The sequence below is a fragment of the Panicum virgatum genome, chromosome 9N (genome assembly GCF_016808335.1).
Source record: "Panicum virgatum strain AP13 chromosome 9N, P.virgatum_v5, whole genome shotgun sequence".
Taxonomy (NCBI): Eukaryota; Viridiplantae; Streptophyta; class Magnoliopsida; order Poales; family Poaceae; genus Panicum; species Panicum virgatum.
Window position 1 is genome coordinate 16,530,449 of NC_053153.1, and position 71,889 is coordinate 16,602,337.

At 47.1% G+C, this 71,889-nt stretch overlaps 1 protein-coding gene, 1 long non-coding RNA gene and 3 pseudogenes across 4 annotated transcripts; 3 read left to right on the forward strand and 2 right to left on the reverse strand.

The window, feature by feature from the left end:
• The first annotated feature begins 9,785 nt into the window (after nucleotides 1–9,785).
• On the forward strand, nucleotides 9,786–11,726 carry LOC120691889. 3 transcript variants are annotated; one of them, XR_005682400.1, is made up of 4 exons: nucleotides 9,786–10,293; nucleotides 10,571–10,674; nucleotides 10,883–10,996; nucleotides 11,439–11,726. It is a non-coding gene; the product is annotated as an uncharacterized LOC120691889 (long non-coding RNA). The 3 variants fall into 3 exon arrangements; XR_005682398.1 differs by having other exon boundaries at nucleotides 10,616–10,674; XR_005682399.1 differs by having other exon boundaries at nucleotides 10,616–10,674; nucleotides 10,923–10,996.
• Nucleotides 11,727–15,775: 4,049 nt separating this feature from the next.
• LOC120688771 (B3 domain-containing protein Os08g0324300-like) lies at nucleotides 15,776–20,700 on the reverse strand. The gene is made up of 3 exons (XM_039971149.1): nucleotides 20,587–20,700; nucleotides 18,713–19,081; nucleotides 15,776–15,967 (listed from the first exon to the last, which is right to left on the reverse strand). Exons 1-3 carry the CDS (start codon nucleotides 20,698–20,700, stop codon nucleotides 15,776–15,778), a joined length of 675 nt encoding a protein of 224 aa, XP_039827083.1.
• Nucleotides 20,701–22,828: 2,128 nt separating this feature from the next.
• Nucleotides 22,829–23,991, forward strand: LOC120688772 (annotated as a pseudogene).
• Nucleotides 23,992–25,885: 1,894 nt separating this feature from the next.
• Nucleotides 25,886–27,152, forward strand: LOC120688773 (annotated as a pseudogene).
• A 28,391-nt stretch (nucleotides 27,153–55,543) lies between these two features.
• Nucleotides 55,544–59,620, reverse strand: LOC120688774 (annotated as a pseudogene).
• Between the last annotated feature and the right edge of the window lie 12,269 nt (nucleotides 59,621–71,889).

Genomic DNA, 71,889 nt, shown 5'->3' on the forward strand with positions numbered 1-71,889 from the left:
AATTAATTAGTTAAATATAACAAATAAATACAAAAATATATCAAATTTTAACATGGAGTGCCACATGTTGTATGTGAAGAGTAGAAAAAGTTTCAAAGTGAGAAGACAAAAAAAAATTTATTGCCTTGTCGTGTGCCAAAAAAAAGCACACGGCAAACCATAACTTTGCCGTGTGTCACAAAAAAACACACGGCAAACCATGACTTTACCGTGTGCTTTGGTTTTGCCGTGTGTTTTCTTGAGCACACTTGGCAAAAATCATGTTTGCCGTGTGCCCGTGAATTTGCACACGACAAACTATGGTGCACACGGCAAAATCGAAGTTTCCGGTAGTGCTTATCTCTTCTTGCTATGTCAGCAAAATTAATGATATTTAATGACATGAAACTCCTCGTGAAACCTCCATCGAGACTGGCTTAAATGGAAATTTCAGTATCATGTCGGCGTTTTTATAGTATATGATAAAAGATAGAAAGAAGTGAAATGAGTTTTATTGTATATACTATTTTTAAGATAGTTTATGAAAAATGTCTTACATGTAGTTTAGAAAACAATGAAAAATGTCTTACATGTAGTTTAGAAAACAACAAGCAATTAACTACTGCATTGTTCGTACTTACTCTCTCCGTCCCACAAAGACTGTTTGTTTAGGCTTCAAATTTTGTTCACAAAGACTGTTCATCTAGATTGTAGTAAAGTCCATCTAATTAAAGCGATATCAAATACCAAGAAATAATTGCATAGAGAAGAATATGGAACCAATCAAATGCTTAAGGAGATGTTACTTCTCTAGTTCCAATGGATTTGTATTTATTAGAATCTAGGGAACCAAATAAATAGCACGATCTTCAATCACAAATGTCATAGTTAATTAGGGGTAATATGATCATTTTCTATTACTAGTAATATGTCTGAAATTTTCTAAACAACAGTCTTTGTGGGACGGAGGGAGTACATTTTACTAGCTATGAACTAAATGCCACATAAGTACAAGAGTATTTAATTCATTGTTAAAACAAACCAACAGACAGCACGGCTCCAATTACAATCGCTATGAGTAATTAGAGGCAATAATGTTACTTCTAGACTAGTGATTTATTTAAATTTTAATAGAAATATATTTATTTTTTGGATATATGTATTATTTATTTTCTTGCAAAGAGTGTATTCCCAAAAGTACGCTGCACGCCTGCACATGTGCTTCTTTCCCCGTTCATATCATTACATGGATTTCTAGGAATTTTCTAAAATTAACCCTAGCTGTGAATTCAACATGTATTTGGATAGTTTTTTTTTCTAATTAAGGAAAAATTCTAAATTACTCTGCTCAATCTGGGCATATTATTCGAAACCCGAACCCCGAACTCAAAAAATCCATACCCGAAAAACCCAAGTACTATTTCGGGTAGCAAGTCACAATACCCGAAATTATTTCGGGTAATTCGAGTATTGAACTGTGGTACCCGAAATACCCAAAAACCCAAATTTCAAACCTATCCTAGTAGGCCGGCACGCACCAGCCCAAGATTTCAGCCTAGTCCACCATAACATTTTGACCCACTATACCCCTAACCCTAGTCGCAACTCTTCCTTCCCTTTCCCTCTCAGTCAGCCTCTTTCCTCTTCTTAGGGATATAAACGGATTGAATAAGAATAGATATTATTGATATCATGTTTGTTTTTATATTTTTGTTTGAATACAAAATTAGATACGTATAATGTTAGTTTTTGCTAAATAAGATTGTAATGGATATTTACATCATAAAAATATATCGTTTAGTATCCGAATACGGATCAGTTAGAGATATTAAATATCCAGAATCGGATACGACAGATAAAAATATTTTCAAATCAAATTAAATTTGAATACGTTCAGAAAATATTCATACATCCCTAGCTTCGGCAGATCCCCACCCATCTCCACGCAGCAGCACGCGGCGGCGCATCTCACCCAACGATGGCGCGGTGGCAGCACCCCACCACCATCGCCGGTGCGCTGGCCGCAAGTCCAAAACTCTTCGTGGCCTGTTCTGCTGCTGCTGCGTCCGGCAGGCTGCTGCTGTGCTGCATGCGTGTGGTCCGGGAGCCCTTCACATCGATCTGTCAAGTCATAGCAGGCTAGCAGCTCTGGATAGACATGCGGGCTTCCAGCGCTGCAGCTTTGCATCAGGGTAGGTTGAGTGCATCCAGCGCTGCCTCTTGTGCCTTTGCTAATCCGGCTAGCTTTGGCTCTTTTTATTAACCCGATTGGATCTTTGTGTGGTTACAGAAGAAAAGAAGCAAGGATGGTGTCTCACCCAGTGATTTTGGATGCCTTTTTTATCTGGTTTAGTAATTTTTCCTCCAAAAAATTAACCCTGAAATCGATCACACGAAGCAATTTTTGGGTATTTCGGAATTACCCGAACCCGCAGCAGGTACCCAAATTGTTAGGTTCTTTTTTCAGACAATTTTCGGATTCCAATTTTGAAAACATGAATTTTCAAAAACCTAAAAAATCTGACCCAAATTTTTCAGATAAACCGAACGCCCACCCCTATGCTCAACTATAACTAAAGTCCGAATAACCCATAAACTATTGTTTGGTTCATTTTATCCTCAAACTATGCCCTTTGGTTCAAATTACCTCCTAATACAATTTGTCTTTCTCATTCTCTATGCATAGGTAAAGATTTAAGTGGTGTTGAGTATATTGCGCCCTTTACTCCTTGTAATGGTTGAGCATAATGCGCCTCTTTTGCAGTCTCCACGATTGTAGTCTTTTGTTGTGCAATTCTCGTGGCTGGATCTGGTGAAGTTCCATGGTGATGGAGTTTCTTGAAGCAGTGGACGTCGCCAGGTGCAAGGAAGATGAAGGATATGGATATAGTGGCCTGCTTCAATGTATTTGTTTTTATGTTGAGATCTTAGTTGTAAAGTGGGTTCTATTTTAATAAAATCCGATCCCTTTCTCAAAAATAGTAAAGGTTTAAGTTGAAAGTTTAAGATGATAGTACACATCATAACACATGTTAAAATATACAACATATTTTTATCATTATTTTGATAGTTTAAAATATTTAATAATAACTAAATCATTGTAATTCAAAATTATATATAAAATAATGATGAAGAAAATATAATAGTTTTAATATATACTGTCATGTCCACTACTACCCTGCAAAATTTGAAATTAAAATTCAACTTGTGTACGAAGAACAAAAAAGATAAATTGTATTATAGCGTAAAATGAACCAAACATCATATTCCCTCCATTCCAAATTATAAGTCATTCTAAGAATCTTGGAGAGTCAAAGTTTATTAAGTTTGACCAAATTTATATAACAAAATAATAATATTTATGATACCAATTAAGTACCATTAGATTCTTTGTTATCTATATTTTCATATTATACTTATTTGATGTCAAAAATATTTATATTTCTCTTTATAATTTTGGTCAAACTTTGAGATAGTTTGACTCTCCAAAATTCTTGGAATGACTTATAATTTGGAACAGAGATAGTAGTTTAGAGGGTAAATTGAGCTAAGTTATTATAATTTATAAGGTTATTCAGACTAGTAAATTGACCTTTTTTTCCTTCTATTAATACATTAATACAATGGCACATGGTTCTCTTACGTGTTCAAGAAAAAAACCATGGCATTTTCCAACTTGGTTGTCATTCTTTAAGCCCTTTGGGTTCAATCAAAAGCTGCCGAAGCCGCATCCCGGTGGCCCAAACATGTTGGACTAACAAAACCGCTCAGTGATTCATTTATCTGTTACCTGAATTGTTACCCTTTTCGTGCCACAACCTGGAGTAAATATGTGTAACACCCCTGTGTTAATCGTCTCACTAATCATGAGTTAACTCGCTAATCGTGGACTCAAATTCGTCGTTAATGCTAATCGTGTTCGCTTAGTAAACATCTAATTAGCCGTGTTCGATCTCGTTTTTGTCTTTAATCTGAGCTCCAAATCAACTTCCGCCCAAAACGAAAGTTGTAGATCTTTTAATCCTCTACAACTTCTATTTTGGCCAAATTTCAAGTTCTTATATGAAAATTTGAGTTTCAACTGGTCAAACTCGGGCTAAAATCTTTTAAACGAGCAAACAGTGCCCCTCCTGTGCTCGACACTGTGCCCCGACGCCCATACCGCCGCTGGTCGCCGGCGAGCGGCGCCACGCGTCGGCAATCCCGGCGATCCTCGACGTCTGAGCGCTGCTCGTATCCTCGCGGACGCCCTCGAACCTTCCTGTCCCGTCCCGTCCTCCCCTTCCATCCCCATCCTCGAGCTCGTGCGACCCGAGTCGAGCAGAGTCGCCGCCGTTCATCGCGCCGGCCACGGCTCGCCGCCCCGCCTCGATTCGTCGCACCCCGAGCTGCGCAGCCTCGCCGTCCACCCACCCCGACCACCCACGAGCGCGGCCGAGCCCCTACCCGGCCGAAATCAAGCTCAGACCGCCGCCGCCATTGCTGTCCTCCCCGAACTCCACCCCGCGCCGTCGAGCTCCCTCTCCGAGGTCTCCTCCGCCCCAAATCGACCCACGGTGAGCTCAATCGCGGCCTCCTCCTACTCCCCGACCTATTCCCCACCCGAATCGGCGCCGCCGCCGTCGAATCGAAGCCGCGCCGCCGCGGAACATGCCGCCCGCCGCCCGCGTGCGCCGCCGGGCCTCCTTGTGCCCGCCCGCGGGCCAACACCACGCGCCCCGCCGCCGCTTGACCTCCCTGGTGCTCGCCCCACCCCGCCTTGCCGCCGGTTGGCCTTGCCGCCGCCAGAACGCAGCCGCCGCCGCCGCCCGTGGCCATGTGCCGCCGTGAGCCGCCGCGCAAACCCCCTGCGCCTCCCCATGCGCCGCCGGCCGCCCTGCCCCCTGGCCGCCTGGGGCCTCGGCTCGGCCGCCGCAGCGCCGGCGGTCAGCCCCGCCGGCGGGGAGCGCCGCTGCGGGCTGCCAGCCAGCGCGCGCCGCCCTGCGACCGAAGCAGGGGAGCGGGAGCAGCTGGGCCGGCGCCCAGTGTCCAGTGGGGCCCGGCTGTCAGCCCCCCTTTTTTCATGTTTTCCATTTCTATTATTCGGCTGATAGTTCTAAATTGCGTAAAAATTCGTAGAAAATTCCTAAAAATGCAAAGTAAATTTTGTTAGGTTTCTAAAATCAGGATCTTCAGAGGAAAAATAGCTGTGCAGGTCTTTTATCACTTTTGCTCTAGTGAAAATTCAATTTGTGTTTAACCTAGTTTATTTTGTACCACTTGTTCTATAACTCTAAAAATTATGAAAAATTCACAGTGGCTTACTTCTTGTATGTGAAGTCCACAGTAAAATTTTCAGATGCATAGCCTATGTGCTTGGTTGTGCATCTGTTAGTGTTTGTTTTCCTTTTCTAGGACTAAAAGAAATGTGTTTCTATATCAATAAATATTGGAAAATTTGGGTGTCATGCCGTATTGCTTTCGCGTTGAGCTGGTTATTTTATTGCTGGATCATGTAGGCAAGTTAGGGTTTTGCTTAGATTGTGCCCTAGCTTTACTCTTTCTTTATTTTAATGTTGTTAGTTGTTATTTCATATATGTGTACCTCAACAAAACAAACTCCGGTTTTAATCCATGCTGCTCTAGCTAAGTTAGTAATTGTTTTTGGAAGGAAACACTTCAGGCTAAAATGAGTTGATCTTTGCATCGCATCGTAAGCACCCATACGTTGCACCGTATTCTAACTGTTGCATGACATATTTTATTCGTGTAGACGCCGCGAACGAAGTCGCCTACGAGTTGATCGCTGAGCCGGTCCAGGAGCCACGAGCAGAAGAGCCGCAGAAGGACGCCGTTGAGCCCGCTCCAGAGGTTTTCGTTAACCCCGCTGACCTGCAAGGCAAGCCCCGGAGCATAACCATAATTTAAATTATTCAATGTTTATTTAAGTATTGTGCATTTATGTTCTAGGAGTTGAATGGAACCATAGTATGCATGTTTTCCCTAGGTACCGTGGGCCTATACTAGTATGCAAGTGTCGATAGAAATGCTTTGCTAAATAGGATTTCGGTAGAAGTCGAGTGATTGCTGTCACTCGCGAGTTAGGATCTTGATCCCTTAGCTTGACTTGGAAATACGTTGATGAGTAAAAAGAATTGGAGACCGGGTGGGAATGAGTTGGAATAGATGAGAAAATGAACTTCCGCCTGTGTCGATTGAGGACCGTACCGTTGTTGGCCCTGATGACCGAGTTTGAATAGTACTAACCACATACCAGAAGTAGGAGGTAGTCGAAACCGGTGAGCTGTGTACCACTTTACAGCGGTGGTTTGAATTCCGTCATGCTACGCTGGGCGTGGGAGTTGGCCGGTGTTGGATAGGATGCCGCCTCCGGGTTCTCCGGGAGTTCACTGCGAGGGGCCCATCACCTGGGTTTTAGCAGGCGTAGTTCAGATGCCGTGGTAATGTGGAAACAGTTGACGCGTATGGCCCGACGGGGCTTACATGTGTCGTGTGAGTTAGGTCCACCTTGCAAGGTTAAATCGAATCGATTCGCCGTCTCTCTCGGTTAAGAGAACCTTGGTCACTGCGTCACATCGTAGTAAGAAGTGGAATAAGTATTGAAAGGTAGCGATGGAATGCTTTACCTGTTGTTCTGAAGATTAATCTAATCTACCATGTGTGCTCTAGATGATTAGGCGAACTTAGTTAATACTTGATATACTAAATGGAGCTAAAATATTGAAAGTAAGGATTCACTTCTAGCAGCCTTTCAGCAAAAGAACTCCAGAGCCAAAAAGCTTTGCATGTCTAGGTAATGGGCTAAGTATACCCAAAGTCGGGTAAGCCTTGGTGAGTATTAGTATACTCAGGGTTGTTGTTGTACTTTTTTTAGCAGGTTGCGTCCCCGCTGACTTCGAGGAGGTCTGTGCGTCCTGGATTGGACAGCCGCTTCCTCCGGGTTGGACCGTCGAGTGGGCCCCGTCTTCCCCGTGAAGTTTGGGCAGGTTGGCGTCACATCGGTGGGCAGGATGTGGAGCTCACCTTTTATCGTCGTCGTAGTTATCGTATTGTATTTCGAACTCAGTTTTAAACTTCCGCTGTGCGTTTGAACTCTGTTGTTTGTATTTAAACCTTTTATGTAAAACCTGTGTTGTAAATTAATTTGAAGATTTTTGTATGCTGGTAACACCTGTGCTCGTCTTCGTACGGGTCTAAGTGCAATTGTGATCCTGGAGTACAGTAGTTTAATCGGGATTTTACCCGACAGCCTGTCAGGTTACACCGTTTTAAGTGCACAGTAACTTGATTAAGTATTAAGATGATGGTTAGTGCATTTAAGCCGGTTTAATTTGGACGGTGCTGCTACAATATGCAAGTGCCACAAACATTCCTGGAATAGCCAAATTCACAATGCCTGAAGAGAAAACAATATTGCGGCCTAAAACCAACCAGCTTAAGCCTTAGAGCGGCTCTTTAAAATCCCAAAATATTGGGGCGAACTCTCATTGACATAGAAACACACCGAAGGTACGCTGTGCTGAAATAAAATTCACCATTCCAGAACCAAATTTGGCTGTAGCCTACATATTACTGTACAACTAAGTAAAAAAAAGGACTGCCAACAGCTGGGCACCAACGCACTCGTGCTGCTAAAAGGGGAAACACACTCCCAGCAGCAGGACATACACCTCTATGAACAATTTCTATTTCCGAATAATATGGATGTTCATTGTGAGCACTTTTTCGTTCCTCAGTAGTTCAAAGAGGCATATATCACCTATCTGCAGCTTGTTTTCACTTACAAATTTTTTCCATCCACGAGAAAACCGTATCGAATTTCTCTTGTTAGTACAAAGGAGCACTTGCCACACCTTTCCATGTTGCTGAAGCCTTAGAATTTGGCCCTCACGTGGAAGATACTGATGAGCGTATTTTCTACATAAGCCCTGGTAACAGAGTTTGAGAAATGTTTAAAACAAATAATTCAAAAAGTGAGAGGCAAATTTGTCTTCGAGACAAAAAAAAAACATGGTTTTTCCCATGCGACACCCTTATGTAGACTGTAGTTACATTCGATAATGGTCTTCGGGCATTGCAAAATCATGGTTTTGTTGATATGAAAAAGGAAAGGGGGAAAAGACCATTCTTCTCTCATCTTCTTCACTTCTGTTGAATTTTTTCTCCATGCATAGATTGTATATAATTCATCCTATTTTTTCGAAAAATGAATGCAATGCTAACAGTGCAATTTTTCCTGATTTTCTATGCAAAATTTGTAGAATTAAGCTGGGACCATAATGGTCTTTCCCCTACAGTATCCTACAGATAAAACCATGATTGCAATACAGTATTTTTGGACCAATAATTAAACATAAGGATGTCCCATAGGAATAGCCACATTCAAATAATGTTCTGGATATAAAAATTTTCCTGTAAGAAGTATGGCAGAAAATTACGATGGCCTCTGCTTCCATCTCAGAATAGCAAGGCTCATATATTACATGGTCATGGATTTAAATACCTTATCCTATTAATTCCAACAAATTCAAGCATGCGAAAATCAAACTCACCAGATAGCAAGGGTTTCGAGTAATGTTGCATTTTGTCATGACAGACCCAAATATGGGGTGCTAGAACATATATCCTGGACTCTCCTTTCCACTTTCATCCTTTGCATTTGAGTGAGATGTGTAGAAGGTGGGAAGATGTAACTAGCCGTAGAATATATTTCTTGATCACTCTCTGAGGAATAAACATCCGCAAACTCTTCAGTGCCCAAAACAAGAGGAGAAGTGTGATAGAGGAATTGAACCTTATCTGCAAATGAGTTACGCACAGTTGCACATGACAGTGTAAGTTCTGTTATTACCAGGTGCATTTAGGTGGCAGGTTGATGAACTTGTATTGGTCTTCTTGGTGCCCTGGTTCGGGCCTTTCTTTTCAGCTGGAGTTGGATATTTACTTCCTGATGATTGCATGGGCTCCTGGTCATCATGAGAGTCGCTTGAAATGTCAAGTAGATTTCTGTGCCTTTGTTGGACTTGGACATGATCCCAACAGTTCTGAGCAACATTTGAGGACTCTTTCACACAACAGCTTGGATCAAAGACTAAAACCTCAAACTGAAATTTTCCATTGTATCTGAATACAAGCAAGTCAGTCAGCCTTATGTCATGAGTGCTGATAAATGCCTCCCATCCTGCTTCGAGAACTAACTTATTCCGATATCTGGCAACTACAACAGTGCAAGTGCTTCCATTATAGACCTTCAATGTTATCTTTCCTCGGATCTTATCCCTAAAACGCTGTGCAAATTTTTCTGGTATCACTACTACACATGTCTCCTGCAATAACACAGCCCCTTTTCCAGTAACAACGGGCACTATAGCAAGCGTTATTGCAGTGGGTGGATGCTGATGTCATCAAGAGCGCCCGTTATTAATGTGAACACTGCAGTAACGGGCAACCATGATGTCAGCGCACCGACTGTTATTAAAAATGGAGGCGACACAGTAGTAACGGACAAAGCTGATGTCATGATCACTCGTTTTTAAAAAAACTATTTTCAATAACGGGCACGGCTTACGTCACTGACACATGTTATTAGAAAAAGGATTTCTAATAACGGGCAGGGGTGACGTCATTCCCACCCGTTTTTACAAATCGTGTCTACAACCACAGCCAGCAGATGACGTCATGCGAATGTTATTGAAAACAGTTTTCAGTAACAGGCAGACGATGACACCATGGTGCCCGTTACTGCAGTGCCCCCTATAAAAGATCACGTCTTCTTCCTCCACGCCACCTCCCTCCCCTTGCTCCTCCGCCGTCCCACAGCTCCTCCCTCCCTTGCTCCACACCGCGCCGCCCTCTCCCCTGCTCCCTATTGCCGGATCGGGGCCGGACGGCGGCGCGGCTCCTCCCTCCTCCTCCCCCATCCTCCGAGCTCGGCGCGCCTCAAGCTCGGCAGGGCGGAGGCGGCACGACGGCGTGGTGGACGGAGTGGCACGGCGGCCCATCTCCTCCTCTCTCCTGGCGGCGGCGGCGGACCATCTCATCCCCGGCTCGCTTCCACCGGGACGGCCTGCGCGCGGCGTGGCGGACCGGGGCGGCCGGCGCGCGCCGTGACGGACCGGAGTGGCCGCGACGAGGCGGCCTGCGCGCGGCGCGGCCCCGTGGTGGTGGCTGAGGGCGGACCGCGGCGAGGGTGCTGGCGCGAGGGCAAGCCCGGCTCACAGCGGAGGCTTGCGAGGGCGGTCAGGAAGCCAGATCCTGCCCCTCCCAGCCGTGGTTGACATCCTCCTCGTCGTGGATCTGTTGCAGCTCCTCACGGTGAGCTTCTCCTTCTTTCCCTTTCCTCTCTGTCATACCTGGGATTTGGAATTCGGCACGTCTCATAGATTTTGCTTAGCCAACATAACACATTGTTTTTATTCAGACTTCTGAACCAATTGGTTACTTGAACCAATGCTCCTGCAACCTCATTTTCTATTTTTCTTTGACTTTATTAAATAATTTTATATTATCTGATAATAATTTAGTTCTATTATGATTATGTGATATGCTTTTATGAAGTATAAATGAACAATTCTTGTCTTCTGTTACCCAGAACTTGTATGCTTTGCATTGACAAGCATTGTTTTACCTTGCGAAGGAAAAAGAATTAAGGCGGGCAAGGTGATATTATTCTGTAACCTTCAAGGCACCAAAATGGTAAGCTGTCACTAAGAGAGCTCCAATGACTAGATATTGTGCATTTGATATGCTTATAGCTTTCTTTGCGATACCTAGGGATTAATAATTCAATGCAGTTATGGTAGTGTAATCAGCACTGTTTGGTAGCTATTGTGTTGTTGTAGCACTGCTGCATTGTGGTAGCACAAGATATTTCTCATCATCATTTACTTGACTAATTATGTAGTATGATGCACTCTTTAAAAAGATTGACCTTCCTCAAGCAGAAGTGGATGTCCTCCCTTGGGCAGCAAAGACCACCTCCATATCTCTTCCACCAGCAACAGCAGCACTGCAGCAGGTATTCCCAACCCCCAATTGATCTCTATTTCAATTTTAATCCATAATTCTTTAAATGTAGGTGTGTACATTGTTCAGAACACGAATGAAAACAACTTCTTTCAAGTTGTACTTTTGGGTTGGCATTCCTGTGTAACCGCACAGCTAATATTAGATGTTGTTCCCTGATCCTGGATATACAATGTACAATATGATATTCTGCCAGCTTGTTGGGCTTGGACTATGAAGTTGTGTCTTAGATATTCAGCTATCTGCTATAATTCTTGTTGGTCATTGTAATTCCAGCATTAGGTCCACGCACTAATTTCTTTTTATTTAATCTAATAGATTAATTTCACTTGGGAGACCATTCAGATAAGTATAGTAGCTAGATTTAATGGTATTTCCTTAGCTGCATTTTTGTTTTGTTCATGTATCGTCATCTAACTACTCTTAAATTGCAGAGGCTTTATGAGGGTTTTCACAAAGAAGCACCTGCTGATCTACTAGCCCATCTAGGAAGTTTGGATTCCTGTTCTAATCAGGTTAGAACATATATGCTATGCAGCTTGCAGAAATAGAAATTATGGTAGCTGAACATAAGAGGTACCTTCTCTATAATACTGATCATGCCAATGTTATCTAGGTGCAGAAAAGTTACGGTTCAGTTAATCTCTTTGATTGTTATCTTACCTCTTGTGTATTGTTTCCTATTTAATTCTCAACAACTAATAACCTGTTTGATTGCTGAATTCTGTACATGCAGTTTCCTTCAAGAAGGAAGGATGCTACATGGGAGAAGAGCTTTTCACTACTACAGAATACATCATCGCAAACGCCCCATCGCCGCCGGTTTGTTTCGAACCGGCGGTGGCGGTGATGCTAACATATCAGAGCATCACCGCCGGGTCGTATTACGAACCGGCGGTGATATGTTAGCATCACCGCCGGGTTGTAAGATGACCCGGCGATGATGTGTTCTCCACCTATTTTAATTTTTCTCTTCCTCTCTTTCACTCATCTCCCTTCTCATCCCCTCTCCCACAGCGCACGCCGCCCCTCTCCCTTCATTCCTTCTCCTCCCTCTCATTCCCCATCTCCTCCCCTCTCCCCTCCTCTCCCTTCTCTCCCCAGTGGCGGGGAGATCCACGCGCGGCCAGCCGGCCGCTGCGGGAGCTCGACCGCGAGCCGGCGTGGGAGCTCGATGCGGGACATCCACGCGCGGGAGCTCGACCACGGCCATCGCGGGAGCTCGACTGCGGCCGGCGCAGGAGCTCGGCGCGGCAGCGACCGCGGCGGCCGGCGCACGGGCCGTTCCCCGCCGACCCTTCCCCTTCCCTTTCTGCTCCTTTCCCTTGCTAGCTCGAACACTGGCTCCCCTTCGTCCCTTCCCGCTGCTTCGCCTAGCTCTCTTACCCTACAGATCCGCAGCGGCGGCGGGAACGGCAAGCTTGCGGCTAGCGTGGCGGCGTCGGGAGCGGCAAGATCCGGCGCGGTGCCGTGCGAATCGACCTCTGTGAGGTGCGGTGCCCCTCCCCTCCCCTCCTCACGACTGCCCCTAACCTCGCCTCCCCTCTCTTCCCCTGCAGATAGGGACTAGCCGCGGCCGCCCTGGCCTTGCCCTTCTCTGCTGGGGCCAGCTGCAGCAGCGCAGGAAGTGGCGAACGCGCAGCGGCATGCGCGGTGCTGCGACGGCGGCTGCAGCAGCATGGCGAGCGGCGAGCGGCAGCGACGCGGCGGGGCGAGCGGCAGCAGTAGCAGCAACAGCGCAGCCTATTTTTTTTTGTTTCCAAACGGGGCAACACCGCCGGGTCTCAAACCGGTGGTGATGGTTCGGACTATCACCGTCGGGTTTGAAACCGTTGGTGATGGCCCCGTCCATCACCAACGAGTTAAATCCAACGCCCCCCAAAATCGGCGGTGATAGCTATTTTGAACCGGCGGTGATGAGGGGCGCTGGAGTAGTGTTTGGAAAGGAATGGAAGATCCTAGGCTCAAGAATTGGCATCAAACGAGCTATGCATGTGCTGCACTAGGATATAAAATTCTAGCTTACAACGCCTAAGCAATGTGTGTATGAATTATGTTGTCATTGTCTGCACTAGTACGAATGCATGAGCTATGACTTTGTATGAATTATGTTGTCATGGTTGCTATATGAAATATATTGTCTCTGATAAATATTGTATTCTGCTGTTGAATTATATTTGAATTTGTGACCGGGGAACTGAATAAAATGCAAAAATTGGTTTCAGCCTGTAATTTACTACAGTAACGGCCAAGATGACGTCATCGTGGCAGTTATTGCAGTTCGGGTCTTCAATAACGGCCACGTGACGTCATTCGGTGTTACTGCAGTGGTCATTTAATTTTTAATCCGGGCAACATGACATCAACGTGTGTTACTGCCGTGGCCATTTTTAATAACGGGCATCATGACGTCGCTGCCGTTTTTGAAAATCGATTTTCAATAACGGTCACAATGGCGTCATGGACCGTTACTGAAAATAGGCACTGCAATAACGGGCAGTTAGGCCCGATATTACAGAGAGTCGCCTGCAATGACGGGAACGTAATAGCGGCTCCTGTGCCCGTTATTGCAGTGCTTTTTTGCCCGTTATTGCAGGGCCCTATTCCAGTAGTGTATGGTCTGCATTCATAAAAGGGGAAATCATTGATTTTAAAGCCAAAAACTATTATGATGTCAGGAAACGTTAAGTACAACTACAATGCAAAGAAATAAAAAGGAAAGAATTTGCATGGCCAAGGTATTGTAACAAGGGTTAAAATGATTTTGGGCCTTCGAAAAATTTAGTCGGAGTTGAAGTTGATTATGCCGAGAAGAAACGAATGAGCCACAATAAAAGGTAGGAAACTCAGCCTCTCGCACACCGAGAGCAACTGAGGAGCACAGAGAAGTCCATGAGAATGACTTACCATTCGACTTCGAAAATCACCCATCATAACCTTGAAGAAATACTTGTGTCGATCGTCCATATCCCAAAAGTCCCACTCTCCGCGCCTTTCACAAGAATTGTTCATGGGGTCGAGACTCACCTACACCTAGTGTAGGAAATATTGTGATTACAAAATGAATAATTAGGAAAATATTTTGTGCAAGGCTACATTCTTTTTCCAGGACATTGTGGTACATTTTTAGGTAGTGTAATGGCCTATTTGTACATAGGATTCTCAAAATACAGAAATTGGGAAAACACAGGATTAGAAAGTCCTGACACCTAGAATCCTATTTCCTACGGATATGGAAAAGGTACATAAAAAATCTGCACGAATGACAGTTTGGTTGGGCACAGAGAGAATGCACAGGATTAAGGATAATGAAAAGCACCGAGGAACTTTCCCAAGAGAATGGATCTCATGTTACAAACCCTTGACCCTCCGAAATTCATGCGAAACAAACGCTCTTTCATAGGAATTTTCTGAGCAATTCTGGAGGTTCAATCCTTTGTTCAGAGAGGATTTCATAGAATATTCTCCTCCTACAGAAACAAACCCTTTGAATTCCTCAGCTTTTCCGTTGCTCTAAATTATGCGTGAAGCAGGATGGTCAATTTAGAACAGCAAAAGCCGCGAAGAATGCATCACCTGCGAGCGCTCCGACAGCAAAGACTGGAGGCGGCGGAAGGTGGAAGCGACCACTCGGGCTCGGTCCCCTCTGCTGGGAGGACGCAGCGACCTTGTCGAGGAAGGAAGATGCAGATGGCGCCATGGCGGGGGAAGGCGACGCGCACGTGGCCGTCCACCCCTTGGGAACCCGAGGGCCGGCACCCGCGGCAGGCGCACCTCCCTCAGCTCCTCTGCAGTCCACTGATCTGCAGAGTGATAGAGTCACTGCATGCGGGTCCTGACGCCCGTCGGGCCCACATGTCGGTGTCTGCAGTCGACTGTGGCGGCAGCCCGCAGAATGCTGAAGGGTGAAGCCGTGAAGCCACGGCGGCCGAACAGCGAAACGGCTTTCTTTGTTTCTTTTTCGTGCCGTGTTAGGCTGTTAGCTTATGAAAAGTGTCCTTTTTTACCATTAAAAAAAGTGTCCTTTTTATGCGATAGGATTATGGACAAACATAGCTCGACATGGCCATCCAAGTTTTTTTAAATAAAATTTTAAAGAAATATTCTTTGTTGATTGGTTTACCATGACTGCATGAGTGGTTCTCGGGACAAATGAGTCATTTACTGCGGTAGTAGAAAGATGACAACTTTTCTAGGACCGAAGGTTGTCATTCCCTCCAATCCAAAGTACTCGAAACATAGACTTTGTAAAAATGGACAAAATTTTTTGGAATTAAGCGTGACCAAGTTCATGCATTGCATCGATATATTGTCGACATCAATGGAAATGCCAAAAGCACCCCTTCTTTGTTGAAAATATTCACTCTGTTCGTTTGGCTTGTCAGCCAATCAGCCAGCAGTATTTTTCTCTTATACTAAATCAACACCAGTCACCAGTATTTTTCTTTAATAACAAATCAGCACCAGCTATTAGCTACAACCAAACAAACAGAGTATTCAACATATCAAGCGAACAGAGTATTCAACATATCGTCTCATAGCAACACCGCAAGTTTGTAGCCAACTGCAAGAATGGGTTCAGAACAACAGCAGGTACAGCACCATTAGACGAAATTAAGTTGTGGCGTCAACTATGACATCAGCCAACAAAAGGACCATCCAACAGCCATGGCAACCTACTCATCAGTTAAGTACTTTTTTTTGCGAGGAAATCAGTTAAGTACTTAACTTGATCCGTGGTCGTACATATACTCTAACAAACAGAAACACATCAGTCAGCAACCTCAAACGACCGTATGATATGGACGTTCATCGTGCATGTCTCCCCGCCCTTCAACATTTCAAACACGCAGATATCACCTACATCAACGTCATTGGCCTTCGCAAAGCGTCTCCAGCCACCTTGTGTGAGCCTCGCCACAGCACCAATGCTTAACTTTGCTTCATACCTTTGGCTATCTCGCTGAAGGAAGATTGTACGCTCCTTCCAACCAAGACTAGAACTTAACGCGCGCTTTGCGCGCCCCATCATATGAGTTTACATCAATATAAAAATAGTACAATACAAGAAATACTAAAATAAATACTTTAAATGATAAATTATAATGATATCTCATATAAATATCTTAATAACAATAATATTGCTAATTGAATGGCATCCGTAGTCTGTGGACTCTATCAAATCATATATTGCATTTAACTATTAATATTAGTAGCTAGCAAATACTTTAATAATATAATAGGTAGCTCAATATTACATTTTCCTATCAACATTAGCAGCTACCAAATACTCACTCACTTACAGATGGGACCCATTTCACCAATGAGAGATGGCGCACAGGAGAGGGAAAGAAGGAAGAAAAAAAAGAGAAAAATAAGGTTCACTCAAAGGGATCCACCAAGTAGGGGTTTGTTGGAGTTGTAGGTTAAATATAAAGTCGAGAAAGTAGGGACAACCCCTACTTTAAAAGTAAGGATCTTGTAGAGGCTATTGTTGGAGTATACAATAAAGCTAATATTTTGTCCGGAGGCAACCATATTTTAATCGGCCATTAATTTTCTAAGGACATTTCTAGTGGAGGTTTTATGAGAGTTTTATACACATTAAATATGATACCATATCAGTATTTTAGATGACGTGGCACTGGATAATTGAGGAGAGAGATGAAAGACGAAACTATGTATGCACAGTTACCAACTCTTGATGAGTCTTAAAATTAAATGGAATGAGAGTCTATGAAATAGCAAACATGAAACAATGCATTCTGAAGTGATTTTTATCTATGGCTTCATTTGTGTTTTGATGATGTGACACTTTTGGAGACAACAAAATGAAACTACCTAGTACAATTAGCCTAAGTAGAGCAAGATGTTTAGATAGGCTTGGGACTGTCATGTACACAGCTATTGTCTTCGTTTCCGGTGTCTTTGTGGGCAGCAGCTTCCTAGTGATTTTCTTGTTTGAGACGCAACACTAAAAAATGAATGTTTTATATAAGATTATCATTTGACATGTTATGAAAAACTACTTTTGTATTCGCGTTATGGATTTTTTTACGATCTTTTGTCTTCTTAATTGTAGAGTTAGCAGTATACGAGCAAGAGAGAGACATGTGAGTGAATGAGGGGTTGTTTGGTTTGAGGGACTAAATTTTAGTTCATGTCACATCAAAGAGAATCTTAATATTTAAAAGTATTAAATAAAGGTTAATTATAAAACTAACTGCAGAACCTTGGGGCTAAACTACGAGACGAATCTAATAAGGTATATTAATTTATAATTAGCGGATGGTTAATGTAGCATCACTGTAGCAAATTATAGATTAATTAGACTCATTAGATTTGTCTCGCGAATTAGCACTCAGCTGTCAAAAAACATTTATAAATAGATTTTATTTGATACTCTAAAATAGTAAATTTCTGTTGATGTGATAAGGATTACAAAAATATGGAAAAACAAACAAGGCCTGAGGGAACTGAAGAGAGGAAGAACAAAAATAAAATAGGTAGAATCCACGCAGCACAAGGAGCAACTCTCCCAGTCCCATCATGCCACGCGTCCCCGCGGGAGGTCTCGGGCAGGCTGTGAAATGCGGCCAGGCAAGGCCTTACAGTGGTTCACATGTTAGCCTGTTAGGCAGTACTCCACCGAACCCATACTGCAAGCGGGGGAGGAGGCGTCCCACCTTCACTCGAAGCACTGCAAGCAAATTGGAGAATCATTCTGTGGGACGTGGCGTTCAGCGAAGCATCGCAGGTGCGTGAAATGCGGTGGTGCCAGGAGGAGGCAGCACTCTTTAATTTACCCGATGTCTCACAATATATCGCTTAGGAAAAAATCTAGACACAGAATGGAAATGGAAATGTCAGACAATGGCCAAATAAATATACGAAGCTATAAGTGAAATATTCTACGCCACTGAATTATAAGAGTACTGGTATTTTACCGGAATCCATTCCAAAAAGAGAAAAAAATATTGCGAGAAATTCTCCAAATTGTGATTTTGTTGAAGAAAAGCAATTAAAAAAACACACATTCAGCAAAATATCACACTGAAAGAATTCTCACTGGATCAAATCTTCCATGAATGTTGGTCTTGCATATCACAGCAACAAAGATGGGTGCACCAGAATTCATGCATCGGAGCCTCTCTGAAATTTTCTTATTCTGATTTTTATTTAGACGAGACTTCTGTGAAATGACATAAGGATGCTGATCACGTAACTGAAGACCATTATTATCTGCTAACAAATAATTTCCTGTCCAAAGAAAGAAAACAGTATCAGTTGTGATTTATGATAAATTATCTATCTTGAATAAAGATTTACAACCTGATGAGTTAAGACAAGTAGCTGGAAAAATCGGATTGGTCTTGTTTCCCTGAATTGTGCTATCCACTTGCAGAAATGCCCGTCTTTCCCTTGGCGTTGATTGCACTGACAGGGTTTCTGGATGGTCATTGGCAGGATTCATAGAATCAATATCATCTCTTCGAGTTCTATGGACATCAAGATGTTTCATGGTCTTGTTTCCCAGAGTTATGTTATCTGTTTGAAGCGATGTCTGTCTTTCCCATGGCAGAGATCGCATTTGCATGGTTTCAGCTACTTCATGCTCATGAGTAAGATTCATAGATTCAAAATAATCTCTGCAGGTTCTTTGGACATCAAGATCAGTTGAGCTATCCTTTTGAATTGATGTATGTACTTCCCTTGGTGGTGATCTCATTTGCATGGTTTCAGTTTCAGGATTCACAGATTCCATAACATCTCTGCTACTTCTTTGTACATGAAGAGGCACAGATTCATCATTCACAACAACTGATGTTGCTTTCTCATATCCAAATCGAGATAATATTACGACATTAAACCAAGAATTTCCATTGTACTTGAATACCAGGGAGTCATCCGTGTGTAGATCATAGGTTTTAACGAATACTCCCCATCCTGATGAGAAGGATACTTTATCTGGTTGCTTGACAACTCCAACGCAATAACTTTCTCCATTGCGTGTTTCTAATTTGATCTCCCCTGGAAACTCCCCCTTGAAGCGTTTAACAAATCCTACTGGAACAGTCTGCAGAAGCAATAATTAGACAAAGTCATGGTTTAGAAACACAGTTCTTTTCCTTTGAAACTATTTTTGTAAGCAAAAATCATTTTTAGGCCAGAAAAATAAAATATGAAGGATAAGATACAATGTGCATTTAATCTTCCACTGTAGAACAAACCGATGAAAATGACAGATTATTTCTCCATTTTTAACTAAGAGCCTAGTGAGAGACTCAGAAAACCAACATATTGTGCTGTTTACTATGATTGAGATGCCATATAAACACCGAAGGTTAGAGAAGTATCACAGAGGTTATAACACAGCTTTTAATGTGACTGAAGGAATCTATTACCATAGAGTTGAGTCATTCAATGCTTCAGAGGTAGTGGAGATCTATAAGGTACAAAATTTGCATCGATTTGAACCATGGCTTACCATCTCATGTTGAAAATCATCCTTCATAAAAACCAAGAAATATTTTTCCTCGTTACCCAAATTATAGTATTTATGTTCGTCCAATTTTTTGCAACTTTCACAACATTTCACTGCTTCAATAGAATCAATGCACCTTTCTGGGTCATGAGGACGCAGATGAGCATAGTCTTCAAGAACAGACAATACTTCCTCACAGCCAAATTGATCAAAGATTATGACATAAAACTGAGAGTTTTCACCATATCTGAACAGCACGGACCCATGCATATGCAGGTCATAGTTATCGCAAAATGCTGCCCATCCTGCTGAAATGACTATTTTATCTGGGTACTTGGCAACTTCAACAGTTGAACAGTTACCATTACGTGTTCTAAGTGCGATCTGTGCCGGGATCTCACACCTGAAACGTTCCACCAATTCACCTGGTATGGTCTGCAAAAACAGTTATTAAACAAAGACATGATTAAGCGGATAGTTATTCAGTAAACAATGAAACATACAAGGGAACTCTTAATATGAACGAAGTGCATGTGTTGTGGACGCTTTCTTTGGAAAGCAATTCCCGCGCCGCAAGAAGATGCAGCGGGCCTACGGGTAGCTATAAATTTAATTCCAAGTTTGTTGTAGTTGATAGAGTTTGTTATGAACTCCAAGTAGATGTTTCCTTAAGTTTGTTAGGGAGTCTTCTATATATGTACTTGACATCAAAAAAGATAAGCAGAGATTAACTTTAAACTCAGAGCCTCCTTGGAGGGCGAGTTGGTTCTATCTCCCTGGTACCGAGTTCATTAGCTTAATCATCTTGCCATATCAGTATGTAATGATCAGTAGTGTTCAAGTGATGAATTCATTAAGTATCAAAAAAAAAGTGATGAATTCATTTCAACCCAAAAGAAATGGGCTTACTTAATTACTCCACTCTGAAATGGCTGGATATTTAGTGCAACTCAACAAAGAATGTGCTATTATCTGTTCCTCTTCTTGGCTGACTTTTGTTTCAATCATCGGTATGAAATGGAGTATTATTCCATAATACAAGGAAGCATTACTGCCAAACATGTCATAAAACACAAGGAAGCACAAGTAAGAATTACCATTGCTTGCTGAAAGTCAGCCTTCATGGGCATCAAGAAGTACTTTTGATGATCGTCTAGATTCTTGTAGGCATTTTCAGCCCGCAATTTGCACCTGCGACAGCTGCTACCCATGTCTTGAGAAGACCTGCAGAGCAAAGATCCTTCACAGTGAAATCCGGTGCGAAGAAAAATGAAAATAGTGTGCCTGATGAACTCAATGTGTTATTCGCAAATTCTGGCTATTCACAGATATAAATCCTGGTAAGAAGTGAACACTTGATCGATGCAAGCTATGTATGAAGCCCTAGAGTGCATCATCCATCCGTGTGCAGCATTGCTAAAGAATGTTGGTAACTCCTCGCCATCAGCCTCACAAGCAATGCCATCTCAGAAACTGACTCTGACAAAAATTTTGTGAAAAATGCAATTTTTCTTCAACAGAAGGTCTGTCAGAGACTTGAATGTTCCAATTCAAGAAATAAATCCTGCAGAGATAATACTTGTTACAGGTAAGAAATCAATGTTGTAGAAACTAGAAAATCACGCAAAATTTTACAATTTGACCCACCTTTTCAGCCACGAAAATAATCAAATATGGATGAGCGCGAGCTGTTTGGTTTAAATCCAACGGTTAGAAAAGTGAAAAAAATTTGGGATGACAATCTTTCGATAGATAAATAGATGGTCCCAGTTTCAAAGAGAAAGTGTTGTTGGATCCTATCTCCGCTCGCCGGCCGGCGGCCTCACGCCGCATCCTACCTCACTTCCCCAAATAAATCCTATCGCTACTAAACAACCATGCCTTACGCTGCTAGATGCTTGTAAATAAAGTGGGAGCCGAAATTTCAAACATGCATGCGTCGAAACAAAAGGAAAAAAAATGCGGGAAAAACAACAAGAACTGAAGATTTCTATTATTACAAAGATCTGAGCTCCAGAAAAAAAAAGGGTACCCGAAAAAAAACTTGGTTGCAGCCGGAAAGATAAGGGCGTGATTGGTTGGTCGCATGACCCCTCATCCACGCTCGCGGGGTGCAACATTGGGTTGTTTGGTTACCTGCATTAGCTATTGGGCCAGGCCGGGCAGATGCAAAAGGGGCCTCCTGGCCTGGCTCGCGGGAAACGGCCCGGCGGCGAGCACGCGGGCGAGCGCGCAGGCGACGAAAATTGCCGCGCGCGTGCAGGCGGGAAGGACTAGGGTTACTGCCGCGATTTCGCGCCATTCTTCGCGTATATATCTTCACTGCTCCTCCTCCCACCTCCCACTCGCTCCTCTGGTCCTCACCGCCGTCCAACAGGTTCGTCGTCTCCCCCCGCCCTCTGAGATTCGTCCCCGCTCCCCTCTTACTCTTGCACAAGCAGATCTAATCCCTCCTCTCTTCTCTGTGCTTCGATTTGTAGGTGAGATTAGTGAGGAATCCGAGCTGCGAGGCAAGTGATTTCGAAACCCTAGCCCCTTTCTTTTCTGGTTGGTACCGATTTCTTGGATTTTCCTAACCCTAGATTCTCCAAATCGTGATCTCAAATGTGCAGCCTCTCACTGGATCTAAGTTCTTTGCTTGTGTAGAGGTAAAGATCTATCTTTCTTGCATTTATTTCGATTTTGGTTATGTTCCAATAAAGTTTGGTATGTTGCATGGTGAAATCGAGTTTCTTTTTTGTGTAGGACTTCAGATCTGCTGGTCCTTCTTCTCTTTCCCTCTGATCTGGTCGCCGATTGGCTTGCTGCTACTCCTGTTGTGGTAACGAAAGCACAAACCCCTCCTCCTAATTTATTTTGTGCTTTGATGTGCCATGGATGCAATTTTTGTGGGAAGAATCTAAGCATTTGATCATGTCAGTGGTGCTTTATGTTGTGAATCTGAGCATTGTTGTCCACGTCAATGATGTAGATTGTGTTAACCTGAGCAAACTTGACCATGCCAATGATGCTTGTTTTGTTAATATGAGCAAACTTGTCGATGCCAATGATGCATCTTTATTATTCTGAGCAAACTTGTCCATGCCAATGATCCATTCTTTGCAAATCTGAGTACACTTGTCCATGCCAATGTTGTCTCTGTGTTGTAATATGAGCATACTTGACTTCATGTTTTGTGAAAACACTTAAGCTCCTTATTCTAATTTTTTAGATGGCCTAGAAGACTAGAGACAAATGCTTATTGTTCATGCAGCTGCTCTAGTCACTGCTATGTATGCGTTTTTCATCAGTAGGATTAGAATGGGTCAACTGTCCCGACCTAGTATTACTTATGCCCCAATGAGTGTTATGGATGAGGAACGACAAAATAACCTGGACAAAATCTATAACTGCAATGATGTAGAGTGTGTAAACATGCTTCGCATAAGGAGAGCTCCTTTCTTTCAGCTTTGCAATTTGCTTAGGGGGAAAATCTACTTAGAGACAGCATACATAGCAGTGTAGAAGAGCAAGTTGCAATGTTTTTGCATCTTGTCGGCCACAACCAACGTTTTAGAGTGATACACCAAAATTGGAGGAGGTCTGTTGAGACAGTGCATAGATATTTTAAGGAGGTGCTCTATGCTATTGGGGAACTTAGGCATGACCTGATTAAACCTCCATCTAATGAGACACCACTTAAGGTCAGGAACAGCCACAGATGGTATCCATATTTTAAGGTAATGAACAATTAGTAGAATTAATAATAAATCTTGCATAATTTGGTGCATAGCATGTAACAAGAATTATTGGGTGCCATGTAGGATTGTGTTGGGGCAATAGATGGAACTCATGTATATGCTAGAGTGCCAGCCAAGATGCAAGCAACCTTTAGGGGTAGGAAGAACTACCCCACACAGAATGTGCTAGCTGCAGTTGACTTTGATTTGAAATTCACATATGTGTTGGCTGGTTGGGAGGGATCTGCACATGATGCCACAATTCTTGCTGATGCACTAGAGAGGGATGATGGGTTAAGGGTTGCAGAAGGTAAATAACTAAATTGGCTATCTTACTTGAATCAGAATATGCATAACAATAGGACTAATGCATGTTTATATATACTTGTTCTAGGTAAATTCTATCTAGTAGATGCTGGATATGCATGTCGCCCTGGATTCCTTCCTCCTTACAGGGGCACTAGATACCATGTTAATGAGTATGGTGGTCGACACTATCCAACCAATGCAAGAGAGTTATTTAATTTGAGGCATTCAAGTTTGCGTGTAACTGTTGAGAGGGCATTTGGGGCTTTGAAAAATTGATTCCGTATTATTGACAACAAACCCTTTCACCCATTCAAGACACAAGTCAAATTGGTGCTTGCATGCTGCATTATACACAACTGGATACTTGGTTTTGGGGGAGATGAGGTCATACCTGTTGAGTCCACTTGGGAGCCCAACAGACTTTATGATCAGGGGCATGGTGTTCCTATGGATGACAATGCAGCTTGGGCCTAGAAGAGGGATGAATAGGCTAATAGCATGTGGGCTAATAGGGGTCACTCACGCACCTAGATTCCTGTACTAGGTTATTTCCATTTGTTTTCTGAACAATGCCCTTTGTGGTTTGCTTTTATGTTGTTTGAATCATGGACAAGTTGCTATGTTGATTAAGTAATTCATGTACCCCCTTCTAATTCCTTTTATACTTGAGGCATTAGACAAGTTGTGATGATTAACTACTTCATGTACTAGCTTCTAATTTCTTTTATACCTGAGGCATTGGACAAGTTGCTGTGATGATTAACTACTTCATGTACTAGCTTCTAATTCCTTTTATACCTGAGGCATTGGGCAACATGCAATGATGATATTTTTATTTTATAACCTGAGGCAATGGATATTATGCAATGATGATATTTTTATTTCATAATGTAACGAACATGTCACCATTTATGCCATTTCGAGTGATTTTGGTGATCGTATGACAACGCAATCAATGGGACTAATGGTTTTGTTCAGTGAACATTTCTAGATCCCAGGGATGAAGTAAAAAGGCCATACAAAGCAAAACACGAAGAAAGAACTCAAAAAAATGCTGAATTGGACGAGTTCTACTGAAATCAGTAGCACCAAAAGAACTGATGCCCATAGCATCGGTGCATCCGATGGTTGTCGGAAGATCCGACGCCCTGGCATTGGCACAAGTCTGTGCGCCTCTGGAGATCAAGTGAAGAAAGAAGTGAAGCACCGGATGAACCGACAGTGTCATGAGAGGCATCGGTGCATTCAATGTACTATGTTCCAGAGACGATGTCAAGCGCGCAGGAGCCAAGTCTTCAGCACCGGTTGAACCGGTGATGCATCGGAGCATAGCACCGATGTAATGACGTCAGCAGGAGAGAAAGAGGCCAACGGCTAGTTGAGTGCTGTGAGTGACCGGTTTAACCGACACACAGTCATCGGTTAAACCGGTGGTGTCGTAGACAGTGCGTCAGAAGCACAACGGCTACTTCGGGTCTGAGAGTGACCGGATGAACCGACGCCACCCCAGGCAGAGGCATCGGTTCATCCGATGGTATGCTGTTTTTCTGCTGACCGTTGGAGCAACGGCTACAAGACTTGGTGGCCTATATATACGCCTCACCCCGGCCATTTGAAGTTTGCTGGAGTTGTTGAACATCCCACACACACCCAAGAACATCTCCAAGCCATCCAAGAGCATAAAGATAAAATCCTTAGTCCTTAGCACAAGTTTTGTGAGTGTTAGTGCAAGGTTAGCTCTTGAGTGAGTGATCAAGCAAGGTTTAGATCCTTGTGTTGTGGTTCTAAAGTGAACCATCCTTGTATCTTGGTGCGCCAGCCATCCTTGGAGCTTTGGTGGCTCGCCGGCAAGTCTATGACCCTCCGACTTGGTGTTGAGCGGCGTCGACAACATTGTGCAGGGGACGGAGACCCCTCCTTCGTGGGCAATCTCCCTTAGTGAAGATCGGGATCAAGGTGACCGTGATTGTGTTCACGGAAGAGACTTGCTTGCCGGGAAGTGATACTCTTAGTGAGTGCTTCAACAACGTGGACATAGGGGCGCCTTTGTGGCAAACCGAACCACGGGATAAATCCTCATGTCGAGAGTTCGCTTCCTCTCATCCATCCCTTTAAGCTTCCGCATTTCATATTGCAATTTGTGTGCCTTTACTTTCTTAGTGTAGTATCTTGCTAGGATTGGCTATAGGTTGCAAAACTCTTTTGGGATGAGGGTTTTACACTAAGGTGAACCATAGTTGCACATCTAGATAGCTTGTTTTAGTTTTAGTTTTGTGCAAACTAGTTGGAGACATAAGTTAAGGTTTTTAGAGTGCCTAATTCACCCCCTCCCCTCTTAGGCTAGAGCACCCGATCGCTTTCACATAACATGAGGCAATGGGTATTATGCAACGATGATCCATCTTGTTTTATAACCTGAGGCAATGTGCATGATGCAATGATGTTTATCACTATTCAATCTTGTTTGCAAACCACTCTTTGATTTAATTATTGTCTGTTAATTGGGTTGTACTAGAGATTGCTCAAGAGTTTCCTCAGTTTGATTTGGTGGAGGAGCTTGAGGCTGCTGAAGCCGCTGCCTAGGCTGTTGTTGGTGTTGGTGCCCAGGCTGCTGTTGGTGCTAGTGCCCAGCCTCCTATTGGTGCTGGTGCCCAGGCTGCTGGTGCTGCTACTAGGAATGCAATGAGGTGGACCAATGCCATGTCTAGCTTCATGCTTCGCCGCATGTGCCAGCTGATCTCAAGTGGGGTGAGAACTGACAAAGGGTTCAAGGAAGTACACCTGAATCAAGTTGCCAAGGCTATGCAAGAGTTTTCAGGCAATGAGATCACTGACACTCAAGTGTACAACCACCTGAGGAAGTGGAGGCAGAGGTGGGTAAGGGTTGTTAAACTTAGAGAACTTAGTGGTGCTTTGTGGAATGAGGACACCTGTGCAATCACTTTGGAGGATGAGCACTACAAGGGCCATGTGAAGGTGTGTTGACCTGTTAAACTTAGAGAAGTTATTTGCTGCATTCATAAATTTTCTTCACAAACTGACTTGTCCAAAATACATTTTAGGCACACCCTAAGGATGCTGACTTACTTAACAAGCCCATAGACAACTACCACTAGATGCAGATCATTTTTGCCAATGGGCAGGCAACTGGCAAGTTTGCCATGGGGTCTAGTGAGCCTTTGGGATCCCTATCTGACTTTGCTGACAGCAACCTTAATTATGTGGATTCTGATGTTGGTATGGCTGCTGGTGGGAGTGCTGAGCAAACCAAGACACAACAGGCTGCTACTGGTACAACTGGTGTTGTTGTTGGTGGTGGTAGTGGGCCACAATCTGATGCAAACAACAAGAGAAAGAGGTGCATACTTAGTGATGGGGATATTGTTGTCCTAACTGGCATGACATATGCAGTGAACAATGTTGCCTCTGCTAGTCGTGAGACCAAGGTTGAGGATTCTCACCCTGCTTTGTATGATGCTGTCATGTTTATGCCTGGCTTCACTGATAAAGCACTGCTGGCTGCCTACAGCCATCTGCTTGACAACAAGGCTCATGGTTCTGCATTTGTCAAGATGAATGACTCTCACCGTGTTCTATGGCTCAAGAGCTACTTGGCCAAGCACTACTACATGTAAAGGGTGGTCCTCTACATCTGGTTGATCCATCTTTTGTGCAGTGAGCCTGCTGATCAGATGGTGGCTTCTTTTGTGCAGTTAGCCTGCTGATTTGCAAGTGCCTTCTTTTGTGCAGTGAGCCTTGAGATCTGGTGGTGGCTAAACTTGAGCATAGAGGATGATGCACTCATGGTGGCTGGTTCTGTGCATATCTCCTCCTGCCTTGACTTGTGCAGTTGATCTGATCCTTCACTCTTTTGTGCAGCTAATCTTCTCTCTTTACTAACTATACCATATAGTTAGTGATTGATTAGATGATAGTGTCACAACTGCTACTTGTAGTCCTTAGAGATGAGTAGTTCATCTATGAGTTTGCTGATGATGTGGATTGGACACATTGCTGGATCAATCAGTACCATTTGATGTGTTAATTTGTTGAATTGAGCTTATGCCCATTGCCAATGATGTGGCTCTGTTGAATTTATCCTTTGTGCACTTCTGTTGATTTCCATAGCTCAAACTGACCATATGCCCATTGCCAATGTTTTGGTTCTGTTGATTTGATCATATGTGCATTTATATTGATTTCCTTAATTGAAACTGAGCATATGCCCATTGCCAATGATGATGTTCTGTTAATTTGATCATATGTGTAATTATATTGATTTCCTTAAATGAAACTGAGCATATGCCCATTGCCAATGATGATGTTTCTTCTTTTTAGCAACAACATAGCTTGCATCAATGGCATGGTATGTAGTTCATGTTGGTCGACAAACTGGTGTGTTCTCAAGTTGGGGCGATTGCCATCCTCAAGTGGATGGTTTCAGTGGTGCTTGCTACAAAAAATACAGAACTAAAGAAGAAGCCTTCTCAGCTTTCTATGTGCAACCAGGAACAAATGTTGCGTCTGCTGCAAACAATCTCAACATGATGCCTTTTTCACGTAGAGATGTTGTATTAGTAGTCATGTGTGCAATATTGGTAGTTCAAGCTCTAGCCATTGTGTATTTAATTAGGAAATTGATGTAATATTGTGTTAAAACTACCTATCCGAACTCATGAACTGCTTGCTGGTAACCTCACCACTTCATGCAAGAGATTATTCAACCAACTTGTATCCAGCCAACCAAACAACTACGCACTTGCATCTGAATTCAAACTTGGCTATGCATGCATATAACCAAACAGCATCTCTGGCTCGCCTGGCTGGACTCAGCATGCAACCAAATAACCACCTCTTGCATGCACACAGCCTGGCTACTGGGGGCTGGCTCTCGGATGCGAGCCAGGCTCACGGGAGAAGACAACCAATCACGCCCTAAGAGAATGCAGCAAGCAAAACTAATGGAGATCCTAGTGGAAAACAAACGATGATGTCACGGAGCTGGAGCATGGGGTAGGAGATGCAGCCTGGTAATCGAAAGCGATTCTTTCTTCCTCCTTGTTGCCTCCTTGGCTTGACCGTGCTCTGCGGTTTGGTCGCTGCCTCTACTCTTTGAGGCTATCCGCACCGGGGATCTCTATCCCTCCCTTCAGTACCAACATAGCGAAATTTTCTCTGCATCGGGCAACTGGGAAGCAAACGGTAAACAAGAGGAAGAAAACGCTTTCGCTATTTTCAGCGTGGTACAGGCCTTCCGCTATCATTCATCGGCCCCACCTCGTGTCGTCCACAGCTGCCTCGCGCGCAGAGCCGGAAGCCACCGTCCGCTGCTCCGCCTCCACTGCCGCTCCCCTGCTCCTCCGCCGCCGTAGCTCCCTTGCTCCTCCGCCGCCGCACCTTGCTCCTCCTCCACCATTGCTCCCTTGATCCTCCGCCACCGCGCCGTGAGAGAAAGAGGACGGTGCTGGGACAAGGCAGCAGCAGCTCCGCACGCCCCGCTCGCGCATAGCAGCTCGGCGGTGCTGCTATCCGCTTTCTTGCGCCCCCCGTCCGCGCCGCTGCTGGGTGAGCGAGCCGCCGGGGGGCAGGCGCGCACGGAGCTCCGCCGCCGCTCGAGAGAGAGGCTGGGCGAGGACGGGGAAATCGAGGCCGCGCCGCCGCCGCTCGTGGCGTAGCTCCGCATAGGGAGCAGGGAGGGGCGGCGTGGCTCCGCGGCGCTGGAGAGGAGCAGCCGGAGCGGAGGGAGCCGCGGCCGGCGCACGGGAGAGGCTACAGCGGCGGCGCCGGCCAGGTCGCCGGGTTCGGGGCCCACCTGCCTCCGCCGGAGATGGGGAGGATGGCCGGCGCGCGCTCTGGGAGAAGAGCTCGCTCGCGCAGAGCCCCTCCTCACAGATCCGCCCCGTGCTCGCCGGTGGCGGAGGACGGCGTGCAGGCCTCGCCGTAGCGCCGGCGCGGGGTGGCGGAGCGTGCGTGCGGTCCCGCCGCGGCCGGCGTGGCGGAGGACAGCCTGGGGCCTGGGACGAGGTCGACGCCGGTGGCTGTGGTGCGGGTGGCCGGCGCGGGGATGGGGGCGGCGAGGACGGTGGGCGCCGGGGCCGGCAGGGAAGAGGGGGGCCGGAGGAGGGGGTGCGCCAAGCAGGCCTCATCCCGCGCGGCCTCGGAGGAGGGCCGAGCTCGAGCAAGCTGTTGGGGATTGGACCTTCGGGTCAAGCCCTCACCCTTAGAAATGCTCCCTAACCTGTTTGCAGGGCCACAACGAAATAGAGCCAAGCATACCCGAAGGTATCGGATGAACACTAAGAAGCGCAAACTCAAAAACCATGACCTTCGAGCCGAAGGATAACACCTTCTGAAGGCCGAAGGTAACGGATGGCTGCCCAGAAGCGCAAGCGCAAGCACCAAGGCCTTCGGTCCGAAGGGTACCGCTTCCACCGCGCCGAAGGTGACAAACGGCCACCTAGAAGCATAAACTCGAAGATCAAGACATTCGGGAAAAGAGCCCGCGGCCGGGAACGAAGATGACGGCTGGTCGATCGTTGATGGAACCTTCATGGCCCAAACTCCCGGAGGTGCCCGAAGGTTATTGTAACCTTTGTCGGCTGAAGACGTGAGAAAAATGTGAATATGTAAGAAGGTCGAATTTGTACACCTCCCGAGTACGTGAGAAGGTCGGATTTGTGACCTCTCACCTTGTAATTTTACCCCGGAACCGGCTGAGGGTGAGCTGTAAGTGAGTTGGGAGGGGGCAATTTTGGAAAACCTGGCCGAGGGCTAGGGGTATAAATAGCCCCCTCTCTCCACAGTGTAAAGGGTTGAATTTTCTGATCATTATTGGAGAGTTCGACACCTACTTTCTTTACAACCTCTTTTGCTCCTCATGGAGACCTGTTTACAACCTGGCCGCACCCTCGACGGCCCCCAACCACAGCACGAAGGAGCCAACCAACAAATGGAAGACATCAACAACAAAGTTGCTCCTCATGGAGACCTGTTTGATAACACTGAAAACACCGAAGCTCATCAACTCATAGAAACAGTACTCAAGCTCAAAGCCCTCGAAATGAAGAAAAAGGACATCAAAGCCCAGCTTGCCACCAAAAAGAGGGCAATGGACCAAGCCAACAAGCTAGCCGAGGCCAGGCGCAGGCTAGCAAAGATGGAGGCAGAAGTTGAGAGCTTACAGAGGGCATACCAAGAAATGCCCGAAGGTTCCTCTCAGCAAGAAAACCGCGTCATCCTACAGACAGCCTTCGCTCATAATGAGAACCAAAGGCCACCGCCGGTCAACCTCCCATTTGACCCGACCTCGCCACTCTCAGTCGCTCTGCAGCGAACTTCATGGCCGCTCGGCTACAAGCCAACTCAGCTCCCCAAGTACAATGCCACAACAGATCCAACTCAGTTCCTCATGGCCTACGAAGCAACCATCGCTTCGGCCGGAGGCGACGACTCCACCATGGCCAAGTCCTTTGTCATGGCCTGCGAAGGTTCTGTGGCTAACTGGTATTCGTACCTGCCTCCGCAATCAATAAACAACTGGTATCAGCTGAAAGGAAGGCTCCTCCAGGACTTCCAGGGCTTCAGAAGGCTCACTACCAACACTGTCAAAGATTTCATGTGCCCCCAGCATGACCGCGAACCTCTCTATGACTACTTCCGGAGGTTCGTCCAAAAGAAGGCTCAAATTCCAAACTTCCCAGAGAAAGATGCGATAGAAAAATGCATCGAGGGACTCTTGCCTGGTCAGCTTGCCTCCCACCTCATAAGAGAGCCTCCGAGGACTCTAGAGGAGCTTTATTCAGAAGCAGAAAAGTACGCGAAGTCAGACGCCGACCACCGCAGAAGGGTCGAGCAAAGAAGAATCATGCGTTAGGCTGAAAAATACAACCAGCAAACATGGCAGCAAGAGAAGCAGCCAGCTCACCAGCTCATCTTACCTCTAGAAACTTCGCACGAAGATGAGGATCAGATAACCTTCGATCCCTTCATGACACCACCAGAGCCGGAGCCCCAATGCTCAAACGACAAGCAGCCTTCGTCCGGGGCACGAGGCAGAGGTCGCGGCAGAGGAAGGGGCCGAGGTCGTGGACCTTCGCGTGATCCCAAAAAATTCTTCTGTCACTTCCATGGATCTGACTCCGACCACAGAACAAACTAGTGCCTGGAGAAGAAGAAGACCCTTGACAGAATGGAGGCCGAGAAAAAGGCCAAGCTAGTTAGGCACACTACATGGCCACAGACCCAACAACCTCAACAAATTCAGTACACACAGCCTTCGTTCGTTCCACCTCAACCATTTACACAAGCATACCGCCCACCCATGTTTAACTACAACTACAATCATAGTTGGCAGCCGCAGCCAAACCCTCCAATGCAAACCATTCAACCCACAACCCAAGCTCAACCCACTCAGGAGCAGCTACCACCACCCCCAGCTCACCCACCAAAACAAGAAAACCAAAACACAAACAGCCAACCCGCGGCACTACCATCCTTCGGCATTTTCATGCCCATCTCTGGAGGTTCTACCCTGGACTTCGAAAACAAGAGGCAACGCAGGGATTACTTCAGGCAAGTCCATTGCATCGTCTCCGAAGGTCTAACCAAGAGAACCCAGTGGTCACACTCTCCGATCACCTTCTCTGAAGAAGATGTCAACCTCATCAGCTACCCACACACAGACGCTCTTGTCATCGAGGCAAACATTCAGGGCTGGAGGATTGGCAAGATACTAGTTGACACCGGCAGTTTAGCAGACATCATCTTCTCCGATACCTTCGATAAGATGGGTATCGACCGAAGCCTGCTTCAGCCTTTGGAAATCCCTTTAATGGGATTCAGAGGAAAGAGAGTGAACGCAATCGGCAAACTGTCACTCCCCGTGTCCTTCGGAGATACGGCCAACGCAAGAACAGTGTACATCACCTTCGATGTGGTAGAAATGCCGTACCCTTACCGCGCAATCTTAGGAAGAGGAACAATTAACAAGTTCGAAGCTATCGTCCATCAACTATACTTGTGCATGAAAATGCCAGCTCCCGCAGGGGTCATCACCGTTCGCGGGGACCAGCAACTTGCGTGGGACATTGAACGGGGATACACCCCAGGACAGAAAAATGTTCACAATCTTCAGACTGAATCCAAGCCAGTTACCATCGAAAAGCACCAAGGGGACAGTGAGAAAGCAACCTTCGAAGAAGACTGTGAAGTAAAGAAAGTCCCCCTCGATGTACACCTCCCCGACAAAATGGTGACTATCAATGCAACCCTAGAGCCTGAAGAGGAGAAAGAACTTCTCGAGTTCCTCCGCAAGAACCAAGATGTTTTTGCATGGTCCGCCAACGACCTTCGGGGAGTCAGCAGAGACATCATCGAGCATCGCCTGGACACCAACCCAAACATCAAGCCGAAGAAGCAGAAGCTTCGCAAAATGGCAGATGAAAAAGTCGCAGCAGTCAAGGCCGAAGTCCAAAGACTGCTAGATGCAAATGTCATTAGAGAAGTCAAGTACCCAACATGGCTGGCAAATACTGTGCCGGTCAAAAAGAAGAACGGCAAATGGCGCATGTGCATTGACTTCACTGACCTCAATAAAGCCTATCCGAAGGATGATTTCCCATTGCCAAGAATTGACAGAGTTGTCGATGATGCGGCAAACAGTCAACTGATGTCTCTACTGGACTGTTTCTCCGGATACCATCAGATCTGGATGAGGAAAGAGGACGAAGAAAAAACAAGTTTCATAACCCCCTTCGGCACCTACTGCTTCGTGAGGATGCCCGAAGGACTAAAGAATGCAGGACAATCTTTTTCAAGAATGTCTTCTGTCGTCTTAGAGCATCAACTTAGAAGGAACATCCTGGCTTACGTTGATGACATCGTTGTAACCAGTTCAATAAGAAGCAACCACGTGGCAGACCTGGCCGAAACCTTTGCAAGCTTAAGAAAAGCAGGACTGCCCTTGAACCCCAACAAGTGCATTTTTGGAGTTCACAAAGGAAAGGTGCTAGGATGCCTAGTGTCCACCAAAGGCATCGAAGCAAACCATGACAAAGTAAAAGCTCTTTGGAACATGGAGGAGCCAAAGTCCATCAGGGACGTACAGAAACTTACAGGGCGAATTGTAGCCCTAAACAGATTCATCCCACGCTCTGCAGACCGAAGCCTACTATTCTTCAAGGTCCTTCGCAGCGCAAACAAATTTGAGTGGGGCCCTGAGCAAAGCGAAGCCCTCAAGGCGCTCAAAAACCACCTACAGAACATGGTCAAAATGACCTCACCTGACCCGAAGGATGTGTTGCTCCTATACATCGCAGCATCCTACTCCGTCGTCAGCGCAGCGCTCGTGCTCGAGAGAGAGAGAGCGAAGGAAAAAAGAAGCAACTACCTATTTGTTTCGTATCCGAAGCTCTCGCAGGCTCGAAGCTCCTGTACTCAGAGCTAGAAAAAATCGCATATGCAGTAGTCATGTCTGCCCGGAAGCTTCGACACTATTTCGAAGCTCACAAGATAATCGTGGTCACAGATCAACCCTTGCATGACTTGTTCAGTAATAGAGAGGCCTCAGTCAGAATTGCAAAATGGGCTTCGGAGCTCTCGGAGTTCTATATAGACTTCGAAAGAAGAACAGCCATTAAATCACAAGTACTAGCAGATTTCATTGCCGATTGGACATCCCCAACATTCAAGGAGGAACCTACGACTGAAACTTGGATCGTGCACTGCGATGGGGCCTGGTGTAACGACGGAGCGGGAATTGCTGCAATCATAGAGTCTCCTTCGGGAGCAAAAACAAGATATGCAGCACGACTTACCTTCGGCAAGCTAGAATCATCTACCAACAACACAACCGAGTACGAAGCCTTGCTCCTGGGACTTCGCAAAATGAAAGCCCTTGGCCACCAAAACTTCATAGTCAAAACAGACTCGAAGGTTGTCAGAGATCACATCGAAAAGGACTCAGAGGCAAGAAAACCCGAGCTTATCGAGTACCTTGATGCAGTTAGATCCATGGAGAAATATTTCAAAGGCTTCGACATCGTTCATATCCCGAGGCACATGAACGACGAAGCAGACAAACTGGCAAAGGCAGCATCAAGAAAAGAGCAGTTACCATCAGATGTATTTTTCGAAGAAATCACAAAACCTTCGGTCAAGCCGAAGAAAGAAAAACAAATCTCAGTCATCTCAGCCGAAGGTTGGAGAACACCTATAATGGAGTACCTTCGGGGAAACATCGAGCTGCCAAATGAGAAAGAAGAAAAGAAAATGTTCCAAAGAGCGAGGGGCTACGTTATCTCCGAAGGAGAATTGTTCAAGTCAGGTGTAACTAGCCCATGGTTAAAGTGCATCTCAACGACCGAAGGAATCGAGCTCCTCAAGGAAATTCACTCCGGGTCTTGCGGATCTCACATTGGCTTCAGACAACTTGTCTCCAAAGCCTTCAGGCAAGGATTCTTCTGGCCAACAGCCCTGAAGGATGCTCAACACATTGTGAAAACATGCCAAGCATGCCAAATGATGGGCCCAAAGTCCACAAAACCTTCAGAGCCAATTCAGCTGATACCCCCCACCTGGCCTCTTCAAAGATGGGGAATTGATCTAGTGGGCCCCCTACCCACAGCTCAGGGCAATTACAAGTACGCAGCAATTGCTGTTGAGTACTTTACAAAATGGATCGAAGCCAAGCCACTCATCAACATCACATCGGAAACAATCAGAAATTTCTTTTGGCAGAACATCGTCTGCAGGTTCGGGGTCCCAAGGGAGATCACCGTCGATAACGGAAAACAGTTCGACTCACAGCTCTTCAGAGAATTCTGTTACAGTCTTGGCACGAAGGTAATCTTTGCTTCGGTGTACCACCCACAATCCAACGGGGCTGTCGAAAGGGCCAACGGCATCGTCTTCGGCAGCATTAAGAAGTGCTTGTTCGATCAGAAAAAGGGCAAGTGGGTAGATGAACTCCCGAAGGTCATTTGGTCCCACAACACCTCAGAATCAAGAACCACCAAGTTCACCCCATTCAGGCTACTATATGGTGCCGAAGCAATGACACCAGAAGAGCTTAAGAATCGAAGCCTAAGGGTGACCCATCAAGTCGAGGGCACACCCTCTGAGGAGAAAGAGCTCATAGAGCTAGACATCCTGCAAGCTTCGGAAAATCTAGAAAAGTATCAACAAGAAACAACGAAGTGGAGAGACAAGAAAATAGTGAAAAAGGACATCGCAGTCGGAGACTGGGTCCTAAAATGGAAGCCAAATACCGAAACATCCGGCAAACTACAGCCCAAGTGGGAAGGACCATTCCTTGTAATCAAAAGCAACAGGCCAGGGTCATATCACTTGTCCGACGCCGAAGGCAATGAGCTGCAGCATCCTTGGAATGCCGACAGCCTCAAAAAATACTACATTTAAGTTTGTAAAAAGGACGCATCGCGAAGCTATAAGCGATCGCGGACCTTCGCATTTATTTTCAGTTATTTCATACATTGTAAACGGGCCGTACTCTTTTCCTCACAAGGGGAAACTCCGCACAGGAGGTGAGGTTTTTGATGAGGCGGACCCAGTGTAAACTATCTCAATACAATGAATTTTTCCCAAACAGTGTCACTCTCGCCTAAGAAGCCAAAATGGCAAGCTTCGGCAAACATCTGCATGCCAAACAAAACAGTAAGTTAGCAAAATATGCAGAATTCGCAAACTTTGCATACTTATCAAAACAAACGCACAACAAGTGCAAAAAACGCCAAGGTGCTTCGACCTTTCAAAAGGTCCGAACCAAAAAACCTTCGGCACAAACGCACAACAAGTGCAAAAAACACCAAGGGGCTTCGACCTTTCAAAAGGTCCGAACCAAAAAACCTTCGGCACAAACGCACAACAAGTGCAAAAAAACGCCAAGGGTCTTCGACCTTTCAAAAGGTCCGAACCAAAAAACCTTCGGCACAAACGCACAACAAGTGCAAAAAACACCAAGGGGCTTCGACCTTTCAAAAGGTCCGAACCAAAAAACCTTCGGCACAAACGCACAACAAGTGCAAAAAACACCAAGGGGCTTTGACCTTTCAAAAGATCCGAACCAAAAAACCTTAGGCACAAACGCACAACAAGTGCAAAAAACGCCAAGGGGCTTCGATCTTTCAAAAGGTCCGAACCAAAAAACCTTCGGCACAAACGCACAACAAGTGCAAAAAATGCCAAGGGTCTTCGACCTTTCAAAAGGTCCGAACCAAAAAACCCTCGGCACAAACGCACAACAAGTGCAAAAAACGCCAAGGGGCTTCGACCTTTCAAAAGGTCTGAACCAAAAAACCTTCGGCACAAACGCACAAAAAGTGCAAAAACACCAAGGAGCTTCAACCTTTCAAAAGGTCCGAACCAAAACACCTTCGGCACACGCACACAACAAGTGCAAAAACACGACAAGGCTTCGACCTATCAAAGCATCCGAACCAAAAAGGGCACATAAAGTGCAAAGCGAAGGCCAACAGGATGCCTAGGAAAAATCAAAAAATGGATGCCAGAAAGGGGGAGGGGATGTTTTTTTCCACAAGAACCTTCGGCACCCATCATTCGATTTACCCAAAACAAAAAGAACAAAGACCCTCGAGGACAACAGCACGAAAGAAAGGGGGGGAGACGTTTTTTCACCAAAAACAAAGTTTTCGCGCATTGCCTCCTCGGCAAACAAATCTTATATCGAAACAACAAACGCTCCAGCAAAAAATACCTCCGGGCAACGACTCATTAGGAAGGGGGAGACGTTTTTCAAGAACCACCCTAACGAGAGTCGCCCCGGATAAAAAAAATTACATACAAAAAGATCCTTCGGCAAATAAAAGCGAAGGCTATGGGGGGAGACGTTTTTCTCCAAGAGCCCACAACAGTAAAACTCTGCAAAATTTGGGTGCAAATATGCCTAACACATCGCACAACAAAAGGCACCTCGAAGGATGCACATCACAAGGCACCTCGAAGGATGCACATCACAGCACCTCGAAGGATGCAAATCACAAGGCACCTCGAAGGATGCACATCACAGCACCTCGAAGGATGCACACATAAAGGAAAACAAAGGATACGCAATAAAAGCCATTACAAAGGCAATCGCGAAAGACACATTCAGTCAAGGGGGCAAAACATGTTACAATGAATTTCTACCGGACCAAATTAAATACTCCGCAACGCTGCATCCAGGACGAGCAAGGCTAAAAGCCTCCCAGCTCATCAATACCATAGCATTGTTCACATCCTGCACCATGGCAATATTTACAGACCAAAGCGCCAGAAAACTAACAAAGTAAACTACAAACCAATCTACACCTGAGCCCCCGAAGGACCAGCAGCAACATTCCCCGAAGGAGACCTCCGATCCTCGGACATTCGGTTGTCCTCCGAAGGCTGATCAGGAGCCGACTCCTGCACCAAATAGACGAATTCAATTAAAAACAAACAAAAGAAAAAATGAAAAGTTGCTGGAACCAAACCTACCTCAGCAGCTGCGGCCGCCAGAGTCCGAACGGCAACTTTGCCAGAAGTTTCCCAGAAACGCTCAAAAAAGGCAGCCTTAACATCCTGAATTCTTCCCACCTCCGCTGCCAAGCCTTCGTAGGGTACATACTGAAAATCATCGAGTCGGGCAAGGTCAACTGCGCCGGCACGAAGAAGATTTCCAACAAGCCCCTCATAGGAGACAGAGGCCGCGTTGTCATTTGCAATACTCATCACCTCTCCGAGGCCCTCAAACTCGGACATCAACCAGTCCAAAAGCAGGAAGAAAACTTGGGGACCTTCGACCGGCTCAGGCAAGGACAAAGGCTCCGCTCCAAGGGCAGAAAGAGCCTTCTTGTACTCTTGGTAAACCCCTTCGGCCCGTCTGGCAACCTCGGGTAAGACCCGCTCGAGTTCAGTCATTTTAACCTGAACCCACTCCAGCTCAGTGATCCTACTCTTAAGGTCAGCTTTCTCGTTCGCGTCCCCCTCCACGGTCCTCCGAAGGCTCTCCAGAACCTTCTCGTTATCCGAAGTAACAGACTCTAGCCTCGAACACCTGGCTTTCAGTTGCTGGTTCTCATCCTTCAAAACAAGAATTTCAGCCTCAGCCTGCCGGAGCTTGTCAGCCAAACCCAGTCTCTCGGTGGCACTCGCCACCCGAAGGTCCGCGTCCGCTTTGGCCTTATGCATCAAAGCTCGGCTGGCGTGGGCAAGCTTCTTGCTCAGCTCAGCAACAATGAAAGTAGCGCCGGAGGTAGACGCCTCCACCACGGCTGCATTAAATCTTGAATCAAAAACAAAATCACCTTCGTGAACACTAAAAATTGATCAAGAGACAAAAATAAAACAAGACCCCACACCTTTCTCGGGAGGGAGAATCCCAGTCGCGCCAGGCCCGTGCATCACGGCCAAGAGCTGCTGCATCGACGCCGATACAGCTGCAGAAAATAACATAAGTAAAAACCCCCTCGGAAGCGGCGAACGAGCTAGGAAATCAGGAAAAGCCAAGTAGGTGAAACTTACCAGACTCGTCGAAAGTCATACCCTCCAAAGCCTCCACCTCTTTGTCCGAAGGTGGAGCAGAGGAACCTCCACGAGCCTCTCCACCTCTGAGCGCCATCAGCGTCTCACCTACCAAGATCTCCCCCTCCTCGATGTTCACCGCAAGAACAGGCTGTGCGTCCTTCGGCGCCGGAGCCGAATCCTTCAGGACATCGGCCGTCGAGGCAGCAACCTTCGGCACGGGCGGCTTCGGAAGGTCCGCCGGCTTGGCCCTAGTCTTGACGAGGCTCTGAATCCTCCGGCGCTTCGTCGTACCTTCGGATGAACAATGAAGATTAATCAACGCTTTTGCCACCTCAACCCGACAGCCAGAACCGAAAAGCATGGTCCCGTACTCATCGCTAAGATCATAGCGGGATCTAAAAAGCCTCCTTTCGGGAACTACAATCTCCTCGCCCACCGTCCCCATGAGCTCTTCCATAAATGAGGGCGTACCGCTGTCGCCCGAAGAAACCTCCTCATCTTGCTCCTTTCTCTTGGCGCTCTCAGCCCGCGCAACTGAAACCTTCGTGCTCGAGGGTTTCCGACCACGACTGCGCCCCCGCGTACCGGTAGCCCCGGATCTCCCCACCTCCTCCACCTTAGCCTTACCCCTGGACTTCACCTCAGGAACCTCCGAACCTACGTTCCCCGGCGGCGTCATCCTTGGAACGGCGTTAGCCGGGACCGGCCGAGGCTCGTAAGCGACGCCCATCTCAGATAGGCACCGGTTCAACCGAAGGTTCCCTCCGCACACCTCCACCAAAGAACGGTACTCCTTTTTGTTCCATGGCCCCAGTATCTCCACAGGCCGACGCTCCAGCTCATCAACAATAACTTCGTCACTGGCACCTTCGAGTCTCCGAAGCCCAAAAACTGGAGAAATCATATCGTACTTCAAACCAACAAAGCGCTTGCGCTCGAACCTCAACGGAGACCAACCAGCAGCCAGTGGCCAAATCTTGGCAGCCAGAAATTCCTCGACAGCATCCCTGCCACCACAAACTTGGCAAGCTGTCATGAAAGCTTCCAGACACGATTTGAAACCTGGCCCACGTTTGCTGAAGGCAGGCTGATAAACGTGATCGAACATCTCAATGTCCGAAGCAAGAAGATACTTCTCTTCGCTAGAACCTTCGGGATCAGGGAAGCCAATCTTCGCGTTAAATTAGTATCCTAACTAGGGCTGGAAAAATAGCTCGAGGCTCGCGAGCTGGCTCGAGCTCGCTTCGGCTCGGCTCGGCTCGGAGCGGCTCGCGAGCCTCCAACGAGCCGAGCCGAGCCTACTTCTCAGGCTCGTGAAAATGACGAGCCGAGCCGAGCCGGCTCGCTCTGGCTCGCGAGCCGGCTCGCGAGCTCAGTCCACTGAGGCTCACAATGGTTCATAGGCTATTATGAAACACTCTAACCCTAACCTGTGGTGTGACAATATCAATATTAATCTATATCTATGCTTAATATGATTATTGTTTATTGATTACTTTCATTTCAACACATGATGCGCTTTATATATTTATATGCACTAGTCAATGTCTTATAATGTGTATACTAAATGCATAGTATATATTTTGTGCCAGGCTCGCGAGCCGGCTCGCGAGCCAAGCCGAGCCTCCTCAGCGAGCTCGCCAAACTACCGAGCCGAGCCAAGCTCGGCTCGCTCATGCACCGAGCCTCGCTGAGCCGAGCCGAGCCGAGCCTGGCTCGGCTCAGCTCGTTTCCAGCCCTAATCCCAACCAGTTCCCCTCCCACTTGTTCTTGTAAGCTGTCGAGAGCATAACCTTCAACAGGCCAGTCCTTTTGTTCGGCTTACGAGGAACGAAGGTGCAGCAGCCGTTCTGAACCTCGCTAAGCTCGGCATCATCATCTACATAGACCTTACGAGGCTGGCAGTGCAGCTGAAAAAGTTTGCAAAACGCATCCACAGACACTTCCCCTCCGAAGCTCCGCACTACCCACAGAAATTTGGCCAATGTAACAATCCCGTTCGGAGTGAAATGGTGTAGCTTCGCGTTGAATGGCTCCAAGAGCTTTGGCACAATTGGATCCATCGGAAGTCTAAGTCCCGCTGTAAAAAAATCCTTAAAGACCACAACCTCACCGGTCTCCGGTACAGGAATCAATTCAGCCCCCGGAGGGTGACAAACCCCCTCGGCGAAATAGCCCTTCGTAACGTAGAAGTCTATCATGCTCTGAGATACGACAGATGGCTCAAAAGCAGAGTCTTACGTTTCTCCGGAGCCATCAGTTCCGACACGTCCGCAGACACAGCCGAAAGGCTCTCGCTGGACTGTTGCTGCTGAGAAGGCTGCGAACCACCTGCCTCTCCTTCGGAAGCTGGACCAGAGTCTGTACGGAGAACCGCCCTCTTAATGAATGCCATAACTACAAAAATAAATAAAAAACAAAGTCAAATTAGAAACAAAGACTCCAACGAACCTTCGATCAACCTCGCTGTCTGTTTAGTGCAAGCCATGAGCCGCAAAGTTACTTACTCCGAAGAAAACGAGCAGCTTCACCGCGCACGAAACCAGAACCTTCGGAAAAATGCTTTATAGCAAAAAGCGACGAAGGAAGGCAAAGCTCGAGAGGGCACAGGTTTTACCCCCCCTCCTCCGCTTATATAGGCCGTGAAAAGGAACAGTTCCAGCGATAAAACCGAGGAGACGGCAGCCCAAGCGGCGCAATCAGAGAACGACACGTATAAAACAAAAACCGGCCGTTGCAGCCGACGGTTCGAGAGACATTTTTCCTCGGGAGCTTCCCGAAGGTTACACGCAATCTTCTTCATTAACAAGGGTTCGGACCGTCGGCTTCGGACCTCGCCCTCGAGGGGCTACTGTTGGGGATTGGACCTTCGGGTCAAGCCCTCACCCTCAGAAATGCTCCCTAACCTGTTTGCAGGGCCACAACGAAATGGAGCCAAGCATACCCGAAGGTATCGGATGAACACTAAGAAGCGCAAACTCAAAAACTATGACCTTCGGGCCGAAGGATAACACCTTCTGAAGGCCGAAGGTAACGGATGGCTGCCCAGAAGCGCAAGCGCAAGCACCAAGGCCTTCGGTCCGAAGGGTACCACTTCCACCGCGCCGAAGGTGACAAACGGCCACCCGGAAGCATAAACTCGAAGATCAAGACCTTCGGGAAAAGAGCCCGCGGCCGGGAACGAAGATGACAGCTGGTCGATCGTTGATGGAACCTTCATGACCCAAACTCCCGGAGGTGCCCGAAGGTTATTGTAACCTTCGTCGGCTGAAGACGTGAGAAAAACATGAATATGTAAGAAGGTCGGATTTGTACACCTCCCGAGTACGTGAGAAGGTCGGATTTGTGAACCTCTCACATTCTAATTTTACCCCGGAACCGGCTGAGGGTGAGCTGTAAGTGAGTTGGGAGGGGGCAATTTATGAAAACCTGGCCGAGGGCTAGGGGTATAAATAGCCCCCTCTCTCCACAGTGTAAAGGGTTGAATTTTCTGATCATTATTGGAGAGTTCGACACCTACTTTCTTTACAACCTCTTTTACTGTTCATGCTCCCTGTCTGGGCATCTACAAAGCAGAGATCCCAACACAAGCCTCGCCTCGGGGAGGAAGGGCGCCAAGGTCGGCTGCTGCGCCTCCGCCCGCCTCGGGGAGGGACGGCGCCGTGAGGAGGCAGGAGGAGGGATGCGCCGCCGCGAGGAGGGATCCGGCCACCGCTGCACGCGCCGACGAGGGAGGGGAGGGAGGAGGGGGCGCCGGTGATGGAGGTAGAGAGGCACGGCGCCGGCCGATGAGCTCAAGGTGGGGGAGGGGAGAGAGAGAGTGGGAGGGAAGGGACCGGTCGATAAAAAAAATGAAAAAAATAATATGATGCGTGGACTTCATAGGTTGGTAGTTTAGATAGAGAAAAATATAGAGTATGAATGAGTGTAAGGAAATTGGAGATACAGTAAAGAATTTTGATGACTAGAATAAAATATTTTTTATAGAATGAATTTAGAGTATGACAAGTGCGGATAGGTTGAGGAACAGTTCGGTCAGATTTGCGTGTAGCAGGGTCGCAGGGGGCTGGGAAGTAAAAAAAAAGTCCGTGGAGTGAGCGTCTCATCGGCTGGGCGGTGTCCGAGACGTGAGATTTCTAATGGTATGTGTTAAGGCTCTGTTTAGTTCCCATCTCATAAATTCCGTAAACATAAAAAAATATCACATCGAATGTTTCGATATAGGCATGGAGTACTAAATAAAGTCTATTTACAAAAAATTTTGTATGGATGGGCTGTAAATCGCGAGACGAATCTAATGAGCCTACTTAATCTATGATTTGCAACAGTGATGTTACAGTAATCATCCGCTAATTAAAGATTAATTATGGATTAATTAGCATTATTAGATTCGTCTCGCGATTTACAACCCATCTGTGCAAAAAGTTTTATAAATAGACTTCATTTAGTACTTCAAATTAGTAAGATAATTTTTTGCGTTCCAACTAAACAGGACCTAAATGATTTTTTACCAGAAAATTGATTGGATTTTAGACGGTTGGATGGACATCCAAGAGACCAGATTCACTCTTCTTCTGTGCTTCGAGCGCTTTCTCAGTGTGGTCGGATCGTAGAGTTGACTGTGTCTGTGGAGAACCCAAATTTAAGCACGGCGCGCCACCACACCGTTTTATAGGAGCAAACGGCATCAAGATTTTTCTTCAGGTCTGGGAACCACCGCAAATCCAGCCCACCGTCAGAAATCCGGGCGATGTGTACTGATCGCCGCGGATGATGTGCACCGCCAGGGCAAGCCCCTTCCTCTCGTTCTTCATGGGCTCGAACAGGCAGAGGTCTCCCTCTTTTTTTTTTTGGAAAACTAACAGAGGTCTCCCTCCTCCAGGCGGCTGTCGCGGGCAAACTCGCGCCACTCTCCGGCGGCCAGCAGCAGCTGCTTGTGGGTGGGTGGGGGTGGGGGGCTGGGGTGCTCCAGCCGCTCTGCTCGTATGCAACACATGGAGCCCCAAGCTTCCTCTACAATTTTTAACCATAAATCAACAGGAGAAAGAAAAAAGAGGAGGAAGAAAAAAGAGGAGGAAGATAAGCCCCCAATAAATACAAACTCTAGATTCGCCACTGCGTCAGAGTTTGCTTCCCGTTCGAGAGTTAATGAGACCTGTTTGCTCTAGTCTTTTTTAGCCCCTATCACATGAAAAAGAATATTACTATTTAGAAGTATCAAATAAAATTTATTTATAAGAGTGCTAATTTGCGAGACGAATCTAATGAGCCTAATTAATTCATATTTTTTTACAGTGATGCTACAGTAATCATCCGCTAATTATAGATTAATATACCTCATTAGATTCATCTCGCAGTTTAGCCCCAGGGTTCTGCAGTTACTTTTGTAATCAGACTTCATTTAATAATAATAAATATCAAGATTCTTTTTGATGTGATATAGTCTAAAATTTATCTCAGTGACCAAACAACCCCTGAAACAGCGTCGCTCAAGTACAGAGAGACAGCTCAGGATTATAGAACTAATCAAAATTCAGGGTCTTATGCGTACGCTTGAAGCATAGACTGACTTAATATGACGAAGCACTTCAGGTCGATGGCCGTGACTCTCTCTCGCACTATCTTCTCCTGTGCCGGAGTTAAACAGGTACCGCGAGTACCACATAGAGAGGGGGCTTGGAAGGTACACTAGAATCACTGCTCAGTGTTATAGTCAAAATTGGCAACTACTGAATTTGACATGTTGGACCGATCGGTTAGACCGGTCTTTGACGCTGCTTAACATAGGCAGCTGTGCACTCAATTAATACAACTTAAAAACAAGAAACAAGGCTTACAAAACACGATCGAGTTGCACATGAATGTACAATTTTTTTCATTGTGTTTGTTTTTTAATGTAATGACAGGAGCTCTGCCTTTCAATTAAGAGAGTAAGAAAAGATATTTAAACAGTACAATCATCACGCGGCTCCCCCCACCGCGAAACAGAAAAGAGGGTGGACACTAAAAAGCACGAACACACAGGAGCAAACTCAGTGCCCCTTCTCCCCAAAACTAAAATTTAAACTTGCTGCGTTACTAAACGCTGCTCTGTATTGCACAAGATCCTCTTTTATTCTCTCTGCCACTTGCTGCATCGAATGGAGCTTGTTTTCAAAAATCCGCCGGTTCCTCTCTTTCCACAAGTTCCACATAATGTATATCATCAAGCCGTTGAAATCTCGATGCTAATTCTTGTGCACCATCTTTGCTGTTGTCTCCCACCAATCACTTATGCAAACGTAATTTGCGGGATTGGTCTCTTGGGGGAGGTCCAAACGCTCCCAAGACAGAACCTGGTGCCAAACTGCCTGGGCAAAAGGGCAAAGTAAGCAAAGGTGCTAGCCGGTTTCTAAAGGCCCATTGCAGAGAACACATTGGGTTTGATGTGGCCAGCCCCGACGCGCGAGGTTGTCAGCTGTTAGGATTTTATTTTGGATGAGGATCCAGGCGAACACTCTGCACTTGTTTTCAGTCCTCGCACGCCAGATAATATCTGTTTTGAAGCTCCGAAAGGATCCAATAAATTGAGCCCGATAAGCTGACCGCGCCAAATAAGTGCCATCCAGTGTCCATTTCCAGGTGATTGAGTCCTCGAGCTCTGAATTTAGTGCACATCTTGGATTCGAATCCAAAGCGAGAACAATTCCTCAAGCTGGTCGGCAGTTGTTATTTTATTTTGTAGCGCACTGATCCAAGAGTTGCTTGTGAGCTCTTGTGCTACCGTTTTATTTTTTCTTTGCACCAAATCAAAGAGTTGTGGTGCCAGGTTTCTAGAAGCCTCTCCATTTAACCAGGCGTAGTGCTAGAATCTTGCCATCTTTCCATTTCCAATAGTAACTGGGATTTCAAGGCCGGACCCAGGTTTGTTGTCAGTATGCCATTCTTGCCATAACCAGCGCAAACGAAGAGCTCTACCAAATTTGTCAAGGTCCAAAACTCCTAGACCACCCAAGTCCTTTGGCCTGTTTACCGTCGGCCAATTAACCAAGCAATGGCCGCCATTTGCATTTTCTTCACCTTTCTAAAGGAAGGAGCGTCGTATCTTGTCAATTTGTTTTCTTGCCCAAACTGCTAGTGGGAATATCGACAGATGATAAACCGCCATGGAGGATAGCACTGAAGTTACCAAAGTTAACCGCCCCGCGCGGTTCAAGAGTTTGCCCTTCCAACCTTGTAGGCGCTGTCCAATCCTTTCGGTCAATGGCTGCACATGAATTTTCTTCAAAGTGCAGATGTGCAGCTGAAGGCCAAGATATTTGCAAGGGAAGGTCTGTGGGACCGAAGCCGGCGACCAGAGGGGGGTGAATGGGAGCCGATCAAAATTTCTTCGAAATTCAAATCGTCGGCCTATATCCCAAAATCTCCCAAACCCTCAAGCGTTCTGACCAAGTTTTGGTATAGCTATTGAAAAGCTAAACCAATACAAAAGGCCTCGAACGAGCGAGCGAACCTACGAAGCAAATCGGAAGCAAAACCGAAAAACTGCAGAACTGGTCTGCCTGGACCGGTCTGACCGGTGCGCTATACCGGTCTGACCGGTGCGCTGGACCGGTCTGACCAGTCGTGCCTACCGGTCTGACCGGTGGCACCCAGAAAACCCCGAAAACTTGGATTCAAACGGGAAATCTCGATCAAACGACCACGAAAATCGATGAAACTTGGGGGATTGCTTCGCCCCTACCCCGTGAACATATTCCCAAAAGATCTCGTCCTAAAGATCAACGATTCTTGAGAATTCGAGAGGAGATCAAAAGGGTTGGGGTTTTCTCTAAAACTCAAGAACTCGAATTCGAAAGAGCTCGTGATTCCAGAGGGAGTAGGACAGGGCTAGATGCACGGGAATCACAGCTAAGAACTCGTAGCCTCCTCTCAATCAAGTGTGCCAAGAACGAAATCAAAAATCCATTGCACAAGGCACAAAACCAGGGGATTGAATCAAATCAAAAGCCTAGAGGGCACGAGGAGGATAGGGCCTCCTTTCCCAATCAAATCCCTTACAAGGTTTCAACAATCCATGGACAAAATCAACTCAAAAGAGAGGAACAGAGGGAGGGAGACACAGGGGCGGCGGCCTGGAGAACAGAGGTGTCCACGAGTAAATTACAAAAGCCGCAATTAACCTAACACAAGTGAAGGGGTATTTATACCCGCGGGACCGGTCAGACCGGTGCGCTGGACCGGTCAGACCGGTTGGTTAGACCGGTCAGACCGGTGCCAGGGACCGGTCAGACCGGTTGGCCTGCAGCACCCCCTGTACAACGATCTCATCCGACGGCCGAGGTTCTTTCTTCGAAACGAAGTCTTCTCCGCGATGCCGCCGTCTTGATGAAGATCCAGTCCGCGGTTTTGGAGGGTCCGCGAAACCCGGGTAGGTGGCCGGTTTTGAGAAAACCGCCAAAACAACACGCGCGGGAAGATTCCCGTCTCCACGCCGTGGCCCTAGACGCCGTTCCCGCCTCGGCCTTCTGACGGCCCTAGACGCCGCCCGACGCCCGTCACCTCCTCGCCCACAGCGAGGCCCTAGACGCCGTCGACGCCCGTCGCCTCCGTCAGTCCCGAGACCGACGCCCGTGCCTCCACAACTTGGCGTCTTCAACCGCCGTCCGCCTCCTTGGTTTTGTGGCGCAAACCAAGAAACCCGCCTTCCGTCGCCGCTTGCACCCTCGATCCAGGAGTGGACGCCACAGCTGCTGCCCGGTCCGAGCTCCGGTCCCGGCTGCCCTTCACCGCCGTCCACCGCACGGTCCATCGGCCACAGCACCTCCACGGCAGCTCCCCGTCGACACTCGACGCCCGTGTACCTGCAATCCAAAGACCAAGCGCACGATCACACCGCACGGTTGACAATTCACTCATCACAGGCAGGATAGAGTACTCTCGTTCCTCAATCTCCCCCTTGATGAGTGCATTGTCAACACACCACAAACGAACCAAGAGAAGTGAAAAGAAGAGAAGCAAGAAAGCGAAGAACTCAAGCAAGTGACAAAAAGCTCAGAAAGGCAAGAACAGTCACTTACTCAAGCACAGATCGATCCCCTAAGACAAGGGCAATGGCTCGACGCAATCGATCAAAAGCCAAAACATGACTCCTCAAAGACAGAGGTAACTCTCGACGCAGTCATGCAAGAAGCAGAGGGAAAACGAGTAAAACCAGGTGCCAAAACCAAAGCAGAAACTCCCCAAGCAAAGTTTTTCCCTCTCACAAGTGCAACTCTCCCAAAATGATGCACTCTCGAAGCCCTGTGCACAACAAGTTTTGCAAAAATCAAACAAGTCTCCCCCTTGTTCGATCACTTCTCTCAAAATTCTCCCCCTTGTTGGCACATGCACACATCAAGCCTAAAAAGACCTAAAGCTCCCCCTGAAGCAAAAACTCCCCCTGAACAGATGCTATGCCATGAATGCAATGCATGAGGTGTAAGTGAAAGCATTCAGGGATACAAGGAACTGAGCAACATCTAGTCACAAGCATGTGTGCATCCATAAACAGGACCTGCATCTAGCTCAACAGGGTATATCAAATCAGTCTAGAGCTAGGCAAGTTCAGTTTAGGAGAAATAAAAGCATCACCCATGATCTAGCACTAACAAGTAGGGAATGAAAAGCAGTGCTACTCATACTCATACAGGTGAGCCAAAACAGCCAAAACAAGTTGCCAACATTCACTTTTCAATCAATTTTTTTTATATCAAGCAATTTTAAGTGCCAGGGGTTGAAAGCTTGTCATGCTTTACTTAGCAACGAGGCCAAGCCTATGCCAAAAGACAATCAGAAGCTTAAAGCACTCGTTTCAGTCATGCACAGCCTTGCCCGGGTTCTCACAAGTACAAAGTGAGCCGTCCCGAAAGCTCGATCAGTGCGACAAGCAATCCCACCTGGATCTTTTCCATCCATTTCAAGAACAGTTCAAGCAATTTTATCAGATTTAGATCATTTCAAGTATGAATTGCTGAACGAAATGCCACACTAGCATGAATAAGATAGCAAAGCATATCAACACGCCCTAACATGCTAGTAGCCAAGACAGGGTGATCATGTTTTCAGATTTTCAAATCAAAATAGCTTAACTCAGATGATGTCATATACACAATGGAGCAAGCTATACATGATCAAGTTTATCAACTCACACTAGCAGGCACTAGAAGATCATATCAATGTATACAAGAATGCTAGTGCAAGTGAGGCAATGCAAAATGCAAACATGTACAATGCATATGCACAATGCAACTAACCTAGCTAAAACTTAAGAGAAAGACACCGAAGAGCCAAAAGCTAAGCAACTGAAGAAATCAGCAAATACAACGGCTCAAAGACACACAGGACTAGACCAATGAATCCAACTGAGTACCATGGAAAAGGTGACAATCAGAAAACCACTAGTCCATCCTGAGAGGAAAACATACAAGCCGAACGCTCTCATACCTTGATGAAGATCCCGCTGGACCTAGAGCATGGCAAGCTCGAGGTCACCTCCCCTGCGTCCTCAGCGGGTCCACCTCCTGCTCGACCAGGTTCTTGTAGAGGTGAACGATCGAAGTGGAAGTAGTGGTACTGGATCGTCCTCCTGAGCTGAGGTAGTCGAAGCAGAAAGGGGCCGGAGCCTGTAGCCGGCGCAGTAACTCCGGATCATCATCAGCACCTGAGGTAGAGCTCCCCCTCAACAAGTGATACCTAGCACAAGAGAAGCTAGGACACAAGAAAATAGCAAACACCAAAGATCCAGAGCAAAACTCAAGCAAACGGTTAGGTGTTAGTCAAGCTACATGCAAAAGTATACCAAAAGACAGTCTAGAACATATCAAGACAGAAGATATTCCTAGAAAAGTCTAAAGGCACTCAATAACAAGAACCAATGCAACAAGACTATATGAAGAAGATACTTGTGCTAGCAGCCAGAACTAAGGAGCAAAAGCTACACAAGCATGAGGGGACTGGACAAAGCACACACCCTGAGCTAGCAAGAGTCATGACAATATGGAAACCACAAAAGCTAACATACAGAGTGGCTAGTCCACCAAAGCACAAGTACAGACCTAGCAAGCAGAGCAAGTAGAGAAGTAGAATCTACAACATGTCACACGCAGAAAATGTACAAAGAACTCAAATGTACAAATGATACACAAACCACCACGGGCTATCCATCAGCCTTGGAGAACCATCAAGTCTTGATCAAACCTGCATAAGACCAAGATCCATGGAGCACTTGTTCTCCAGGCCACGAACCTGCATCACCAACGAGACATAGAGGGAGCAAACGTCTCGACACTGGGGTTAGCAAAGTGAGAAGCAAACCAGTGACGAGCCATTTGCTCTACAGAAGGGTAACCAAAGTCAGGCAAAGCGTATCCCCTGTCCCGTCTACTGTGAGGCTGACGATCACCACCGCGAGGAAAGCGTGGAGTCTCAAAACCTCCTCCAAAGCCTCGGTCTCATGGTCCATAGCCGTACTGAAAATGACCAGGAGCACTGCCGGCAAAGCGACCACCTGCTGGAGCACGGTAACCACCACCGTCTCCCTGACCTCCACCTACACGGCGCGCCCTAGCATCTCGCCTATCACCACGCCGAGAAGGACCATGCACCCGAGCAGAGTACATGTCCGCATTCCGTCTCTCCTGCTCTCTCTTCACAGCCCGCTTCCTCTTGAAGCAAAACTCCTCCAGGTGACCTTCCCTGTCACAGAAGTCGCAGTGGTACCTCACCTCACGCTTGGGAGGTGGAGGCCTAGCCTGCGGACGGGGAGGAGCAGCCCTCTTCTTCTGGGCAACCTGGGCTGTGGCAGCAGGGAGCGTGTCGAGGGAGTTCCTCAGCTCATTGGGCTTTGGAACCCAAACCTGCTTCTGCGGAGGTGCTTTCGGTGGTTCTTTAAGCACACCATCCGCGGGGTCAACAAGCAAGGGCTGCGTGCTCGTACTAGCAGTGTTACCAGCAGTCTTGCCGATCTTACCATACAACCTGTCAAAGTCTGACTTCGTGTATGTGTAACCGACCCCAAACCCATCACCACGCTTGAACTGCTTAATCATCATGCCCAACTGCGGCTCACTGCTAGAAACCCAACTCAGAATCGCCCTAAGATAGGTATTCTCATTCTCCAAGTTTACTTTCTCTACCGCAAGACTATCTAAATCAGCAATCAAACCAGGGCAAACAGAGCCGTCAATAGGTGGGCTAGACTCTAAGACCTTAGTCTTTCCAAAAGACTTGATCAAAGCGTTCTTCTCCTCTAGCTCCGACCTAAGTGTGGGACAAAGCTTACAAGCACCAAGCAAAACTGGCCTAGACTTCATCTCCTCTAGCTCGCACACAATAGTAGCAAACTTGGACTGCAACGAAGCTATATCGGACTTAAAGATAGGACACTCCTCGCATTCAAGCACATCGCTAATAATAGGAGCATCCTTAACCAGTTCTAGTTCATGCTTAGCCTTAGCGAGCTCATGAGAAACGTCAGCAAGCGAAATCTTAGCAACATCTAAGTCCGCGACGTTCTCATCATGCTTGGCCCGGAGAGCAACAAGATCGTTCATGTGAGATATGCAGCCAGCGCACTCATCCTCACTAGACTTCTCCCTAGCACAAGCCAGCTCAGCCCTAAGCTTTCTACGCTCTCTAGCTGCTTCCTTAAGCAGCCTCTTCTGGTTGTCGAGAGCGGTGTACAACTCCCTAACCTCTGTATCAAGTAGGTCGATCGTGGAGTTTACCTCTGAATTGCTCTCGGATCCAGGAGAAGAGCCGGAGTGCGTCGGTGTAGCATGTCCACCCGAAGACGCACGAGCACCATTGGCTTCGCCCGCCATGATGCAGAAGCTCTTGCGCCGACCGGCCGCCAAGCAAAGGCCGATGAAGCCGGTGGCTTCCTTGTCCCGCTTCTTCTTCTTCTTGTCGTCGTCGTCGGAGGTCGGTGAAGAAGAGCGGTCGGTGTCGGAGCTCTTATCGAGGTCGCTGAGCTGCGCCAGGAAGGCCTTCTCCCGCTTCTTGGCCTTGTACTGGAAGCGCTTCTTGAGCGACTCCTTGTCGAAGCGTCCTCCCCGGTCACGACTGCGGTGCTTGTGGCGCCGACGCTCCTTGTTGGAGCCTCCCTCGTCGCGGTCGCGGTGGCGGTAGTAGTCGAAGGAGTTGTTCTGGCCACCGCCGGACTTCTTGGGGCAATCGGCGATGAAGTGGTTTAGATCGCCGTAGTTGTAGCACCCGGGGTTCTTCTTCCTCTGCCTGTTGTGGTAGACGCGCTGGAACTTGCTGATGAGAAGGCACAAGTCGTCGTCGCCCAGCGTCTCCAGCTGCTCATCTGAAACAGAAGGCAAAGAGGCAAGAGAAAAGCCAAGAGCAGAGTTAGCGTTAGAGCTCGATCCACCTGGGCCAGTCACAAGAGCGACGCTCTTGGAAGGAGGGGCACCATTGAGCTTGGCTCGTGTCTGGTTATCCACCTCCGTGGCCTTGAGCTTGCTGAAAAGCTCATTCACGGTCAGAGTCTCATAGCCTGCAGACTCAATGATCGTGTTCACCTTGAGATCCCACACAGAGCGATCAAGTGCGTAAAGCAACTTGAGGGCCTTCTCGTGCTCTGTGTACTCAAGGGCACCAGCAGATCTGTTCGCATTGACCTTGTTCACAATCGACTGAAAACGACTGAACATCAGGTCAATGCTCTCACCCGGCTCCTGTGTGAAGTTCTCGTACTCACGCCGGTGAGTCTCGAACAGTCTGGCCTTCACCTGAGGTGTACCCTCGTGGTAGTTCTCAAGGCACGTCCAAATCTTGTGGGCTTCCTGAAAACCCTGGACGCGTGAGAACTCCACACGAGAAACGCCAGCGAACAAGGCATTGACGGCCTTGGCGTTAGCCTCGTGCTGGGTCACCTGAAGAGGCGTGGTCCGAACAGCCAGCACCTCGTAAAGCTGGTTCTTGGTAATCTCCCAGACCTCGGCTCCCATGCTCTGCAGGAAGGCTCTCATTCGAACCTTCCAGTAGGCATAGTCCTCGCCAGAAAACACTGGGATCTTACCAAGACTCGCCATGGTCGCCGAGTGGTTTTCGAACCGGTTAAGGTACTCAAAACCTCAACCAAGCTTTGATACCAATTGTGGGACCGAAGCCGGCGACCAGAGGGGGGGTGAATGGGAGCCGATCAAAATTTCTTCGAAATTCAAATCGTCGGCCTATATCCCAAAATCTCCCAAACCCTCAAGCGTTCTGACCAAGTTTTGGTATAGCTATTGAAAAGCTAAACCAATACAAAAGGCCTCGAACGAGCGAGCGAACCTACGAAGCAAATCGGAAGCAAAACCGAAAAACTGCAGAACTGGTCTGCCTGGACCGGTCTGACCGGTGCGCTATACCGGTCTGACCGGTGCGCTGGACCGGTCTGACCGGTCGTGCCTACCGGTCTGACCGGTGGCACCCAGAAAACCCCGAAATCTTGGATTCAAACGGGAAATCTCGATCAAACGACCACGAAAATCGATGAAACTTGGGGGATTGCTTCGCCCCTACCCCGTGAACATATTCCCAAAAGATCTCGTCCTAAAGATCAACGATTCTTGAGAATTCGAGAGGAAATCAAAAGGGTTGGGGTTTTCTCTAAAACTCAAGAACTCGAATTCGAAAGAGCTCGTGATTCCAGAGGGAGTAGGACAGGGCTAGATGCACGGGAATCACAGCTAAGAACTCGTAGCCTCCTCTCAATCAAGTGTGCCAAGAACGAAATCAAAAATCCATTGCACAAGGCACAAAACCAGGGGATTGAATCAAATCAAAAGCCCAGAGGGCACGAGGAGGATAGGGCCTCCTTTCCCAATCAAATCCCTTACAAGGTTTCAACAATCCATGGACAAAATCAACTCAAAAGAGAGGAACAGAGGGAGGGAGACGCAGGGGCGGCGGCCTGGAGAACAGAGGTGTCCACGAGTAAATTACAAAAGCCGCAATTAACCTAACACAAGTGAAGGGGTATTTATACCCGCGGGACCGGTCAGACCGGTGCGCTGGACCGGTCAGACCGGTTGGTTAGACCGGTCAGACCGGTGCCAGGGACCGGTCAGACCGGTTGTCCTGCAGCACCCCCTGTACAACGATCTCATCCGACGGCCGAGGTTCTTTCTTCGAAACGAAGTCTTCTCCGCGATGCCGCCGTCTTGATGAAGATCCAGTCCGCGGTTTTGGAGGGTCCGCGAAATCCGGGTAGGTGGCCGGTTTTGAGAAAACCGCCAAAACCTCACGCGCGGGAAGATTCCCGCCTCCACGCCGTGGCCCTAGACGCCGTTCCCGCCTCGGCCTTCTGACGGCCCTAGACGCCGCCCGACGCCCGTCACCTCCTCGCCCGCAGCGAGGCCCTAGACGCCGTCGACGCCCGTCGCCTCCGTCAGTCCCGAGACCGACGCCCGTGCCTCCACGACTTGGCGTCTTCAACCGCCGTCCGCCTCCTTGGTTTTGTGGCGCAAACCAAGAAACCCGCCTTCCGTCGCCGCTTGCGCCCTCGATCCAGGAGTGGACGCCACAGCTGCCGCCCGGTCCGAGCTCCGGTCCCGGCTGCCCTTCACCGCCGTCCACCGCACGGTCCATCGGCCACAGCACCTCCACGGCAGCTCCCCGTCGACACTCGACGCCCGTGTACCTGCAATCCAAAGACCAAGCGCACGATCACACCGCACGGTTGACAATTCACTCATCACAGGCAGGATAGAGTACTCTCGTTCCTCAAGGTCAAACGAGCCCCCAGGAAAGGTTGGAGTACATGGTCGAGATCTATACTTTCACACCGGATTGGGTGAATGGAGCTTTTTTTTTCAAAATTTGTGATGAGGCCGGTTACGTTACCAAACAATTCCAAAATGTCTTTGACTGCTTGCAGCTCGTTTTGATTTGGGTTGATGAAGATCGCCGCATCATCAGCATATAGAGAGGTCCTGAATTTTGTTGTTGTGAGGGGGAGCAGCGTGAGCACTCCTTGCCGAGTTGCAAGGTTGAGGATTTTTTGTAATGAATCAATGGCAAGGATGAAGAGCATTGGGGAGAGAGGGTCGCCTTGACACACCCCCCGTTTGTGTTGGAAACTGTCCCCTTGGCTGACATTAAGGAGCGCTCTTGACGTTGCCGTGCTGAAGAGGATGGAGATCCATTCACGCCCTTGCTGGAGACGATTTTTTTTTCATTGTAACATGAATGTACGAATTGCTTGTACGTGAAGCATTTCGACCTCTTTTTCATTCCGATTTGGCCGTCAGTCATCACGGCTCACACAACTCAATCAGACAGCCAAAATGATCATTTTAAAAAGGGTGCTCAACCCGGCTTTGCCTGATGGATAACCATGGCAAATTCAACTATTTTGAATTCCACTTGTAAACCTGCTATTGTTCTTGTCATCCAAATGCTCTAGCGTGCCAAGATGACAATCTCTATTAAGGATGGTACGTGTAGCATGTTCTTGAAATGGTGCAGTGCATCCATGGACTCTTAATCATCAGAGTATTTTGTTTGACCTAGCTATTTACCCAATTTTGGTATATTGCTAGGTATATTATTTTTGCAGTACCTCCGAAGAGCAATATATTGGATTACAATATTTAAGTGCAACACAGAGTTCCAAATGATATCATATAACAAAAGCAAAAGCAACAAGAAATACCAGCAGACAGAACTACGAGACACATCACCCTAATGCATAGGGTAGAACAATATTGCTAGCCATGACGAATGATATCAACTGTCATTGTAAGCCTCTTGTCGTCCATCTGCTGGAAGAGGCAGATATCTTCAACTTCAAGGCGGTTCTCTTGGACAAAGTCACGCCAACCTACAGTGAGCATCTGCCCATGAGAACTACCGCTCCTTGGGACCATCCTGACCTTCCATATCGTGTTCTTCCCTTTCCTCAGGAGTGTCAGAGTTTGCTCCCCATCTGGAAGGTACTCGGTGGCATATTGCTTGCCAAAGGCCTGTTGAAACAATGTGTTTAAATTACAACAGCTGTGGAATTGATTGACTACTAAAGTAGCTGGAGACGCGAAATTTTGCACTGAAATTATAAGCGTATGTTCCTAACTAATTAGACTTGTATGGCGATGTTAGTTAGCTCAAGATAAGCTATCATAACTTTGGCAATGTAAATAGTGATGGTACATTCAGAGTTCTTATTAATTTAAGAAAATAAAGTCGATAGCTACATTTTATGAATAACTAGCATTTAATAACTAACATGTGCCATATGAAGAAACAAGATTTTTGAACTTACTAAGATGCAGGGCTATTGATACCAACATTACTCTTGTTCAGTATGGCCACGTAGATAGGAACTCGAGACTGAATGCTGCGAACTATTTCTTTCACTTTCTTCTTCTGCTCACCATTTAAATGAGCACGGCCAGATAGAATGTAGGGATATTTAGAAGGTTGGCCAGAATCATCAGACTCAAGAGGTCCCTGATGAGGTGGTTCCTCCTTGACACGGGTTTTCAGTGTCACCTTTGCTGTTGGTCTACCATCAGAGGAGCTTACTGTTTTATGATCATTTACCTTTTTACTCATTCTGCCTCTACTAGAGCTTACTCCTCCCGGACAATTTCTGTTTTCATCCAGCATATCAACCTTTGATTTACGAATTAGATGAACTGTCATGGTGAACTTTGTTCCTGCATTCTTCATTGGTTGGAAGATGCAGATGTCGCCTTCCCGCACATGGTTGTCATGCACAAAGTCTGACCAATGCCCAACAAACATGTGGGCGGCTCTATCTTTTCTGATGTAAAATTTGGGATGCCACTTCTTGTTCTTGCCTGGCCGCTGAAGCGTGACAAATTGATTTTTGTCTGGGAAGTGCGCAACTGCATAATCATTTGGAATGACCTAATACCAGATAGACAGAATCCGTGGTGAATCAGTAAACATGCCTATGTTGGGAGAGACTATAAAGGGACTAGAGCTCCACATTAGATGTACAAACTCAGGTTCATCAAAATAGTTGCTTGTCTTTGCCTCTCAGGTGATGCGTGTTTTATTAACCCTTTTTTCAGTTTATTAGCTATCTAGTCGGTCATAAAACTCAAATATACCACAAAAAGTACATATTGATATCCAAAAACAGAGCATTTACAGGATTAGACCACTTTAATTTACCAAAAAGAATAGTGCAACTTACAAGATAAGGATATTGTGATTTGACATTGCTCGGCTTCATGATAGCCACATATACACGAATTTCAGGTCGGATTTCATTGATAAGCTCCTCTACCTTCTCTTCTTGTTCTGCAGATAGATTACTCAGACGTGATAGCACATAATCAGGCTCCGGATTTGTCTTCAGTATCATCTAAATCGAAAGACGACTCATAACCAGCAGTGCCCTCAGTGTCTTGTCCTGCATAGAATCTAATTGGTAAAAGCATCTAACAAAAATTAAATGTCTCACATACATTCATATAGTAAAGAAACAATGTTCATGTAGAAGAGTTAACAATATAACCTGATTCCTCACATGAAGATGCTTCTGGCGCCACCTTTGCCGCTTTTCTACGAGGATTTAGAGTAACCCTTTGACAACTGGTTGATCTTTTGTGCCTGACAATTTCTTGGTATAGTCATGAGCAGTATCTGAAATATCAACATATTCTGCCTCTCGTTCTTGGGCATTAGTAGTTATTTTGATTCCGGAGCAGGAAAACACTTTCTCACAACCATCTGAATCGAGGATCAGGACCTTAAAACGGGAGTTCTCAATGTGCTGGAACAGCAACGAATCATTTTCTTTTATGTGATGGGCATCAATAAATACTTCCCATCCACATTGGAGAACAATCTTACCCTTATGCTTTATGACCTTAACACCATAAACATTGCCATCAGGGGACTCGATCTCAATGCTCTCGGAGAGCTCTCCTCTGAAAAGGTTCATGACCCTGTTTGGTATTGTCTGCACCAAAACATTAAGACATGATATAAATTAACAGAGCAAACCATGCTTCAGCGAGAGCCTTACAAAAAAAATCACATTATGTAGTAACTTATTATGCAATGCATTGACAAGCAGTCTATATTTATACTATGTAATGTTTAATATAATAATACGAGCAAAAAGGTTCATAATGACAGTAAAAAACTAGCTAATAATTAATTTTGACTAACAACAATAACAATTCAAAAACAGTGTAACAACAAAAACCAGCCATCTTCACCTTAAAACTTCTTTTGCTATTTTCGCCAAAAAAAAAACTTCTTTTGCTATGATTGTTAACAGAAGAAATAGTATGCCTGGAATCAAACGATCTAATTGAACTTACTCGCTCATTTGATAACAACTACTGCTGGAATCTTTTCAGTTTTTAATTCAAAAGAAAATCTTTTCAGTTGTGCATGATAAGTTAGAACAAGACAAACCACACGAAGTTCAAAGTGGCAAGCAATTATCCCACTTACAGACAGAAATGGATCCTCCATCTAAAACATGGCAACAGACATGGAACATGGAAAAAGAAAGCACTGAACTCTTACCATGCTTCGTCTATAATTAGCAGACATGTGGCTAAGGAAACACTTCATCTTACCATCCAAATGGTCCATGTATCTTTGGCAGCAAACACAAGATTTCTTCATCTGGGAACTGTGTCCAGACATATTCACTGAATCACTGCAGATTGCAGCCACTTCACGTTAGATAACACAGAACAGAGTGAAAACGCCCTTTGCACAGAAGCTGTACGAGACAATTGTAGAACAAAGAAGAAACCTCAAAGCCTATGAGTCATATTTCTTTTTTTTTCTAAAAAAAACAGACATCACAAAAAGACAGCTTGATGGATATACGCATTGGTAATTGCAGTTTATGAGATTTTCACCTCTTTCACTGAAGGAAGACAGGGATTCTGCAGCAGCTCTCATGATCTCCTTTGCCACTCCAAGGTACAATAATCGACAGTAAAATTTATTATTTGAGGACTAGGTTCCCTAGAACCTGCGGGAAGGAGATGCCGATGCTCCAGAGCAATACCTAAATAACCCAGCTCCGCAAACATTCCCCCATCTGTAGGGAGAGAACGGAAAGGAGACCAAAAGTCCAGCTTTTGCGCTTCCAAGAGGTGCATACGAGCAGATTAAATCCCCGCAGAACTTATGGCGACTAATGTGGGAGACGCGAACGGGAAATTAAAGATCAGAAAAATAATAATATGCTTTAAAGGATATAACAAATGAAATGCCCCACCGAGAGCAGACACCTAATGGAGATTAATGTGGGAAACGTAAGGGGCGATTAAGATGTGAAAATATGCTTTAAAGAATGGTTATTAAGGCGCCGCCCCGTCGCCTTACGCGCATGGTGTCGCCCGATCGATTCCGCTGCTGGCCCGCTCGATTCAACTCACTTCCAGCTCGATTCTGCACCTCCCGATCGTCAATCGCTCGGTTCCCTCTGTCACCCGATCTTTTGCCCACCTGATTGTGCCGTTCCGTGCCGTCGGGAGATCACAGGAGGCTGCAGCTGCGGAGTGCGGACAGGAGGAGATTGGAGTTGGAGGGCAGCCGTTGGAACGAAAGAAGTCTACATAATCCGCAAACTATAACATCGGATCACTTAACCCCCTCAACAATAAAACCGGATATCTAACATCCCAACTATCAAATACCGTGCACTTAGCCCCCTGGGGCAGTTTTGCTAAGCGGTTTCTGAGGAATGTTGAGTACTCTATCTTGCTTGTGATGAGTGAATTGTCAACCGTGCGGTGTGATCGTGCGCTTGGTCTTTGGATTGCAGGTACACGGGCGTCGAGTGTCGACGGGGAGCTGCCGTGGAGGTGCTGTGGCCGATGGACCGTGCGGTGGACGGCGGTGAAGGGCAGCCGGGACCGGAGCTCGGACCGGGCGGCAGCTGTGGCGTCCACTCCTGGATCGAGGGCGCAAGCGGCGACGGAAGGCGGGTTTCTTGGTTTGCGTCACAAAACCAAGGAGGCGGACGGCGGTTGAAGACGCCAAGTCGTGGAGGTGACGGGCGTCGGTCTCGGGACTGACGGAGGCGACGGGCGTCGACGGCGTCTAGGGCCTCGCTGCGGGCGAGGAGGTGACGGGCGTCGGGCGGCGTCTAGGGCCGTCAGAAGGCCGAGACGGGAACGGCGTCTAGGGCCACGGCGTGGAGGCGGTAATCTTCCCGCGCGTGAGGTTTTGGCGGTTTTCTCAAAACCGGCCACCTACCCGGGTTTCGCGGACCCTCCAAAACCGCGGACCGGATCTTCGTCGACGTGGCGGCATCGCAGCAAAGACTTCGTGTCGAAGAAAGAAGCTCCGCCGTCGATCGAGGCTGTACAGCGGGGTGCTGCTGCCCGACCGGTCTGACCGGTCCCCTGGACCGGTCTGACTGGTCTGGCCGCAGCAGCCGGGTATAAATACCCCAACCGGCCCGTGGCTGGGGGAGTCTCTTGAGTCCTTTGTTTTCTCTGGGTTTTTCCTTCTCCCTACCCCTGCTCAGGTTAGGGCCAAGAACTCCAACGCAAAAGAGGGTTAGGTATAACTAATCTCTCAATTCTAGAGGGTGGATGATGGGCGGATGGCTCTAGCTTTGTATAGGTGAATTCCTCGTGATTTAATGAATGAAATTTGGTTAAGATTCACTTGTGTGTGCTGAGCATCTCGTCCTCCCTTCCTCCTCTGTGTTTTGGATTCAATTCTCCTCTTTTGGTGCGATTCTTGTTTGGAGGAGAACAATCCTTGTCTCCGTGGTTTAACGAACTCTTTGCAATGATTCTTATGCATCTAGCCTAGTGCTACACCCCCTGGAGTCATGAGTTCTCACGGATTGGCGATTTCGTGTTCTTGAGAAAACCCCAATCCTCTTCGATTCTCCCTCGATTTCTCACGATCTGTTGATCCTTCGGGAGAGATCTTTTGGGGATATGTTCATAGGGTAGTTATGACGCTTTCCTCCAAGTTTGATGAGATTTGGATTTCGTTTGCTCAAGATTTGCGATTTGGAGTTTTTGTTCGCGGGCTGTCTGGGAGCAACCGGTCTGACCGGTCTGTGAAACCGGTCTGACCGGTCGGCATTTTCAAATCCCAGCCCGACCGGTCTGACCGGTCCGGGCAAGTGGTCAGACCGGTCTGACTCAGCAGAGCCGCAGTTTGAGAAGTTTTCTTGCTTTGCTTCCGTTTTGGAACTTGTGTCTTTTGGCTTTGAGATAGCTTGTCCATAACTATTTTCATTAACCTAGGTTCGAGGGTTTGCGGTGTATTGGGATATAGGCCGACAGGTTTAAATTTCGAAGAAATTTTGATCGGCTCCCATTCACCCCCCCTCTAGTCGCCAGTTTTGGTCCCACAATTGGTATCAGAGCTTGGTTGAGGTTTTCAGTACCTTAACCGGTTCGAAAACCACTCGGCGACCATGGCGAGTCTTGGTAAGATCCCGGTGTTTTCCGGCGAGGACTATGCCTACTGGAAGGTTCGCATGAGAGCCTTCCTGCAGAGCATGGGAGCCGAGGTCTGGGAGATTACCACGAACCACCTTTACGAGGTGCTTGCGGTTCGGACCACACCTCTTCAGGTGACCCAGTACGAGACTAACGCCAAGGCTGTCAATGCCTTGTTCGCTGGCGTTTCTCGTGCGGAGTTCTCACGCGTCCAGGGTTTTCAGGAAGCCCACAAAATTTGGACGTGTCTTGAGAACTACCACGAGGGTACACCTCAGGTGAAGGCCAGACTGTTCGAGACTCACCGGCGTGAGTACGAGAACTTCACACAGGAGCCGGGTGAGAGCATTGACCTGATGTTCAGTCGTTTTCAGTCGATTATGAACAAGGTCAATGCGAACAGATCTGCTGGTGCCCTTGAGTACACAGAGCATGAGAAGGCCCTTAAGTTGCTTTACGCACTTGATCGCTCTGTGTGGGATCTCAAGGTGAACACCATCATTAAGTCTGCTGGCTATGAGTCTCTGACGGTGAATGAGCTTTTCAGCAAGCTAAAGGCCACGGAGGTGGATAACCAGACACGAGACAAGCTCAATGGTGCCCCTCCTTCCAAGAGCGTCGCTCTTGTGACTGGCCCAGGTGGATCGAGCTCTAACGCTAACTCTGCTCTTGGCTTTTCTCTTGCCTCTTTGCCCTCTGTTTCAGATGAGCAGCTGGAGATGCTGGGCGACGATGACTTGTGCCTCCTGATCAGCAAATTCCAGCGCGTCTACCACAACAGGTAGAGGAAGAAGAATCCCGAGTGCTACAACTGCGGCGATCTGAACCACTTCGTCGCCGATTGCCCCAAGAAGTCCGGCGGTGGCCAGAACAACTCCTTCGACTACTACTGCCACCGCGACCGCGACGAGGGAGGCTCCAACAAGGAGCGTCGGCGCCACAAGCACCGCAGTCATGACCGGGGAGGACGCTTCGACAAGGAGTCGCTCAAGAAGCGCTTCCAGTACAAGGCCAAGAAGCGGGAGAAGGCCTTCCTGGCGCAGCTCAGCGACCTCGACAAGAGCTCTGACACCGACCGCTCTTCTTCACCGACCTCCGACGACAACGACAAGAAGAAGAAGAAGCAGGACAAGGAAGCCACCGGCTTCATCGGCCTTTGCTTGGCGGCCGGTCGGCGCAAGAGCTTCTGCACCATGGCGGGCGAAGCCAATGGTGCTCGTGCGTCTTCGGGTGGACACGCTACACCGACGCACTCCGGCTCTTCTCCTGGATCCGAGAGCGATTCAGAGGTAAACTCCACGATCGGCCTGCTTGATACAGAGGTTAGGGAGTTGTACGCCGCTCTCGACAACCAGAAGAGGCTGCTTAAGGAAGCATCTAGAGAGCGTAGAAAGCTTAGGGCTGAGCTGGCTTGTGCTAGGGAGAAGTCTAGTGAGGATGAGTGCGCTGGCTGCATATCTCACATGAACGATCTTGTTGCTCTCCATGCCAAGCATGATGAGAACGTCGCGAACTTAGATGTTGCTAAGATTTCGCTTGCTGACGTGTCTCATGAGATCGCTAAGGCCAAGCATGAACTAGAACTGGTTAAGGATGCTCCTATTGTTAGTGATGTGCTTGAATGCGAGGAGTGTCCTATCTTTAAGTCTGATCTAGCTTCGTTGCAGTCTAAGTTTGCTACTGTTGTGTGCGAGCTAGAGGAGATGAAGTCTAGGCCAGTTTTGCTTGGCGCTTGTAAGCTTTGTCCCACGCTTAGGTTGGAGCTAGAGGAGAAGAACGCTTTGATCAAGTCTTTTGGAAAGACTAAGGTCATAGAGTCTAGCCCACCTATTGACTGCTCTATTTGCCCTGGTTTGATCTCTGATTTGGATAATCTTGCGGTAGAGAACGCCAAACCTGGAGAATGAGAATACCTATCTTAGGGCAATTCTTAGTTTGGTTTCTGCTAGTGAGCCGCAGTTGGGAATGATGATCAAGCAGTTCAAGCGTGGTGATGGGTTTGGGGTCGGTTATACATACACGAAGTCAGACTTTGACAGGTTGTATGGTAAGATTGGCAAGGCTGCTGGAAACACTGCTAGCACGAGTACGCAGCCTTCGCTTGTTGACCCCGCGGATGGTGTGCTTAAAGAACCACCGAAAGCACCTCCGCAGAAGCAGGTTTGGGTTCCAAAGCCCAATGAGCTGAGGAACTCCCTCGACACGCTCCCTGCTGCCACAGCCCAGGTTGCCCAGAAGAAGAGGGCTGCTCCTCCCCGTCCGCAGGCTAGGCCTCCACCTCCCAAGCGTGAGGTGAGGTACCACTGCAAGTTCTGTGACAGGGAAGGTCACCTGGAGGAGTTTTGCTTCAGGAGGAAGCGGGCTGTGAGGAGAGAGCAGGAGAGACAGAACGCGGACATGTACTCTGCTCGGGTGCATGGTCCTTCTCGGCGTGGTGATAGGTGAGATGCTAGGGCGCGCCGTGTAGGTGGAGGTCAGGGAGACGGTAGTGGTTACCGTGCTCCAGCGGGTGGTCGCTTTGCCGGTCGTGCTCCTGGTCGTTTTCAGTACGGCTATAGACCATGGGACCGAGGCTTTGGAGGAGGTTTTGAGGCTCCACGCTTTCCTCGTGGTAGTGTTCGTCAGTTACGCGGTAGACGGGACGGGGGATACGCTTTGTCTGGTTTTGCTAACCCTTCTGTAGAGCAAATGACTCGACACTGGTTTGCTTCTCACTTTGCTAACCCCAGTGTTGAGACATTTGCTCACCCCTTGTCTCACTACTGATGTGCAGGTCGGAGGCTTGGAGAACAGGTGGATCATGGACTCCGGTTGTTCGCGTCACATGACCGGAAATGACAAATGGTTCTCCGGCCTCACCCCGATGCGCTCAAAGGAGTACATTGTGTTCGGGGATAATGGAAGAGGAAAGGTACGTGGACTTGGCGCTGTTCGAGTTACTGATCGCTTTACTCTGAGAGAAGTTGCTTTGGTTTCGAATCTTGGTTTTAATTTGCTCTCTGTCTCGCAACTTCTTGATGAGGGGTTTGAGGTTCGCTTCAAGGAGGGTTGTTCGCGTGTTTTGGATTCCAGAGGAGATTTGGTTTGCCGGATTACACCTCGCGATCGAGTTTTCTTAGTTGACTTCTCTGGAACTCCTTTTGGCCCTTCTCATTGCTTGATGGCTGGTCCTTCTTCTGATTTGTAGAAGTGGCATAGGAGACTTGGACATTTGAGTTTCGATTTGTTGTTGAGACTGAGCTCACTTGGCCTGATCCGAGGATTGCCCAAGTTGAAGTATGAAAAGGACCTTGTTTGTCATCCGTGTCGCCACGGGAAGATGATTGCCGCTTCTCATCCGCCTGTTAATCAGGTGATGACCGCTCACCCTGGAGAGTTGCTACACATGGACACAGTTGGTCCTTCTAGGGTGATGTCCGTTGGTGGGAAGTGGTACGTGCTTGTGATTGTGGACGACTTTTCTCGCTATTCTTGGGTCTTTTTCATGAGAACCAAGGATGAGGCTTTCGAGTTTGTTCGAGACTTGATCTTGAGGTTGAAAAACGAGCTACCCCAGGCCATGCGAGCGATTCGCAGTGATAATGGCACATAATTCAAAAACGCTCGTTTTGACGCCTTTTGCAGTGATCAAGGGCTTGAATATCAGTATTCTTCTCCCTACACTCCACAGCAAAATGGAGTTGTAGAGCGGAAGAATCGGACGCTGGTTGAGATGGCGAGGACGATGCTCGATGAGCATAGGACTCCTCGCAAATACTGGGCTGAGGCGGTTAACACCGCTTGTTACGTGTCCAACCGCATTTTCTTGCGTGCTTTCATGCACAGGACTTCTTATGAGTTGCGGTTTGGACGCCAGCCCCGTGTTGACCATCTCAGAGTTTTCGGTTGCCGGTGCTTTGTGCTAAAAGATGGAAATCTTGATAAGTTGGAGTCTCGCTCGTCTGACGGTATTTTTCTCGGTTATGCTTCTCACTCTAGAGCGTACCGTGTGCTTATTATTGATACTAACATCGTCAGAGAGACTTGTGAAGTCACTTTCGACGAGACTGCACCGTGCAATTCTTCTGTCTTTGAAGTTGCAGGAGATGATGAGCTCGGCATCTCCATCTTTGAAGATGAGGAGGAAGAAGCTGCAGATGGCGATGCTGAGGCTACCACGCGTGCTGTGGACCCGGCTATCTCTGCTACGAGCTCGGACGATGACGACGGCCCCGATCCGACTACCTCTACTTCACGGGGGCTGTTCGAGGAGGTGACTCAGGCTTCACCAGTTGCACCTGAGGAGGCACCAGCTTTGGTTGAGGAGGAGGCGACTTCGACACGGGAAGCACCACGACACATTCAGCGCCGCCATCGACCTCAACAGATGCTAGGTGATCTCAACGAGCGAGTCACCAGGTCCAAGGTAACAAGTATCGCTGGCTTTGCTCATTCAGCGTTTGTTGCCTCTTTTGAGCCCAAGGATATTAGACACGCTCTTTCTGATTCTAATTGGGTCAATGCCATGCATGAGGAACTTGAAAATTTTGAAAGAAACCAAGTTTGGGTTTTAGTCGAGCCTCCACCTGCTTGTAATCCCATCGGAACGAAGTGGGTTTTCAAAAACAAGCAGGGTGAGGATGGTTTGGTTGTTCGGAACAAGGCTCGTCTTGTTGCCCAGGGGTTTTGCCAAAAAGAGGGTATTGATTTTGAGGAAACTTTTGCCCCTGTTGCTCGTTTAGAAGCTATTCGAATCTTTCTTGCATTTGCTGCTTCCAAGGATTTTAAGGTTTTCCAAATTGATGTTAAATCTGCCTTCTTGAATGGTTTTATCGAGGAAGATGTTTATGTGAAGCAACCCCCTGGTTTCGAAAATCCCAAGTTTCCAAACTGTGTTTATAAACTTCAGAAAGCTCTTTACGGTTTGAAACAGGCACCTAGAGCTTGGTACGATAGATTGAAAACCTTTTTGCTGGCTCAGGGCTTTAAAATGGGTTGTGTTGATAAAACTTTGTTCCTCATGCGATCTGGCACTGATTTTCTTTTGGTTCAGATATACGTGGATGATATTATCTTTGGTGGCTCTTCTCACGCTCTTGTCTCCAAGTTTTATGAGCAGATATCCAGGGAGTTCGAGATGAGCATGATGGGTGAGCTGCAGTTCTTCCTCGGGCTGCAGATCAAGCAAACTCCTCAGGGCACTTTTGTCCATCAAGCCAAGTACACTAGAGACTTGCTGCGGAAGTTCGACATGAGTGACTTGTCTCCTCAGTCGACTCCGATCAGCACATCTACAGCGCTTGATGAGGACTTGGAAGGCGAGGTGGTGGACCAAAAGGAGTACAGGAGCATGATCGGCTCCCTCCTGTGCCTAACGGCGACGCGACCGGACATCCAGTTCGGCGTCTGCCTTTGCGCGCGGTATCAGGCTTTGCCGCGCACCTCCCACAGGCAGGTGGTGAAACGCATCTTCAGGTATCTGAAATTCACCCCTGAATTTGGTCTTTGGTATTCTGCGGATTCTTCTCTGGTTTTGGTGGGTTTTTCTGATGCCGATTTCGGTGGGTGTCGGTTGGATCGCAAGTCGACATCCGGCACTTGTCAATTTCTCGGTACATCTTTGGTGTCTTGGTCCTCTCGCAAGCAGGCTAGCGTAGCGCTTTCTTCCACAGAAGCTGAGTATGTTGCCGTTGCTAGCTGCTGCTCCCAGATACTTTTGATGAAACAAACCTTGCAGGATTATGGCTTGAGTTTCGGTAGGGTCCCTATCTTTGTAGACAACATGTCAGCTATTAGCATTGCAAAGAACCCTGTCCTACACTCTAGAACCAAACACATAGACATCCGATTCCATTTCCTGCGAGATAATCATGAGAGAGGACACATAGACCTGATTCATGTTCCTTCAGAGAGGCAAACCACAGATATCCTCACCAAACCGCTAGACCAGGACACCTTTGCTCGCTTGCGAGGGGAGCTTGGGGTTTGTTACCCCTTTTGATCGCTGACTTTTGTTTTGGTTAGCTTGGTAGGTCTTTGTTTTGCTTCTCTTGGTTTTCTAGGTTTGGTAGTTACATTGTGCATATGCATTGTACATGTTTGCATTTTGCATTGTCTCACTTGCACTAGCATTCTTGTATACATTGCTATGATCTTCTAGTGCCTGCTAGTGTGAGTTGATAAACTTGATCATGTATAGCTTGCTCCATTGTGTATATGACATCATCTGAGTTAAGCTATTTTGATTTGAAAATCTGAAAACATGATCACCCTGTCTTGGCTACTAGCATGTTAGGGCGTGTTGATATGCTTTGCTATCTTATTCATGCTAGTGTGCCTTTACATTCAGCAATCCATACTTGAAATGATCTAAATCTGTTAAAATTGCTTGAACCGTTCTTGATATGGATTGAAAAGATCCAAGTGGGATTGCTTGTCGCACTGATCGAGCTTTCGGGACGGCTCACTTTGCACTTGTGAGAACCCGGGCAAGGCTGTGCATGACTGAAATGAGTGCTTTAAGCTTCTGATTGTCTTTGACATAGGCTTGGCCTCGTTGCTAAGTAAAGCATGACAAGCTTTCAACCCCTGGCATTAAGAATTGATTGCTATAAATTTGATTGAAAAATGAATGTTGGCAACTTGTTTTGGCTTATTTGGCTCACCTGTATGAGTTGGAGTAGCACTGCTTTACATTCCCTACTTGTTAGTGCTAGATCATGGGTGATGCTTTATTTCTCCTGAAACTGAACTTGCCTAGCTCTAGACTGATTTGATATACCCTGTTGAGCTAGATGCAGGTCTTGTTTTTGGATGCACACGTGCTTGAGACTAGATATTGCTCATATCTTTGTATCCCTGAATGCTTTCACTTACACCTCATGCATTGCATTCATTGCATAGCATCTGTTCAGGGGGGGGGGGGTTCAGCTTCAGGGGGAGCTTTAGGTCTTTTTATACTTGATGTGTGCATGTGCCAACAAGGGGGAGAATTTTGGGAGAAGTGATCGAACAAGGGGGAGACTTGTTTGATTTTTGAAAAACTTGTTGTGCACAGGGCTTCGAGAGTGCATCATTTTTGGAGAGTTGCACTTTTGAGAGGGAAAAGTTTTGCTTGGGGAGTTTCTGCTTTATTTTTGGCTCCTGGTTTTCCTCGTTTTCCCCTCTGCTTCTTGCATGACTGCGTCGAGCGTTACCTCTGTCTTTGAGGAGTCATGTTTTGGCTTTTGATCGATTGCGTCGAGCCTTTACCCTTGTCTTAGGGGATCGATTTTGCTTGAGTGAGTGACTGTTCCTGCCATTCTGAACCTTTTGTCACTTGTTTGTGCTTCTTTGTTCTTTTCTGGTTTCAGTTCTCTTGGTTCGTTTGTGGTGTGTTGACAATGCCCTCATCAAGAGGGAGATTGAGGAATGTTGAGTACTCTATCCTGCTTGTGATGAGTGAATTGTCAACCGTGCGGTGTGATCGTACGCTTGGTCTTTGGATTGCAGGTACACGGGCATCGAGTGTCGACGGGGAGCTGCCGTGGAGGTGCTGTGGCCGATGGACCGTGCGGTGGACGGCGGTGAAGGGCAGCCGGGACCGGAGCTCGGACCGGGCGGCAGCTGTGGCGTCCACTCCTGGATCGAGGGCACAAGCGGCGACGGAAGGCGGGTTTCTTGGTTTGCGCCACAAAACCAAGGAGGCAGACGGCGGTTGAAGACGCCAAGTCTTGGAGGTGACGGGCGTCGGTCTCGGGACTGACGGAGGCGACGGGCGTCGACGGCGTCTAGGGCCTCGCTGTGGGCGAGGAGGTGATGGGCGTCGGGCGGCGTCTAGGGCCGTCAGAAGGCCGAGGCGGGAACGGCGTCTAGGGCCACGGCGTGGAGGCGGGAATCTTCCCGCGCGTGAGGTTTTGGCGGTTTTCTCAAAACCGGCCACCTACCCGGGTTTCGCGGACCCTCCAAAACCGCGGACCGGATCTTCGTCGACGTGGCGGCATCGCAGCAAAGACTTCGAGTCGAAGAAAGAAGCTCCGCCATCGATCGAGGCTGTACAGCGGGGTGCTGCTGCCCGACCGGTCTGACCGGTCCCCTGGACCGGTCTGACCGGTCTGGCCGCAGCAGCCGGGTATAAATACCCCAACCAGCCCGTGGCTGGGGGAGTCTCTTGAGTCCTTTGTTTTCTCTGGGTTTTTCCTTCTCCCTACCCCCTGCTCAGGTTAGGGCCAAGAACTCCAACGCAAAAGAGGGTTAGGTATAGCTAATCTCTCAATTCTAGAGGGTGGATGATGGGCGGATGGCTCTAGCTTTGTATAGGTGAATTCCTCGTGATTTAATGAATGAAATTTGGTTAAGATTCACTTGTGTGTGCTGAGCATCTCGTCCTCCCTTCCACCTTTGCGTTTTGGATTCAATTCTCCTCTTTTGGTGCAATTCTTGTTTGGAGGAGAACAATCCTTGTCTCCATGGTTTAACGAACTCTTTGCAATGATTCTTATGCATCTAGCCTAGTGCTACACCCCCTGGAATCATGAGTTCTCACGGATTGGCGATTTCGTGTTCTTGAGAAAACCCCAATCCTCTTCGATTCTCCCTCGATTTCTCACAATCTGTTGATCCTTCGGGAGAGATCTTTTGGGGATATGTTCATGGGGTAGTTACGACTGTAAGCATCTAGGCCCTCAAGGTATGTTTCGGTGATTAATGACAACCATTATTGTGACTAATGAGTTTGTGCAGCTTAATAGATCATTATCGCTCATTTGGTCATATGTCAAAAGAGGCCCCTTAATTTCATTATTCAAAATGGCGATCTCGGTATTCAACTCATATATATGTCAAGACTAAGGATCTTTCTAGTCCTAAGTTTCACAAGGTTGAGAAGGACACTTAGGTTAGTATAGGTTTTATAGTTTTGTAGTGATCGCACTATTAAGAGGGGTTAAGGCCAAGTAACTTGAGCATGGACATGGTCAATCAAAAATGGATGCACACTATGGTCACTCAGGTTCCTAGAAGTTCAAATAAGTGGCTTTCAACTTATATCTCAAGAATATTTGGATTTCATTCAAGACTCAAATCAGAAAAGGCAAAATCAGAAAAAGTCTTTAACACCGGTTTAACCGACGCTCTCCCTTTTCTATACGTCGGTTAAACGAAGTCAGCAGAGTCTGGACAAGTCAATACACCGGTTAAACCGACGTGTTTGAATTTAACGTCGGTGCATTAGTCCAGAGTTGGTTTTTCCAGAGTAATTCAAGTTCTATACACCGGTTAAACCGACGCTGTTTGAAATGAGACGTCGGTGCAATTGACCAGTGAGATGGTTTTTCCATGGATTTCTGAAGTTGTACTCACCGGTTAAACCGACGATGGTTTTAAGTTAACGTCGGTGCTGTTGTCCAGAGACTTGGTTTTTCAGTTGATCAGTGGACAACTACACTCACCGGTTAAACCGATGATACGTCGGTTAATCTGCCCAAGTTGTAACGGCTAGTTTTCAGAAGGGGCAGTTTACATTCATCGGTTAAACCGACGATGACTATTGGAGGTACGTCGGATTAACCGGCGCTACGCAATTTTCTGGCAGCTTTTTCTCCAACGGCTCTATCCGTGTGAGCTGCCTATATATACCCCTCCAATGGGTCATTTTGCCACTCTTGACACGAGGCAACATCCATACACTCAATACTATAGTCAAGAGCCACCTTGAGCTTCATCTTTCACATACTTGTTCATTCAATCAATCAAGAAGCAAGATTAAGGACTTGAGTAGAGAGAAGCTTGTGTGCATCCGTTCTTGGTGATCGGTTCTTGCTCAAGTGAAGGCCTTAGCTTGTTACTCTTGGTGATTGGCATCACCTAGGCGATCTTGGTGATCGAGGTGTTTCTTGCGGAGCTTGCCAAGGATTGTGGGAGCCCGGAGAAGAAGATTGTACGTGGCTTGAGCTCCACCACGCCGGGATGGTGAACGGAGACTCTTAGTGAGCGCCCAAGTCTCGGTGACATGGGAGGTGACAAGACTCCTAGTGAGTGTCACAACGTGGATTAGGGGTGTGTGCCAACACATCGACACCACGGGAAAAAATCCGGTTGTCTCTTGCACTATCTCTCATTTCAAGCACTTACTTTCATGCAATCTTTCATGTGCTTGACCTTAGAGATCATAGCTTAGCTCTACCTTGCTTAGTTTCATTTCTTTGTTTGCTTGTGTAGTTAGCAAAGTATGATTCTTTTAAAATGCTTGCTCATGAAAATTGCAATGATATGTATTCTCGCTTGAATGTCATTGTCAAGGACATTAATGCTCTTGAAGTTTCTAAAATTGACAGTGGCTCCATCAACCGCAAAATTCTCATGCTCCTTCCGAAGCCCAAGTACAACATTATCAATGCTATGCTTCAAAAGGAAAATCTTGATACAATGGAAGTGGGAGAGCTTGTGGACGAAATTCGAGCTC

Coding starts and splice junctions, on each gene's coding strand:
- LOC120688771 (XM_039971149.1), bottom strand. CDS start 20,700: ATGGGTAGCAGCTGTCGCAGGTGCAAATTGCGGGCTGAAAATGCCTAC. Junction 19,082..20,586: donor CTGACTTTCAGCAAGCAATG/GTAATTCTTACT, acceptor TTGCTTCTGCAG/ACTGTTCCAGTAGGATTTGT. Junction 15,968..18,712: donor TGAGATCACCACCAAGGGAA/GTACATACATCA, acceptor ATCTTCCTTCAG/CGAGATAGCCAAAGGTATGA.